This window comes from Oncorhynchus nerka, linkage group LG20, assembly GCF_034236695.1.
Source record: "Oncorhynchus nerka isolate Pitt River linkage group LG20, Oner_Uvic_2.0, whole genome shotgun sequence".
NCBI classification, from domain to species: domain Eukaryota; kingdom Metazoa; phylum Chordata; class Actinopteri; order Salmoniformes; family Salmonidae; genus Oncorhynchus; species Oncorhynchus nerka.
Genome location: NC_088415.1, coordinates 71,569,456 through 71,641,544, shown reverse-complemented (window position 1 = coordinate 71,641,544; position 72,089 = coordinate 71,569,456). Strand labels below are relative to the sequence as shown.

The 72,089-nt window shown below is 43.0% G+C and overlaps 3 protein-coding genes and 1 long non-coding RNA gene across 8 annotated transcripts; 2 read left to right on the top strand and 2 right to left on the bottom strand.

The window, feature by feature from the left end:
* Nucleotides 1–9,371: 9,371 nt before the first annotated feature.
* Nucleotides 9,372–10,131, bottom strand: LOC135563112 (XK-related protein 4-like). The gene has a single exon (XM_065006080.1). The coding sequence runs from the start codon at nt 10,059–10,061 to the stop codon at nt 9,372–9,374; it is 690 nt and encodes a 229-aa protein (XP_064862152.1). The 5' UTR covers nt 10,062–10,131.
* Nucleotides 10,132–30,543: 20,412 nt separating this feature from the next.
* LOC115103070 (E3 ubiquitin-protein ligase RNF31-like) lies at nt 30,544–40,862 on the bottom strand. 2 transcript variants are annotated; one of them, XM_065005732.1, is made up of 23 exons: nt 40,604–40,862; nt 40,054–40,255; nt 39,705–39,851; nt 38,909–39,064; nt 38,754–38,810; nt 38,415–38,583; nt 37,890–38,049; nt 37,601–37,740; nt 37,145–37,317; nt 36,754–36,987; nt 36,117–36,464; nt 35,708–35,893; nt 35,195–35,401; nt 34,834–35,007; nt 34,519–34,617; nt 34,228–34,317; nt 33,954–34,068; nt 33,442–33,554; nt 33,045–33,155; nt 31,909–31,957; nt 31,715–31,811; nt 31,417–31,582; nt 30,544–31,322 (listed from the first exon to the last, which is right to left on the bottom strand). In XM_065005732.1, the coding sequence occupies exons 2-23, from the start codon at nt 40,252–40,254 to the stop codon at nt 31,272–31,274; spliced, it is 3,243 nt and encodes a 1,080-aa protein (XP_064861804.1). In that variant the 5' UTR covers nt 40,255; nt 40,604–40,862; the 3' UTR covers nt 30,544–31,271. The 2 variants fall into 2 exon arrangements, with proteins under 2 accessions (XP_064861804.1, XP_064861805.1); XM_065005733.1 differs by having other exon boundaries at nt 37,601–37,737.
* A 5,950-nt stretch (nt 40,863–46,812) lies between these two features.
* On the top strand, nt 46,813–47,749 carry LOC135562719 (uncharacterized). The gene is made up of 3 exons (XR_010460071.1): nt 46,813–46,914; nt 47,249–47,344; nt 47,465–47,749. It is a non-coding gene; the product is annotated as an uncharacterized LOC135562719 (long non-coding RNA).
* A 224-nt stretch (nt 47,750–47,973) lies between these two features.
* Nucleotides 47,974–51,928, top strand: LOC115101784 (uncharacterized). Of its 4 annotated transcripts, none has more exons than XM_029621257.2 (4): nt 47,974–49,820; nt 49,956–50,060; nt 50,895–50,989; nt 51,810–51,928. In XM_029621257.2, the coding sequence occupies exons 1-4, from the start codon at nt 47,993–47,995 to the stop codon at nt 51,840–51,842; spliced, it is 2,061 nt and encodes a 686-aa protein (XP_029477117.2). In that variant the 5' UTR covers nt 47,974–47,992; the 3' UTR covers nt 51,843–51,928. The 4 variants fall into 4 exon arrangements, with proteins under 4 accessions (XP_029477117.2, XP_029477115.2, XP_029477116.2 ...); XM_029621255.2 differs by having other exon boundaries at nt 50,895–51,001; XM_029621256.2 differs by having other exon boundaries at nt 50,891–50,989.
* Nucleotides 51,929–72,089: the final 20,161 nt, after the last annotated feature.

Sequence of the window (72,089 nt, the reverse complement as noted above, 5' to 3'; positions counted from 1 at the left end):
AACACGCTCAAAGTAGCATAGGTCACAGGTTCTAAACATTCTCGGTTCTTCCCATTCTAAACAGTCAATCAAACAGTAACTGAATGCTTTGATTCCTGATTTATACGGCCACGTGACTCACTGTCTGTTGGCGCAATCCATTTTCATGAATGTATTTATTTATTTATGATTTATTTCACCTTTATTTAACCAGGTAGGCTAGTTGAGAACAAGTTCTCATTTGCAACTGCAACCTGGCCAAGATAAAGCGTAGCAATCCAACAAATACAACAACACAGAGTTACACATGGAATAAACAAAACATACAGTCAATAATACAGTAGAACAAATGACAACAAAAAGTATATATACAGTGAGTGCAAATGAGGTATGTTAAGGAAATAAATAGGCCATGGTGGCGAAGTAATTACAATATAGAATGGTAGATCGGCAGAAGATGAATGTGCAGGTAGAGATACTGGGGTGCAAAGGAGCTAAATAAATAAATAAATAAATACCAGTATGGGGATGAGGTAGGTAGATAGATGGGCTGTTTACAGATGGGCTATGTACAGTGCAGTGATCTGTAAACTGCTCTGACAGCTGGTACTTAAAGCTAGTGAGGGAGATGTGAGTCTCCAGCTTCAGAGATTTTTGCAATTCGTTCTAGTTATGGGCAGCAGAGAACTGGAAGGAAAGACGACCAAAGGAGGAATTGGCTTTGGGGGTGACCAGTGAAATATACTTGCTGGAGCGCCTGCTACGAGTGGGTGCTGCTATGGTGACCAGTGAGCTGAGATAAGGCTTTACCGAGTAGAGATTGGGGAATGGGGTGGTGTACCTAATAAACTGTCTGGTGAGTATATTTGTTATATGTGAGTACCATTCATTTAACTAATACACTATGGCATTCATGAAGAACCATAATTGATCGTGTGTCTGAGGTAATACACTAAGTGCACACTCTTAGTCAGTGTTCGTTAGGAGTATGAATTACAATTATGAGCCCAGCTGCTGTGCATTCATGGTTGTGGTTGTGCAAATACTTTCTTCTTCATTGAGATGTATGCAACACCTGGTCTAGAATGCAAGGTCAACACTGTGGGGTCGATTCCAGGCTGCTCATTTGCAAACCCTATAATGAGATATGTGTCAATCCAAAAATGTGCTGTATACACATCTGGCATACTGTATGGAGAGGTTTTGACAGCCATATTATAAACAACACAGGTGCAATTGAAAACGACAACCCTTACAGAAAAGCAATATTATATTACATGAGTGAAATAAGTGTAAACGAGATTGCATACATACAGTATCAGTCAAAAGTTTGGACACACCTACTCATCCAAGGGTTTCTTTATTTTTAAAACGATTTTCTACATTGTAGAAAACTTGTTACCTGAATTAATGGCACCTGTTTGAACTTGTTATCAGTATAAAAGACACCTGTCCACAACCTCAAACAGTCACACTCCAAACTCCACTATGGCCAAGACCAAAGAGCTGTCAAAGGACACCAGAAATAAAATTGTAGACCTGCAACAGGCTGGGAAGACTGAATCTGCAATAGGTAAGCAGCTTGGTTTGAAGAAATCAACTGTGGGAGCAATTATTAGGAAATGGAAGACATACAAGACCACTGATAATCTCCCTCGATCTGGGGCTCCACGCAAGATCTCACCCAGTGGGGTCAAAATGATCACAAGAACGGTGAGCAAAAATCCCAGAACATCACGGGGAGACCTAGTGAATGACCTGCAGAGAGCTGGGACCAAAGTAACAAAGCCTACCATCAGTAACACACTACGCCGCCAGGGACTCAAACGTGTCCCCCAGCTAAAGCCAGTACATGTCCAGGTCCGTCTGAAGTTTGCTAGAGAGCATTTGGATGATCCAGAAGAAGATTGGGAAAATGTCATATGGTCAGATGAAACCAAAATATAACTTTTTGGTAAAAACTCAACTCGTCGTATTTGGAGGACAAAGAATGCTGAGTTGCATCCAAAGAACACCATACCTACTGTGAAGCATGGGGGTGGAAACATCATGCTTTGGGGCTGTTTTTCTGCAAAGGGACCAGGACGACTGATCCATGTAAAGGAAAGAATGAATGGGGCCATGTATCGTGAGATTTTGAGTGAAAACCTCCTTCCATCAGCAAGGGCATTGAAGATGAAACGTGGCTGGGTCTTTTAGCATGACAATGATCCCAAACACACCGCCCGGGCAACGAAGGAGTAGCTTCGTAAGAAGCATTTCAAGGTCCTGGAGTGGCCTAGCCAGTCTCCAGATCTCAACCCCATAGAAAATCTTTGGAGGGAGTTGAAAGTCCATGTTGCCAAGCAACAGCCCCCCAAAAAAATCACTGCTCTAGAGGATATCTGCATGGAGGAATGGGCCAAAATACCAGCAACAGTGTGTGAAAACCTTGTGAAGACTTACAGAAAACGTTTGACCTCTGTCATTGCCAACAAAGGGTATATAACAAAGTATTGAGATAAACTTTTTTTATTGACCAAATACTTATTTTCCACCATAATTTGCAAATAAATTCATAAAAAATCCTACAATGTGATTTTCTGGATTTTTTTCCCTCGTTTTGTCTGTCGTAGTTGAAGTGTACCTATGATGAAAATTACAGGCCTCTCTCATCTTTTTAAGTGGGAGAACTTGCACAATTGGTGGCTGACTAAATACTTTTTTGCCCCACTGTATACCCTTTGTTGGCAATGACAGAGGTCAAACGTTTTCTGTAAGGTTTTCACACACTGTTGCTGGTATAATGCTCACTGCTCACCAGCAATAGGGAGCGAGCCAAAGTTATGTTGATGCACGAAACTACTGACATACTTTCGGTTCTGACCAGCACAAGTCGGCCCAACAAAAGCAGGGTGAAGTGCCAAGTGCCAGATACAAATCAAATCAAACTTTATTTGTCACATGCGCAAAATACAACAAGTGTAGACCTTACATACAATGCTTAGTTACAAGCCCTTAACTTTTCTTGAACGGCATTGTTGGTTAAGAAAATATTTACTAAATAAACTAAAGTAAAAAAATAATAAAAAGTAACACAATAAAACAACAATAATGAGGTTATATACAGGGGGTACAAGTACCAACTCAATGTGCGGGGGTACAGGTTAGTTGAGGAAATTTGTTTATGAAGGTAGGGGTGAAGTGACTATGCATAGATAATAAACAGCGATAATAAACAGCACCGGTACCATTTGCCGTGCAGTAGCAGAGAAGACAGTCTATGACTTGGGTGACTGGAGTCTCTGACAATTTTAAGAGCTCTGGGTAATTAATATGCATTGCACTCTGCACCAGTGTCCATACCCCCCAATTGAGTTGCCATCGTACAGTGCGCCCCACCCTCGACGGGACGTGTCTGTCGTGTTCACCTTGTGGATACAACTCAGCCCCTGGGAGCCCCCTTAAAATAGCAGAGGGTCCCACCAATGGGCCATGGCCCGTGGGCCTGACAGGGACACCCGAAGCGACCGGCTTTGGCTGCGAGATGCACCCAGGGGTGCGGCTGGCACTCAGCATTGGAAGGGTCGTATCAACAATAGCCCCACCATAACAGCTTCCATCATAGAAGCCATCCTCCCCAGTTGGCATAGGCATTGTTAAAAACACATTCTGTGACCCAGCCGGAACTTGGAAGCAGAGCCGGAACCCGGACATACCCCGTGGGGATAGAAACGTGTGATACGCGAGTGAGTCTAGCTCGAGGTCCAGAAATGGAATGCACTGAGATGGAGTCAGACAGCTCTTTTTCTGGTATCTTATGAAGCCTAGAGACTGAATACAGGATAGTGGCATGGATGTGTGTAACACTGCTTGCCCCCTCAACTCGGCCGCCACAAGCCAATCGGCTGTAATAGCCGCCTGCTCGTGAGCATTCTGAATTTGTAAGCCCAGCTCAGTTAATCCCTACCATTGTGTCGCTAAGATGTCATAATGCCTTAGTAAATGTACATTATACCAGGGGCGTTGGTAGACAATGTAAGTAACCTAATTGGTGTCCCTCTAACTGCCCTGAATGCCACTGCTGATCCTACAGCTATTGTATGCAGCAATCATGTGCCTATGAACCAGATATATGCTGTTAGCACTGAGGCGGTGTGCCCTAGTAGGGAGTCCACTGTGTGCAGCTCACCCTGCACTAACATAAATAACATGAGAATATCTACTGCTGCTAAGCTTCCCAGTAAAGCAATGAAAACAACCAAGCATCCCAGAAAAGTGCTCAAAATAGCCCATGTTAACATATGTAGGTTAAGAAACAAGGTTCATGAAATAAGTAACTTGCTAGTAACAGATGACATTCATATTCTGACTATCTCTGAAACTCACTAAGATAATACCTTTGATGATACAGTGGTAGAAATACAAAGTTAACAGAAAAGACAGAAATGCCAATGGTGGAGTTGTTGCTGTTTATATTCAGAACCACATTCATGTAAGGATCTCATGTTAAATAGTGTTGAAGTAATATGGCTACAGGTTCATCTGCCTCACCTAAAGCCCATTTTTGCTGGAAGCTGCTATAGACCACCAAGTGCTAACAGTCAGTATGAAATGCTTGATAATGTATGTGATATCAACAGAGAGGTATATTTTCTGGGTGATTTAAATATTGACTAGCTTTCATCAAGATGCCCACTAAAGAAAAAGCTTCAAAATGTAACCAGTGCCTGCAACCTGGTTCAGGTTATCAGTCAACCTACGAGGGAACTTACAAACAGCACAGAGAACTATTGATCACATTTTTACTAATGCTGCAGAAATGAGCTTGAAAGCAGTATTCCGATCCATTGGATGTAGTGATCACAATATAGTAGCCATATCTAGGAAAACCAAAGTTCCAAAGGCTAGACCTAATATAGTGTAGAAGAGGTCATGCAATACATTTTGTAGTGATTCCTAGGTTGCTGATGTAAAGAATATTTGTTGGTCCGTAGTGTGTAATGAGGAGCAAACAGACACTGCACTTGACACATTTTTTAAATTACTCATCCCAGTTACTAATAACCTGTGTCCATTAAGAAAATTACTGTAAAAACTGTGGATTGATGAAGGAATTGAAAAAGGGTATGGTTGAGAGGGATGAGGCAAAAGGAATGGCAAATAAGTCTGGCTGCACAACTGATTGGCAAACATATTGCAAATTGAGAAATCATGTGACTATTCGAAACTAAGATAAATTACATAAAGAATGATAGTAAAAAGCTTTGCAGCGCCCTAAATGACATTTTGGGAAAAAAGGCAAACTCAGCCCCATCATTCATTGAATCAGATGGCTCATTTATCACAAAACTGACTGATATTGCCAACTACTTGAAGGATTTTTTCATTGGCAAGATTAGCAAACTTAGGCTTGACATACCAGCAACAAACACTGACACTACACATCCAAGAATATCTGACCAAATAATGAAAGACAAGCATTGTAATTTTGAATTCCATAAAGTGAGTGTGGCAGAGGTGAAAAAATGATTGTTGTCTATCAACAATGACAAGCTACCAGGGTCTGACAACTTAGTTGAAAAATTACTGAGGATAATAGCAGATGATATTACAACTCCTATTTGCAATAGCTTCAATTTAAGCTTACTAGAATTGTGTGACCTCAGGCCTGGAGGGAAGCACAAGTAATTCCGCTACCTATGAATAGTAAAGCCTCCTTTACTGGCTCAAATAACCAACCAATCAGCCTGTTACCAACCCTTAGGAAAGTTTTGGGGAAAAAATGGTGTTTGACCAGATACAATGCTATTTTACAGTAAACAAATTGATAACAGACTTTCAGCACGCTTATAGGGAAGGTCATTCAACAAGCACAGCACTTACACAAATGACTGATGATTGGCTGAGATAAATTGATGATAAATAGATTATGGGGGCTGTTTTGTTAGACTTCTGTGCAGATTTTGACATTATTGATCATAGTCTGCTACTGGAAAACGTATGTGTAATGGCTTTACACCACCTGCTATATTGTGAATAAAGAGTTACCTGTCTAACAGAACACAGATGGTGTTCTTTAATGGAAGCCTCTCCAACATAATCCAGGTAGAATCAGGAATTCCCCAGGGCAGCTGTCTAGGCCCCTTACTTTTTTCAATCTTTACTAACTTCACGCCACTGGCTTTGAGTAAAGCCAGTGTGTCTATGTATGCAGATGACTTAACACTATACACGTCAGCTACTACAGCGACTAAAATGAACACTTAAAGAGGTGTAGTTTGTTTCAGAATGGGTTGCAAGGAATAAGTTAGTCCTAAATTAATTTTTATTTATTTGTATTTTTTAAATCATTGTATTTGGGACAAATCATTCAATTAAACCTCAACTAATTCTTTAAAATATTTAATGTGGAAATTGAGCAAGTTCAGGTGAATAAACTGATTGGAGTAACCCTGGATTTTAAACTATCAAGGTCAAAACATGTTGATTCACCAATAGCTAAAATGGGGAGAAATTTTTCCATAATAAAGTGTTGCTCTATCTTCTTAACAGCACTATCAACAAGGCAGGTCCTCCAGGCCCTAGTTATGTCACACCTGGACTACTGTTCAGTCATGTGGTCAGGTGCCACAAAGAGGGACTTGCAATTGGCTCAGAACAGGGCAGCACGGCTGGCCCTTGGAGTAACAAGTAACTGACTCTGGCGTTGCAAGTACACAAAACCCTGGCATTGCAAGCACACACACACACACACACACACACACACACACACACACACACACACACACACACACACACATATACAATTAAATTGGCCCAGATAGCAGATAACATGTGGCCTACTGTAAGCTGTGTGTGACTGGAACACAATGGATGCAAAAAATAGAATGCCACCAGGGAGAAATTGCATTGACAATGGAAGCAATATCCACTAATAGCGTGTTACGCCCCCTCTATTTAATGAAGGGCATTTCAAAGTTAAAGCTCAATCTCATTAATAATAGATTTACAATGTAGTTTTATTCAATATCACCACTACATCAGTATAAGTTTCTATTTAGGTATTGAACTTGAATTTAATGTGGGTACATTTTCATGACAATACATTTATTCTGACATTATGTGCTCTTTGCAAAGAGTGTGTATTGTAGCAAATTCAGGGGGAGCCCCAACCGGGACTCGAACCTGGGTCCTGTGACTGTCAAGCCAAAACCCAACTGTTATGCCAAGAGATCCAAAACTCTTGACAGGGTTGCTAGGTATTGGGTTAAGATCGCTACATGATCCATTCCTTCGGGAGAGCGTGTCTGTCCCAATGCTTCTCTATATCATGTCCCTCTCACGTGTAGACGCCTCTCCAATGGCTGCCCTTGATCCATCCCACTTCTGACACCAAATTTAGTGAATTCAGTGGGTAGCCCCAACTGGGACTCAAACCCAGGGACAGCGACTGTCAAGTCAAAACCTTAACCATTACGCCAAGAGCTTCGAACCCCTTGACGAGGTCGCTAGGTGTTGGTTTAATGTCTCTACAGCAGGGATCATCAACTAGATCTAGCCGCGGGCCAATTTTTTTATTGAGCGGATGATCAGGGGCCGGAACAAAATTACAAATAATTTGCAGACTGCAAATTGACCGCAAGAAGCCCAAACAGATATAATATTTGACTAAAACTAAAAGAAATCTCCTTGTTTTTGAAAGAAAAACACATTTTTTGTCCATTAAAATAACATCAAACTGATCAGAAATACAGTGTAGACATGGTTAATGTTGTAAATGACCAATGTAGCTGAAAACGGCAGGTTTTTTAATTAAATATCTACATAGGTGTACAGAGGCCCATTATCAGCAACCGTCCAATGGCACGTTGTGTTAGCTAATCCAAGTTTATCATTTTAAAAGACTAATTGATCATTAGAAAACCCTGTTGCAATTATGTTAGCAAAGCTGAAAACTTTTTTCAGTTGTTGTGCTAATTAAAGAAGCAATAAAACTGGCCTTCTTTAGACTATTTGAGTATCTGTAGCATCAGCATTTGTCGGTTAGATTACAGGCTCAAAATGGCAAGAAGCAAAGAACTTTGTTCTTTGAAGGCTATTCCATGTGAGAAATTGCCAAGAAACTGAAGATCTCATACAACGTTGTGTACTACTCCCTTCACAGAACAGCGCAAACTGGCACTAACCAGAATAGAAAGAGTGGGAGGCCCTGGTGCACAATTGAGAAAGAGGAGAAGTACATTAGAGTGTCTAGTTTGGGAAACAGAGGCCCTCACAAGTCCTCAACTGGCAGCTTCATTAAATAGTACCCACAAAACACCAGTCTCAACATCAACAGTGAAGAGCAGACTCCGGGATGCTGGCCTTCTAGGCAGAGTTCCTCTGTCCAGTGTCTGTGTTCCTTAGCCCATCTTAAGCTTGTATTTTTTGGGGGCCAGTCTGAGATATGGCTTTGTCTTTGCAACTCTGCCTAGAAGGCTGATAATGGGCCTCTCTATGCCTTGTAGATATTCCATAAAAAGTCAGCTGTTTCCAGCTACAATAGTTACTTACATCATTAACAATGTCTACACTGTATTTCTGATCAATTTTATGTTATTTTAAATTGACCCAAAAAAAAAAGAGCTTTTCTTTCAAAAATAAAGGAGATTTCTAAGTGACCCCAAACTGTTGAACGGTAGTGTATATATATTATACATATATGTTTTGCTTAGAAAACCAAATTACACCACCAGTCGGGGAACAGTATTGATGTCTAATCCTCATGTGTTGAGGTCTACTTGACACATACACATTATATAGCACACGGCGTACCCTCAACCTCAATGTTCAGAACCCAAATGTCTAAAATATATATTTGATATATTATTAATTTTGGGAGATCAATGTGATTTGTTACTGTTGGTTTCCTTACACACACTGTTTCTTGTTTGTAAATAATAGGCCCAGTATAATAGGCCTAGCTGTAATGAGTAACACATTTGTATACTAAGCTGGACTGCATACATCTAGGCCTGTGGTGTGAGGAATTCAATTAATTAAACACAACTTTGAGTTCGCCATTTGATCAAGCACATTCACAAAGATATCACATCATGATCTATGATCCCATTTTGTTTTACGACAGACTATTTTCTCTCCCAGTTATTGTTTATTCAAGACATAACACCAATCACCGCACCAAGAGTCTACTCAGGGCACTCAAAGGGCTTTACAGTGCGCGTAAAATCTGAAATGCTATACGTTCAATGGCAGGTGGTGCCTAATAACGAATGATAGACCCTCTTGGGCATGATGGGAGCCAAGTGTACCAAATGTGTAGGCCTACGTGCAGAACATAGGTAGGCTTACTAGGCTAATTGGCTAATAACTGCAGCTACTCCATTCATTCAAAATAGCATATAAAACGCTTACCTCCAAATCTGTCCAAACTGCAAGATGTGGATGACGGATTGCGCGGACCAGATAAAGACAGAACAGGACGCCGACCTTTGCTTATTAGTCCGGGTTGCCGTGCTGGTGTTACTGTTGCTTGTGGTGTTGCTCTTGCTAGCGGTGGATGCCTGTTTTTGAGGTGTGGACGGTTGGGCGCCCACGTCTCCATGTGAAGCAGAACCGGTCAGCAGCTTCCCGTCCATGTGGGATGAGCAGTTTGCCGCACCGGCGGCATTTGAGCTCTCCTCGGTGCTGAAATCGTGTACGAACCATCGGAAACTGAAGACTTGGACGGAGAACGACCCTAGCACCACAAAAAATAGTGTGAGTCCGAACCACCAGTACTCGCGACGGAGGTAATAGTCGACAGAAAGCCAAATATCGGTGCCTACATCGGCGAAATACACCGCCACTGCGGCGAGGATCCATAGACAGTCCCATATCGTGTATTTAGTTTGCTGCTCTCTGCCAAGGCGAAGACATGTCGATTTAGAACCACAGCACCGAGATTCCCCATTCACGAAGTCCCCATCCCCAATTCCCGAATCCGGCTGCGATCCTGGAACGAGTCCTTGTACTGAGCCCGAGTGGTCCGAATTCTGCAAAGGCGTGAAAGCTACATCGCTCTTTTTCATTTTCAATACCCCATCCGATTTAGCGGCCATTATCGTAGCTTTCTCTTTCTCCTCCTGCCAACACTGTATTTTCTCCTCCCGTTTTCTCGTTTCCCCCTCGGCTTCTATTTTCCAGGCGAAGATATACTGGGCTGGGCGACTTACTCTTCCGCCAGCTACAGCGCCGCCTGTTCATAACAAAGCAACACTGCCGCTCGGCAGCGGGTACGAACCATATGCTCTCCCATGGCACATACTTAAAACTATGACATCATTGCTTTGCAACTCTTTCACAATCGCTCCTTACCTCACTATTCTCACCAATAGCCACAATAGGACTACAGCATATTACAAATCACTCTGACAGGCCCGATTAATCCAAATAGGCAAAGAAATATATAAAATATTCTACCTTTTTACTGACCTGTTGTGAAAATGTGCGGGGATAAAAATGTATTACAAAGGACTACAATAAAACGAATTGTAGGCATATAGCCAATATGTCAGGTCGACTATACACTTGACCAACGATGCTCAAAATACAACAGCCTAATCTAGAGGGAATAGGGCTTCCGTGCTGTCACAATGAGATAATACAATAGCGATGAATAACTGGAGCAGTGACGCACCCAATAGCACATGCTGATTTGTGGTTAAGTAGTCAATTATTTCACTATTCATAGATGTAGGCTATTTATCCATGCTGGTTAAAGTGCAACGGTTAATTCAGCACCATGGACAGCTCCCGCGTCAAACCTCCTTCATACTGTACTGCTCATATAGAGTGGGTGACCAAGTCCCCTCGTTTATCACTAGAGGGACCCGAGACCATCATAAGGCAGGTTGACCCGGGTTAATTCGACAAAACCAATGTCGCAAAAACAAAAAATAATTGCGACAGATGTAGGAGAAACTTTCTAATGTTCGACAAAAAAAATGTATCCATTTGACAGCGGTGGATTCTTTTTGTGTCGAACTTTTTTCTTTGAACTAAATGATGATGGAAACGTTGTTTTTCGAATAAATTATGATTGCTGAATCATTTTTAAGGTAGCCTACGTGATGTCAGTGTGTAACTATGAAGCTGCACTACACATTTCATTATAAAATGCCTACTGCTTGCAAAATAATTGTTTGCATAAGTATAAACAATTATATTTATTTGTAGGACAAGGATTGTCCTGACTTTCAAGAATATCTGAATAGCTTCATCTTGCTTTTCTGGTTGGCTGGCAAGTTTCACCATCCAATTGTTTCAGATCTACAGTAGTGCAAGTTTCAGCATGGCACTGACTGTGGCGAAACGTTGGCACATGACAATCATTAGAATATGGCAAATATTACCAAAGTCTTGTATTATATCCATTCTGGCTTTTGCAGGCTACCTGAGACATGAAACAGATAGGTGGGAGCAGTGGGGACCTGTCCTTCAGGGCAGAGCCTGCATTTTATTCTGGCATTCATGTGTGTCACATATCAGTTTGCAAACAATGTAAAATAATAGAGTTAATAAAGCCCTATACAAACATGGTCTCTTTTTTTCTTTCTTGTGTAAGGCAGCTCCAAAATGCAGGTGTTTCAGCCTAGCTCAGTGCTTTCTTTGGTGGTGGAGCAGCCAGCAGAAAATACAGAGCGTAGGGGTTTTGTAATGTTCTCTAGTTGCGCCATGATTGGCTCACTGTTCTGTCACTCATGGGGACACTACGTCACCACAAAATCTACAGGGAGAGCTCGAAAATTCTTGCCCCTTGGATGCTGCCATAGAGTTACATTAGAAGTGCCCATTCAAGAAGGCTTCATGTCATTGGCCACAGATAAAATATTGTCAAATCACATTATATCTACCATAGCTTTGATTGGACATGTTAACATCATACTTTCAAGATCTTAGCTAGCAGTCATCATCATGAATCAAGTCGACAATCTACTGGCAAATCCTTTTCAATCCTTGTCATATGAAGAGAAATGATAGATAAAACATATCAGTGCTCATTGACCATTGGACATAAACATTACACAACAAGTTGGAAATCGCAAATTCAGCAATGAGTGGTTTGGAAGGAATCAGTGGCTAACTACAAGCAATCACTAGACTGCTATTCAGTGGAGTGGCTATGTGGTCCCAAGTCTGGGATTAAGGGTCTCTTTTCCAAGCTTAAAATGATAAACATTCAACATTGACTATGCTCTCAATGAAGAATGATTTGTGCCGTGCTCAAAACAACTGGAAACTCGGAACTGGGAAATCTTTCAGTGCGTTCAAGACAACTGGGAACTCTGGAAAAAACGAGCTCACACTGGGAAAATATGTTTTGAACGGTCATCGAACTCGGAATTGTAAATTGGGAACTCTGGTCTCTTTCTAGAGCTACAACCTGAAGATCACTGATGTCATCATGATTCAAACGTGTTTTTTTCAGAGTTCCCAGTTGTCTTGAAAGCACCATAAATCCAGAGAATGCCAGACTTTGATGACAAAATATGCCTTCAAAAGGACCGCCACACCACCTTCCCGTTCAAGAGAGCACAGCACAAGGTGATTCCAAAAATGGTGTGTATGCTGCTGCATAAATGATGTAATATGCCAGGGAGATATATATACTGTAGCTAAGAAAGTAATAGTAAGTATATGTTGTGTAGTAAACTGTTAGTAGCCCATTTGCCTCACCCAATAATTTGGTCTATTTTCCACTCTTCATTGTGCCTACTGTTCTGAGTTGATGGTGCACATGTAGCCTATAACCTGTTTTAAAGAAATGTAATCATCGAATATTGTAAGAGCTTTCATTGTCTGCTTATATGCCCCCTTTATTGATCCTACGACTCTGACTTGGTGTCCCGGGAGAACACTAAGAATGCCCCATGTTCTGAATTCTGTCACTGTACATTTCAAAAGTGCTGAACAAATAACTATATTGACTACATCCGTCCTAGCTCACTCATTATTGTCTTAATCGAAATTACGGATTGCTTCTTACCCGCTTGTCGTCTCCTTATGCCATAGTTTGTACATGTCAATTGTCAGTAGAAACCAATTTTTTTTAAGCAAGTCAGCCATATCAGCAATGTATTTTTATAAGGCAGTAAATGAGGCTGAATGAACTGTTTCTCTGCCAGACAAGGCTCTGCTGATAGCCAGGTGTAGCAGTGGTAAGGTGTTGGGACTGCTGTTGGGACTGTCCTTTATGTAGGCCCTTACAGTTGGCGTGCACCGTTTGTCACCATTATAGTGCAATTCATGTATTGTTTAATGTTGTGGCTTAGCTGGCATGCATCCCACATATTTTTTATTTTGCCGCACCAAGATTTACATGCTAACATCGCCACTTGGTGGGAGGCATAGGATACAATTTACTAATGAGCAATTTGGCTAAATGGGTAATGGAAACAATTCATCCACCTCAACCACTTCAACATTTGTAAAGTTTACAGACAAATGTTCTGTTTCCATCAGGCCTATCCTAATTTCTTTTATCTGACATGTACTTTACTCACAAAAAGGTTGGATGGAAACCTGATTAATAACCAGGCACATTTGCTATTTAACACAACAGTTTTTGTGAAAATATGATGGAAAAACTTTGAACATTTGATTTTGATTTGGTACATGAAATCTTAAGCGAAAAAGTACATTTTGTGTGCCATAAGTCATCATGCACAGATTTTTATCCGCACAAGTTTATTTGGTGGAAACACACCACTGGTGGGAAAAGCTGTGGTGTGAAAGAAATGTGTGAATACTGAAATGTGTGTGTGTGTACAGAAAGTTTCTTCGAGCATCCAGATATAAATATGGACCCAATCATAGAGGAAAATGAATCCATGACCCATGACTGATTGACAGGCAAGTGAGACTACAGAGGTGTGAGAATACAGAGATGAGGAAAAAGAGGACAACTCTATACTTCTCTATTCCTAAACTCTGCAACATATTCATCATTGCTTACATAGTGGCACTGTGGCACCTAGAGTCCCTGCCTGACAACCTTAGCCTCCCTCCCGGGCAGATCTGCGACTCGTGTTAAAGCTTCAAAGATGACAACATCTGTCATCATTAGTGGTGCAGGGGATGTAAATACCTTGGCTTGACTCGCACTGCCAGCGTTTGGCAGATCCCATTTCAAGCCCCACCAACGGAAGATGGGTGTCATACTTCTTCTTCCGCCATTGGCCAGTGATGTGTATGCTGCTGTGCCTGTGGCCATCTCTCTCGCTCGCTCTCGGACTGCCACAGCCCCACCACCTATGGGCAACTAGGCCAGAGTGATGGTGCTGTCAGTTGGTGCTGTGGCCTCTCCGAGGCACCTGTCACATCATAAACAACACACTGTGGAGGAATGGCTCATTCTGTAGAACCAACTAGAAATGGACAGTCCTAAAGGCAGTTTGAGGAAATGTTGTTCCATCTTTAGCTCAGTGGGCTGGTCTGAACTGTGCAAAATGATAAATATTAAGATAACAAGGGTCTCAAGAAAAAAAAGGCTTTTGTGGGGCCCTCAGGGCCGATTTCTGGTCCCAGTCCATCCCTGATACCAACACTGCTGTAGTGGAGAACCTGGAGAATTGATTAATTCTCATTAGATGGCACTCATTAAAGAGCAGGGCTGCTGTGAGCTGTTTAAGTAATGCCTGGTTGAAATAAAGGGCCACCTCACAGCACCAGGCACAGCTCCAACCTTTCCTGCTCACCTCTTGATTTAAAGTAACAGCATAGGTACATTTTTCATAACTGTCTGCAGCCATGAAGTCTCACACATAGTCATGTTAATCATGTGGGATTCTAAAATGTCAGTTACTCCACCATAAATCCCTGTTAAAATCTTCCATCGGTAAGCATGTTAGTTATTCAAGAGACAGCTGGTATGCGGAGACATCCCTCACCATGCAACCCCAATGTAATTACTGTAGTCTACTCTCATTGATTTGAACAGGCGCTCGATTAAAGGGATAGTTATGCCCAGCTCTGAATCCCATGAATTCCTCCTAATGATTTCCAAGGTTCATTTTTTTTATGACAGGAGCAATCATACATCTCCACTGGCCTCTTGAGTCAGTTGCATCAGTAGCAACCAGTAAATATCACCTGAATGTAATTGTCTCTTACTGTTAACTGCTGCACACAATGCAAAAGTCACTCGTTTTTTTGATTGAAAATATGTTTCCGACATAGATACTTTATCATAAAAGAAAGCAGACAGTCTCTAAATATGCATGCTTCATGTGTATATTAAAAGATCCAGATGATGTTGTCTATTCAAGCCCAGTGTTGCATGAAAGATCTGGACTGTATCTACAGTCTGTTAATAGAGCAGCCCTCAGCATCATACGTCATCAGAACCAGGCAGGCTGCGGTGAATCCTTTCCTAATACACATGGTATTATCAACTCAATGGATACAGTCCATTTACTACAATCAATTCACATACTATACTACATAAAGTACACATCATCTTCTGTACACAGTACCTGTAACAACAATTATACATCAAAGGAGTTTCTGATAAGTCTGACCTTCCTGTCAGAAGGGGTTGATTTCACTCTTTCTATCTGCAATGATTCGATATGTAAGACACACTGATGCAGAATTCAGAGGTGATGAATATTGAAAAAAGTTATATCGATCAGCAGGTCTAGAGCAGGTCTTGTATAAAGTATGCTCATCATTCTGTAAATGAATGAATGTGATCTGTTTGTCAAGCGAATAATCTTTTCATATGTTATTATTTGAATGCAGCCGTAGCTGCTCCGCAACAAACACCAATGTTTAAAATGAATTGAGTGAAGATCTGTGGTGAGACAACATGCCATTGTGACAGTTCAGTGTGAGTAGTGAGAGAGCTACCAAGCTGAAAGTAGGACAGTAGATTCTGCTAGCTAGAGCCACTCTCTCTTTTCAGACTGGTGACACAGGGAGGCTTGTCTACTGAACCAAACAAGGCCTGTCAGGAGAAGAGGCTTTGGCTGAAACTTAAAAAACACTGGGTTAAATGTCTTGGGTATAGTAGAATAGAAAACGCCAAGTGTCAAAACATTAAAAAGCTATGGTGCAGTTCCAAAATAATAGTGACAAAATTGTCTGTGGAAATGGGTTTGAAATACCCAAACCTTTGAAGTGAATCAAGCCACTAACCAACAGATAAAGGTTCAATATCATTAGCTTCATTCTTTGATTTCTCCTTTTATTGTGCTTTCTGAGTGAGAGGGAGAGAGAGAAAGAGAGAAGCACAAGTCAACAACAACAACAAAATCACAGCCCTGCTGTCACCTGCCAACTCAGCCAATGGGTTAGTGAGTTCCATATTCAAATGATTTCTCTATCTGCCAATCTGTCACTCGTTCCACTGTATAACTCCCACTGGCAGGGGAACACTGTGCCTGCTGTCTGTCCCAGCCCCTCTGTGTACGGCCCTGAGATATCTTGTCTGCTTGGCCCCCGGGTCTGACACCAGGGTGTTTGTGATCCATGGTCTACTGGGGGGGGCTGGATCGGCTAGGGGAAACAGGATTCATTAGCCCAGACTTAATTGCTGTGGCATTGCAAATGAGATGTTTTCATTGGTAAACAACACAGAATGATGCATGCATCGCTCACATTTATGAAGAAGCAGCTGCTTATGCGTTGACTTGTGTTACATAATGCTGTATAGGAACAGAGACAATTTCATAACAACCAACCACAACATAATATGTTGTCCTCAGAGTAATATCTTGGTTATATAGAAAGAAAGGCAAGTGCTGTTTCAATAATATGAAAATGAAATGAAACATTTCAATGACAATCAACAGCTAAAGCTCTCATATGTTGACCTTACACAGAGGCAATGAGTGCTCTAATCTAAAGGTCTATTTGGAGGCTGCTGACCCCATGCCCTGCCTTTGCCCTGTCTCTTCCCAGCAGGATCATTTGTAGAGTGAGATAGAGGGAGTGACACGTCTGGGTGGCAGTGGCCAGACCCTCGGGGCCATACCAGAGTTCAGGCGAGGGGATGGGAGGAGACAAGCTGGCCTTGCTGCCTCCCTAGCTGCTGCAGATAGGGTAGATGACCATGCCCTAATTTATGTGGACAATCAAACATCAGCCACCTCACACTATAGATGTATTTAAATCTCTCACTTGAACACGTTAGCTAGCTCTTACAATAGTAAGATTGGCAAGTAAGTGCTGATGACGCCTTTAACTTATACATTAAATAAAGCAACAGTTCAGTATTTCAGATTTTGAGTTATTCAGTGTTGACAGTAAAATACCAAAAATCTGTATATATTAGAGTGATTGTCTATCAAGGGTACATAAAACCTACTGATTATATAAGGATGTCCCTTCAGCTGTTCATCGTGGTTTTAACCTATCTAGACATACAGCACTTAGTTTTTACTGTCGCTTCTCCAATCTTTACAACCCTAAATTGGTAGATTCCATTTCACTTCTATTTCAGGACAAGGATAAGACTGTTAGCCTAATAGTGATGGCATGAAAAGAAATCACTCCTGACAGAAAACATGTTTTATATATCAATCCATGATGACAGTCAGTAATCCATCATGTAAGAACCACTTGATGTACTGTAAACCTCTTATGCAGCAGAAAATCTGACTGTTGGCTTCTGCAATGCTATCAAATCCTGAATCAGTAACCTGTTTCCATCCACCTTTTTTTATACAAGTAGGCCTACATTTCGGGAAAAAAAAGGCATATTTTTGTGTCTGTACATTTAATTAGCCTATGAGAGAAATGTCGGTAGAAACACTTTTGATATAACACCCATCATATCGAAGCAATCTTAAGAGTCACACATGTGTGGTCCTCCCCAGAGTGGAAATCGTTACATTCAGGGAGGCAGAGTCTTTACTTTCTTCTTGTCCCCTCCCAACACACACATTTTGCAAGAGAAATAATTTGTTTTGGCAAACTCACTTCAGTTTAGTGGGCTGAATTAACTGTGAACCTGTCATGTCTACTCACGTTCCTCCCCTCCGGCGTTCGATGTCGCTGTTTTACAAACCGCCGCTCCTGGGAATCATCATTACCGCACCTGGCTTTCATCATCAAGCACACCTGTTCTCCATTACCACACTCCCCTAGGTTCCTTCCCCAGGCAGTATTGTTTCTGTTTGTTCATGTCTAGACGATACTCCTACGTTGTGTTGAGCCATGTTAATTGTTATATTAAATGTATCACATGCTTCTCGACTCCCAGTGTATACGTTACAGAACCTTGATTCCAAACGGTAATATTTGTTGTGCTATCATGTACTGAATGATGAGACTACCTTCTAATTAGATGACTAATCATACTGTTTTGAGACACGCGATGCAACTGCCATACCTGGCATGAAGCAAGTTATGGCCTGGAGCACCAATCATATCATGTTAGGCCTACAGCGTGTTCAAGACAATATACAGACTTCGGTACACACCCTGGCCCTAAAAATGGTAAGACCCCAGCCACCCCAGTTATAGACTGTTCTCTCTACTACAGCATGGCAAGCAGTACCGGAGTGCAAAGTCTAGGACAAAAAGGCTTCTCAACAGTTTTTACCCCCAAGCCATAAGACTCAAATGGCAACCCGGACTATTTGCATTCTGGCAACAGAGTTTGACTATTAGCCATAGCTAGCAAGCAAGGACCTACCTGGTTAAATAAATAAAATAAAAAGGTGATAGGAATGTTGCCAGCGAGAATGGCAACGGAACATAAAGAACGAACAACTGGGTCTCAGTATCCTATGTATAGTTGTCGTACCCGTGGTATATTGTTTGATATACAACGGCTGTCAGTCAATCAGCATGCAGGGCTCCAACCACCCAGTTTATAATTCCCTATAATGCACACAGTAAATTTGCACAGTAGAATGCAATGTCTATAGTTCATTTTTACATGTTCTATTTATGAGCTGCTTTTGAAAGCTAAGTGGAATTGAAAACATTGGCATTGTTAGAATTTGATTTTCATAATAGCAAGCTAGGACTGATGGTTTGGTTAGCTAACTAGTAAGTCAATCAACTGATCAAAGCAGCCTACTGCACATTGTATTAGCATATTAATAAGATGGTAAACACAGACCATTCAGCGCTTCAGGGTGTGGTCATAGTGACAACTGTAAATAATACTGTATGCTACATGTAGCCATTTAAATTAAATGTAGATATTCAACAACAAACGTTGTTTAGCCTGCACATCTTTTACATCATGACATTGTTTGCCTCATTGCTCAAGTGGTTTGCAAGTGATTTCATTTTTCTAATGGGTGTCAAGTGGTTTGGATTTGTTTTTCACAACTCACAACTGTCTGTCGTGTGCAACCATTTAATACATCAGTGCAACAATGTTATCGGCACTCTCTCTCCGCAACTTTCACAGACAGTTCATTTGGTCTAGGCCTATTGTACATTCAGCAATTAGCGAGAGCAAGCCTACTTCTCTCCATGAAAAACCTATTAGGCCGAGTATAACAAATACATCTCCTATAGATTTTGTAGCCTGTGGTTTTTCACGAATCTTGCGTCCGTACCCTATAGCCTATTGCGCAGCTAGCCGAAGAAGCGAAATATTAGGGCTATACATATTTTACGTGTCAAAGTGCAAGAAAAAAGTTAGATTATGAAATGCCATTCCTCCCATAGCAGCCATAGTCGCGCTTTTACCGTTCATAACCAAATGTTTACTTCAGTTTAAGAAAAGTTTTGCAGCAGAGTAGGCATTTAACATTTACATTTAAGTCATTTAGCAGACGCTCTTATCCAGAGCGACTTACAAATTGGTGCATTCACCTAGGCGTAATGAATTCACTTCAGATTTTTTTGGTTTCTGTATTTTACGTTCAGCAAGCAAGAGCAAGCTGTAGTAGTAAATAAAAGGCTAGAAATAAGTGTACAACAAGCTATCTATATTTTCCCGGGACTCCAAAAGCTAAAGAGGAATTATTAGAAATAATACTGCAGTGAATAGGCCTACCTAATGAATTTACACAAGGAAATATTTTTTTTAACAAATCAGATTTATGACATGACAGGATGCCTAGGATAAACATATCGCTCGAAAAAGGAGAACAACTCATATGCACAGATAGTCCACATGGACTGTTGTCCTCCCCATTAGGTAGCAACTCCTCCAACACTCGATATAATCCATTCACTTTTTTTCTATATGGAGGAACCATCTCCTTTCGACTCCAAAATTCCATTGAACTTTTCTAGACTCTCTTCAGCGGCAGAGATAGCAAGAAACCCTTAAATTATTGTGAAGATAACTTTTCACAAGCTGTTGTGATAAACCCGTTTTTTGGTGCTTTCAAGGCAACTGGGAACTTGGGGGGAGAAATGGTCAAATCATGACATCAGTGATCTTCAGGTCGGAGTTTTATAAATATGCCAGAGTTTCTGACTTTGAATTCATGGTTCGATGACCGTCCATAACGATTTTCCCAGTTTGTTTGTTTGTTTCCCGAGATCTTAGCTGTCTTGAGCGCTCGGAAGTCGAAGATTTCAGTTTCCAGTTTTGAACCCAGCATTTCTGTTGCGCACTAGCTATCGAGACGTCATCACTACATGCGCTATTTTATCTGCCAGATACTGTAAACGCCCACGTTCTGGATACGCCAAGCAAAAAGAGGGACTGATCGAACAGCCAATGGAAAGGCAAAGGCAAAATGCCCACCCAGCCGGACTCAGCTAGGTGTGTGTGTGTGTGTGTGTGTGTGTGTGTGTGTGTGTGTGTGTGTGTGTGTGTGTGTGTGTGTGTGTGTGTGTGTGTGTGTGTGGAGAGATCAGGGTTGTACAACAGGTTTGTTACACATTGTCGAATTCAGTATGTAAAAACTCTTACAAAGGCCTTGAGGCAAGAGCAGTGTGCAGGTTTCTTTTTTTCTCATGCTATTCAACTGTTACCATGCACCTGCATCAAAGATAGCTCAGATATGTGTGCCTTTTAAATTTGAATAAGTAAATTCCAAAATGCTGGCAATTACATGTAAGTGTATTGAAACTGACGGCGATTTTTAAAAATGTTTTATTGCTAGGATAATGGCTTCTTGGCTAACACTTTATAATGGTAACCAAGTCACATGACCATCATGACCTTTCATGTACGTAAATAAGGAAGTGATTGCATTTAATTAGTAAAGAGGGGTTTACAACATTGTTTTTCTATGAAATCACATTATTTTAATTGAAATACATTATAATGAAGTAAAGTGGTCATAATTAACAAATAGTTTAAATACGTGTATCAATTTATATTTAAATCTAACATCACTTTCTGACAGTTTCCCCACCTCAACCATGTGAATTCTCTTCTTTTCCCTTACAGCTTAGACTACAGGGATCACAGAAACCACACACACACACCTAGCATTTCACTGTATCCTATTTCTAACAGTTCAGCAGAAGGCCACCACACCACATTAGAGTTGGTAAACACAATACATTTATATTTTCATTAGCCCAGTAGTCTACTAGTTAAAGGTGAGTAGGTTTCCTTTACTACTACAGTATATCATTTGCACTATTTTGTTGCTGTTTTTCATATACACACACACACACACACACACACACACACACACACACACACACACACACACACACACACACACACACACACACACACACACATCAGCAGTTATATTGTGAACTCTCATCTCTTTCCTCCCCAGTTAAGACAGAGCCTATGAACAACAGTGAGACTGACTACCACAGAAAGCAGCACTGGACAGCCATGCAGGCGAAGGTAACACACACAGTTTCAGCTTCTCATTTCTCCCTTTACAATGGAGTCTAACACGTGCATAGCAGTACTCACAGATGTTGTTGGTGTACCAGCCATTTTAAAACCAACTATCACCAAGTTTACCATTGCAGACATCCTTTTCCATTCAAACTAATACACATAAGCTGTTCATGTGATGTCACCATTACGCTCACTCGTTACAAAATACGCTTTTACCATATTTATTCAAAATCTCATTTTCTATCTCCTAGGAACTATCTTTCATGCAGTGTGGTTGAAATGGACAATCAAACACATCTGCTGTTGCTGCATTGAATAATGAAATTGCCATGCAATCTAATGTCTTGCACTTTCTGTCCATTCTTTTGAAGGAATGTGGATTGTCCTACAGGGAATTCTCTGAAGGATGAGGAAAGGATCCTGCAGATTGTCCTACAGGAATTGCCCTGAAAATCTTGTGGAATTACCTGCAGGATTATTACCTACAGGATATCTCACAGGATTTAGGTGCCATTTTCCTATAGGACAATTCCATCAGTAGTACCTGCATGATTCCAAGTGTGTCCTCCAGGATTCCTGTATGAATTTTGTCCTACAGAAAAGTGGCCCTGAAAATCCTGTGGGATATCCTGCAGGACTTCCTAAACCTGTAGGATATACTGGATATTCTGCAGGATTTGTGCAGGATTTTTCATGCAGGACTCCTGTAGAAGTTTTTTGTAAGGGATGATTGGATGGAAACCATGTTAGTGGTGAGATTATTATGGAGAGAAGAGCGAGATTATTTTTATTGGTCAAATGGCAGCCAAGCATCGATCATCATGTAACCAGAATTGGACCCTCAATATTTATTGAAAAGGAGCATCAGGCTCATCACCTTACATTTTCACCACCCTGTGAAGTTCATCATTTATTTAATCTGTAGCCTAACTGCGTGGTTTCCTGAGTCGTAGTGGGAGGACCACACACTATATCATCGCGCGACTCCAAGTTATGTCAATATTTGTGCATAAAGACGTATCCACTGCCATTTCTCACATAATTAATTTGACAAATTACCTGTAGACATTTCCAAAATGGTACGGAAACGTCCTGTTTCCATCACAGCTGTTTATATGGTAGTACTTTACTTGCATTAAAACTGTGGGTGGATGGATGGAATGTGGTGACTGTGATTAATGATGTTGCAGTAAAGAAAGTAACCTACCGCTACATGAACAGTATTTCATGGTCTCATGCTTCTAATGTTTACAATGTTCTCCCTGGACCATACTCTATTTGTGTTCTCATGTTCCAGGGCTGCCAAAGAAGGCTTGCCGTGAGATTTTCAATGTGAATTTCATTTCCCCCTGGCCCAACCCCTAGACATTTTTATTTTTTACCTTTTAAAGCTAATGTCCTGCAATTCTGTATTTTGACATGGCCTATGACCGAGGTGGACATTTTTAAAACCACAGGTAGGGTGTACTCAGGATGCTTTGAATGTTAAATGAACACTGAAAATCCGACAACTGTTCGAGATTTTTTGGGGGATGCACATATTTTTTGAGTGTTTGAAACTTTTTCTTCAGACAGTAATGAATTGAGATGGGTAAACAAGCTAATGGGAGAAATAGTGGAAAGGTTGGAAGCAGGGATTGTTGTCCAGTCTCCTTGTCCTTAGACTGCTTTCAAGGTAAGGACACAAACATTTGGTAAATTGGGTGAACTTTCTCTTTAAAATAGGGCTGGAAGAAAATCCTGCTAGCTCTCCAGGAGGGTTGGCCACCTCTGATATACAGTACCAGTCAAAAGTTTGGACACCTACTCATTCAAGGGTTTTTCTTTATTTGACTATTTTCTACATTGTAAAATAAGTGAAGACATCAAAACTATGAGATAACACATATGAAATCATTTAGTAACCAAAAACGTGTAAAACAAATCTAAATATATTTTATATTTCAGATTATTGATGACAGCTTGGCACACTCTTGGCATTCTCTCAACCATACTCTCCACTGGCTTCCAGTTGAAGCTCGCATCCGCTACAAGACCATGGTGCTTGCCTACGGAGCTGTGAGGGGAACGGCACCTCAGTACCTCCAGGCTCTGATCAGGCCCTACACCCAAACAAGGGCACTGCGTTCATCCACCTCTGGCCTGCTCGCCTCCCTACCACTGAGGAAGTACAGTTCCCGCGCAGCCCAGTCAAAACTGTTCGCTGCTCTGGCCCCCCAATGGTGGAACAAACTCCCTCACGACGCCAGGACAGCGGAGTCAATCACCACCTTCCGGAGACACCTGAAACCCCACCTCTTTCAGGAATACCTAGGATAGGATAAAGTAATCCTTCTCACCCCCGTTAAAAGATTTAGATGCACTATTGTAAAGTGGCTGTTCCACTGGATGTCTTAAGGTGAACGCACCAATTTGTAAGTCGCTCTGGATCACATATGTCAGAGTCAAGGCCCGCGGGCCACATCCGGCCCGCAAGAAGGTTTTTTACGGCCCCTGGGATGATCTTGATTTATTATTAGAACCGGCCCGCAGCAAGCCGGCAGCCCGCAGATCTTTTACACGCACCAATACTACATTTCCCACAATGCAAAGGTGACGCACCGAGCAGTAGGCTGCTTCATTTCAATATTTATTGGCACAGCAGTCGTCAGCATCACAGTAAAATTAACTTTCAGATACCCATCAAAAATGGCAAAACGGAAGGTGGATACTGAGAACCGGGGTTTCAAACAAGGTGGGAGTCGGAGTATATGTTCACGAAGGTAGCTGGAAAACCTGTGTGTCTTCTGTGTGGAGAAAGTGTGGCGGTACTGAAAGAGTATAATCTGAGACGACATTATGAAACGAAACACGCGGACAAAAACAAGAATATGGACATGGAACAAAGGCTACAAAAGGCAGAGGAATTAAAACGAGGCCTCAAATCTCGACAGGCTCTGTTCAAAAAGCCAAATCACAAGGCCAGGCTGCTGTCAAGGCCAGTTTTATTTTGGCAGAAGAGATCGCTAAATCAGCCCGGCCATTTACGGAGGGGGATTTCATCAAAAACTGCATGATTAAAGTTTGTGACGAAGTTTGCCCAGAAAAAAGGCAACTCTTTTTAAATGTGAGTCTGAGCAGAAACACCATTGCCGAGAGAGTAGACCAGTTGTCCATCAATCTAAAAGAGCAGCTTGTGAAAAGGGAAAAGATTTTATTGCATATTCCTTGGCTGTGGATGAGAGCACCGACATTTCTGACATTGCCCAGTTGTCAATTTTCATCCGCGGAGTGGACTCCAACCTAAGCGTGACAGAGGAGTTTTTGGCTTTACGTCCTATGCATGGCACAACTACGGGGCATGATTTGTATGAAGAGGTGTCAAGATGTGTAAATGAGATGGAGCTGCCTTGGGAAAAACTCGTGGGTTTGACAACCGACGGAGCACCTGCGATGTGTGGACACAGGAGCGGACTGGTGGCGAAGATACGGGAAAAGATGCAAGAGGAAAACGCGACAGGTGAGCTGACAGCTTATCATTGTATCATACACCAGGAAGCGTTGTGCGGTAAAGCCTTGAAAATGGAGCATGTAATGAGCATCATCACGCGCACAGTTAACTTTATCAGAGCCAAAGGTTTGAATCACCGCCAGTTCAAGGCATTTCTGACGGAGTTAGAAACGGAGCATGGTGATTTGCCTTATCACACAGAGGTGCGATGGCTAAGCCAGGGAAAGGTGCTTCAAAGATGTTTGAGCTTCGTGAGGAGATTTGTCTGTTCTTGGACAGCAAAGGGAAAGACACAACACAACTCCGAGACGAAATGTTTCTGTGTGAAATGGCTTTTCTGTGTGACATTACGAGTCATCTGAATGCAATAAACTTGCAGCTGCAGGGTCGGGATCGTGTCATCTCTGATATGTACAGTACAGTGAAGGCATTTAAAACCAAACTGACTCTGTGGGAGACGCAGATGCGGAAAAGAAAATTTGAGCCACTTTCCCAGCTGCCAGACCATGAAAGAGAAGCTCTCTACCAGTGCGTTCCCGAGCACACAGTTGGCTGATAAAATAGGTATGCTTGCCGCTGACGCCGATTTGCTGACTTTGAAGCACAAAAAGCAGGTTGGAACTGCTCGGTAACCCATTTGCTGTTGACGTGGAAAGCTCACCACCAAACCTCCAAATGGAGTTGATTGACCTCCAATGCAATGATGCACTGAGGGCAAAATATGCGGCAGTGGGTGCTGCGGAGTTCGCCCGTTCCTCCCGGCACAATGCCCCAGCTGCGCATCCAGGCTGCTCAAACGTTGTCTATGTTTGGCAGCACATACCTGTGTGAACAACTGTTTTCTTTGATGAACCTGAACAAAACATCACACAGAAGTCGACTTACTGCTGAACACCTCCACTCAATTCTGAGGATTTCTTCAGCTCAGAGCCTTACCCCGAACATTGATGAACTTGTGGAAAAGATGGGACACCACCAAGTATCACCCTCAACCTCAAACAAGTGAACATTACTGTGCAATCACATATTTAGAGTTTTTACTCAGTTCAAGTTTAAAAGTTAAAATGTAATATTTGTTTTCACTGCATGTTACTTCTCCTTAAACAAAGTGTTGTTTTTGATTAATAGATTTTTGCACTTTATTTTTTTGTATTTCAATCCAATTATATTTTAAAAATATTTCAGTTGAGTGGATGATAGAAAATTGCTATTATTGTTTTTTTCTTTGAAGTAAATTTAGCCCACTTTTGCTAAAATAGAAAATATAGTCTACTGATGGTGCCTTGAATACCGGTTTCTTTCATTTAATGTTCATGTTATGGGGATATTTATATAAAGGAAATTTGTCTTTTGTGTCTGTTGAAAATTAAAGATTACTGACAGAGCCATAAGAAAATATTGCTTTATTTATCTGATCATATTGTAATATATTTGTTAGGTTTTCAGTAGGTTCAATTAGGTTCACTAGACTATATGCGTCATTTAAAAATTTTTCAATGAACATTCGAACAGTCCGGCCCTCGTCTTGTAGCTGATTTTTTTATTTGGCCCTCCGTCCATTTGACTTTGACACCCCTGCTCTGGATAAGAGCGTCTGCTAAATGACTTAAATGTAAATGTAAATATATTTATGAGTAATGATTTTCCAACAGTCTTAAAGGAGTTCCCACATATGCTGAGCACTTGTTGGCTGCTTTTCCTTCATTTTGCAGTCCAACTCATCCAAAACCATCTCAATTGGGTTGCGGTCGAGTGATTGTGGATGCCAGGTCATCTGATGCAGCACTCCATTACTCTCCTTCTTGGTCAAATAACCCTTACACAGCCTGGATGTGTGTTTTGGGCTATTGTCCTGTTGGAAAACAAATGATAGTCCCACTAAGTGCAAACCAGATGGGATGGCGTATCGCTATGGTAGCCATGCTGGTTAAGTGTCCCTTGAAAACTAAATAAATCAGACAGTTTCACCAGCAAAGTACCCCCACACCATCACACCTCCTCCTCCATGCTTCACAGTGGGAACCACATATGCAGAGATCATCCGTTCACCTACTCTGCGTCTCACAAAGACACAGAGGTTGGAACCAAAAATCTCAAATTTGGACTCATCAGACCAAAGGACAGATTTCCACAGGTCTAATGTCCATTGCTCGTGTTTCTTGGCCCAAGCAAGTCTCTTATTATTATTGGTGTCCTTTAGTAGTGGTTTCGTTGCAGCAATTCGACCATGAAGGCCTGAGTCACATAGTCTCCTCTGAACAGTTGATGTGTCTGTTACTTGAACTCTAGGACCATTTATTTGAGCTGCAATCTGAGGCTGGGAACTCTAATGAACTTATCCTCTGCAGCAGAGGTAACTCTGGTTCTTCATTTCCTGAGGCGGTCCTCATGAGAGGCAGTTTCATCACAGTGCTTGATGGTTTTTGCGACTGCACTTGAAGAAACTTTCAAAGTTCTTAATTTTCTATATTGACTGACCTTCATGTCTTAAAGTAATGATGGACTGTCATTTATGTTTGCTTATTTGAGCCTGTTCTTTGCTTAATATGGACTTGGTCTTTTACCAAATAGGGATTCTGTATACAAACCCTAACTTGTCACAACACAACTGATTGGCTCAAACACATTAATTAAGAAGGAAAGAAATTCCACAAATTAACTTTTAACAAGGCACACCTGTTAATTGAAATGCATTCCTGGTGACTATCTCAAGAAGCTGGTTGAGAGAATGCCAAGTGTGTGCAAAGCTGTCATCCAGGCAAAGGATGGCTACTTCGAAGAATCTGAAATATAAAATACATTTAGATTTTTCGAACACTTTTTTTGGTTACTATTCGATTCCAAATGTGTTATTACATAGTAAATGTCTTCACTATTATTCTACAATGTAGAAAATAGTAAACAATTAAGAAAAACTCTTGAATGAGTAGGTGTGTCCAAACATTTGACTGGTACTGTATGTTTCCCAAGTGCTGGGTGTTTAAACATTTTCTTGACATAACAATTAATATCTCAAAATAAACCAACCTTCAAGAAAAATTGAATGAATCTTCATATTCAAGTGGTTTATGCCAGTTGGAAATCCTTGCCATCATCTTACTTTACATTGACAAAATATGTGTTTATGAGTCCCTGTACCATCTCTGCCTAGCATATGCACAATAGTAAAACATCAAATTATATTTGACGCCTGGAGCATTTTTTTTGATCAGTTATTCAAAACTGTCCATGAATGGAATTAATAATTCATTGTCAAAGACACAAGTAGGTATATCAGATTTAAAATGTGATTACACTGGAAAAATTGAGAAGAAGTGGAATAATAAAATACACTGTGTAAAACATTAGAAACACCTGCTCTTCCCATCACAGACTGACCAGGTGAAAGCTGATGTAGAGGAAGGGGAGGTTAAAGAAGGAGTTTTAAGCTTTGAGATAAGGAATTTGTATGTGTGCTATTCAGAGGGTGAATGGCCCCAAAAAATATTTAGTGCTTTTGAACAAGGTATGGTAGTAGATGCCAGGTTGGTTTGAATGAGTCAAGAACTGCAACGCTGCTGGGGTTTTCACGCTCACCAGTTTCCAGTGTGTATCAAGAATGGTCCACCACCAAAAGGACATCCAGCCAACTTGACACAATTGTGGGAAGCATTGGAGTCAACATAGGCCAGCATCCCTGGGGAATGCTTTCAACACCTTGTAGATGCCATGCTCTGACCAATTGAGGCTGTTCTGAAAAAAGGGTGTGCAACTCACTATTCGGAAGGTGTTCATAATGTGTTGTACACTCAGTGTAAGTGTGGGAAATAGGTAGGTAGGGTTTTTGCTGACAAGCACACAAATTACCCTATATTTTAGTCCATTGTTAAATGAGAATTGTTCCACTGATGAGACTTAATAGGTAATCAAATCTGAAGACAAGATTACATTAATCCACACCTACACCCTAACCAAGTAATTGTTATATTTATTGTCCCCCATATAGAATCAAAATGACACATTTGGGTTCACAATCTGTCAGTCAAAAATATTTATCAAGTTCCAAATCAGGTCACCCTACCAAACATCCCAGCTAAAAGCTACTGTAGGTCTGTCTGCTGCCTTTCTGTTGTCACAGCCGAAACGCCATTCACCAAATGAAGGGACTAATGCGACAGGACAATGAGGTTCCACTTGTGATGTTAAATTGCAGGCCCAGTTGAAAAGTTAATGCACTAACTATACAATGGACTAATCAGAAAAATCTAAGTAGTACTTTTCAATGTGTGAGATAAGAGGTGTGGCGCTTGAGAAGGGTCAAATGTATCTCACAGCCAATGTGGGAGAGTTGGCAGCTCTGAAGTTCACTTGTCATCTTGCAGTTTTTGCTCCTTGACACACTGAATGTTCTCATTTGAATGTATCTGATGGAGCCAATTTACTTTGACACAGCTGGCTGATAAACATTCCACAGATACATTTGCTTTGCAGGGCTGCTATCTGGTTGTGCAAGATAATGAAGGTCAAACAGGTGTTGTGCATGTTAAAAAGTCCTGCTTTCGCCAGTATTACCAACAGAGATGCAAACTTCAGTCACACTACCCCAGAGGTCAATTCCAGAGCGTACACAACAAAATGTGCCTAGCTTGACTAGAGCTCAAAACATTGTGTTATGACAACAATTCTGGGTTAGGTTAACGTAAACATCATGTCCTGAGAGTGTGAGTTGTCAGAAAATATATTGCTGTGTACTGACTGCCCCATTTTCTTCATTTCATGCTTAGCCTCAGCAGGGGGAACACATACAATGTCTGTCTCTTGGTAGTGTGCCCTGTTCTGTTCCAAATCCTGCCCTGTGGCACGAGGACACATCACAGCAGTACCCATAACCCTGCGTGCTCTCCCCACTAATCTCTGACCCTGCTGCTGCACCAATATCTATTTCAGACAAGGGATGCTTCCAAACATCTAAGAGACACAGAGACAAACACAAGAGAGTTTACCTGTCACAAGACATTAGCAGCCATGTCAGTGGCTGACACATCTGACTTAGTATGGGAGGAGAGAAAACAGAAATAAAAGTATGATTATTCATATTTGAGTTGTCAACAAATAGGCTTACTCCTGCTCAGACGTTTTGAAATGTTCTTGCTCTGTGTGTCTGTCATAATCTGACCAGGTAATAATGGTAGCTGGTAACCATACAGTTTGGGGCTGCAACACACAGTGGGTCAAATCCTTTAAAAATCAGTCCCAAATCAGTCAATTTACACAAAGAGGTATTCAGTCATAATTCACTGGCACTGAAGGCAAAAAGCAATTAAGGGAATACAATAAATATGGAGTAAAATCTGAAGTTTATTGTTAATGATGGTGTGTGATTAATTAACTGTAGAGATTCTGTAGTTCTCAATGATACTTGCTCGAGGGGGGAAAAAAAATCTCCAGTTTTGAAATGTCCCGTCTTGAAGCGGAATCGTTCCTCCTCATCAAGCTTGAGTTCACTGGTTCAATAAGCTTCAGGGCCAGCAGGGGCTGTACTGATCTAACTCCCGAAAAATGTCTAGTAACTATGTCAACCTTGCAGTTACTCTGAGGACACAACTACCTCCTTTACAGCAAGCGTACAAGGAACCTTTTGGATAAAGAACATGACTGAGAAACATAAGAGTTTGATTGAACTTTTGATTGCAGACTGTGTCTGGACTGTTTCAAGTACTTTTCTTCACAAATGATTCAGCTAAGAGCATGCACCTACAGACTGCGTGCAACGAAGTGATGCCATTAAATATCACAGGTTATTTAAAGATGTCTTGAAATGTTACACGCGCGTACACACACACACCTCTATTTATTTTTTTAAATAATGTGCCGCTGAGCATTTACCCCAAATATAGATTCATAAATAACTGTAGCTCAATCATGGGGATATAAGCATAGCTTTCTGTTGTGTGGTGTAACAGTCACAATGACGCAAACACATTTGATGGTGATTTGAGTCAAAATCCCAACACTCAATACTAAAAACACTTGATTGTTAAAAGCAAACAAACAAACGATTCGTTTTCATTTCTTCCGAGGAACCTTGTCTCCAAGTGGTACTTCATCAATCAGTTTCTGAAATAAGATTAGATGAGAAATGATTAAACCAAGTGACTAAATATTTGGAAAAAAACAACAACACCCCTCCACAAGGATCATCAAAGCAAACCTCCAGCATTCGAGGATAGTACGTTACGTCGTCCTCCATCTCCCCCCGGGCATCATCCACTTGGTATCTCCGACAGGCCAAAACCAGCTCGTTGGCATTGAAAAGAGGGGCCGGGTCGATGGAATGGCCATTGATGAGACTCACCAAGTACTCTCTGTAGTGTTTCCTGGAATTGATTAGGCAAAAACCAGTTAGTTACATCTAGGCATGTTTTCATGTTTTTCATGGGAACACTGTTGTTATCTAAAGTGCCTTTGGGTGCTTGAAAAACACTATAGGGTGGTTGGCAGTGACATACTCGCAGAGGCCTGCATGGCCAGGCTGAGTTTGAGCCCCACAGGCCGAGTCCGTCTGCTGCCCACCCTCATCCTTCTGCTCAATCACGCCACACATCCCTGAGGGGGGGTTGGGGGCGAGAGAGAATAAGTAGTACATCTCTCCATTTCTTTTAAGTTTTGCTGAGTAAAAACTAAAGAACAGATAGAATCTTACCGGCTTGAGTTCCTGGAGGGGTGTTAGTGTTGAACTCAACACACTTGTTCTGCAAACAACAATCAAATAATGAACAGGAAGTACAATCCATCTCCAGATACTCTTAGAGTAAAATCCATTATAACGACAGCTGTCAGAGATGACGTGTGAAGAACATGTTAATCACAGTTAAATGATTTGAAATAGCATCTCCATTTCTTCACTGCATGGACCCTTTTAAGCGCAGAACACATCTACAGTTAATGCTTGTACCTTCACGTCGCTCAAGACCGCTTGCTTCTAGCCAAAATCATGTCAAAGTTAAGCCCAATATTACCGAGCTATGCTTTGCATTTTATCTGTGGATTCATGCACACGGCATGGGCTGTTTTAAACAACTTGCAAGCCGCTATTTTATGGTTTGATAAGAAACATTGTTTAGCTAGCTAGTCAGTTAGCTAGCAACCTGATAACTTGACCACTGACTAGGCTATGCACAAATTTGGATGGCAGAGAAAGAACTGAAAAGGAATATGCTACTCAAAGAGATGCTTCAAAGGTGGGCTGGGTATGCAAGAATGGTGTGTGTGTGTGTGTGAGTGAGTGAGTGAGAGGTCTATGTGTGTAAAGTTGTTGAACAGTACAGATGGTTACAGTGTGTTCATAACATTGTTGGACAAGTTTAAAAGCTATTTGTATCCATAGAGCCAGTGTGTGTGTGTGTGTGTGTGTGTGTGTGTGTGTGTGTGTGTGTGTGTGTGCGCGCAAGTGTTAAACTTCAAGAACATTGATAAGAGGGAGTAGGGAGCATTTACAGCTAGCTGTATGTTACAGTGACTTGTGTTGTTTATGGTGAAAATGCTATGAAAACCTTCTGACGTAGATGATTTTGTGTTTCTGTCCATTACAATCAAATAATAGTATGCCTGTTTCTCAATGCACTGCTTTTTGAAATGGACACATCTTTTAGGGCTACATTTGAGCAAATTAAAAAAGGATAATTAACCGCGATTAACTAATGCCATTAACTTAATTATTTGAATCGTTTGACAGCCCTAGTTATAACTGCGATTGTGAGTCAGAGAGCTATAATGTGGTTATGGTGATTGTAATGGTGTGTGAGCATCTGTGTTTGTGTGGATGGTGTGTGTGCCTACCTGCAGCAGTGCCTGCAGTCTGACAGGCTCCCAGTCCCTCAGGTAGAAGAGGCAGTCTCGAGGGTGATGGGCGTGCAGGCCTGTCACACTGCACTGGATCACTGCACACGTCTACAGAAGAGGGAGGGACAGAATAGGGTAGGGAAGGACGGAAAGAGTGTGGGAGGAGGGAGGGAGAGAATAGGGTAGGGAAGGAAGGAAGGAAAGAGTGTGGGAGGAGGGAGGGAGAGAGAGGAGGCAGTGGGGAGAGACCGAGAGTGCAGAATGAAATTGACTGGAGGAAGAAAAACAAATTAAAGCGACATTCAAGTCAACTCTCATTCAAACCCCTTGCCAGGAACTAGAACGATCGACGAACTCAACACAAAGACACCAAGTCATTTGAGAAGGAACTTACAGTGTGGAAGGGGTTGTTGCATCCGCTGCAGAACTGGTACCTGCACTGGGAGCAGCAGAAATGCATACAGCCTCCTTTAGACAGGGCATATTGGAACCTGCAGTTTGGACAGGCTGAGGGGGAGAGCGAGTACAGACATGAGAATGCATCGGAGGAAGAGGGCAAATAGTTTGATTGATTAATTAATCAATTGATTGAAGGATGTGGAGGGACCTAAAAAGCCCTGTAACTGACTCTACCTCTTTGCTAAAACAAGGCATTAGTCAACTGGCTTAGTTCAAGCAGAAGGCCTACATTACCTCTACGGGAGTGTTGTTCATGACGCTAATGAAATGTGCTGGTTTGGAAGATGAACTATGAGTAAGACCAATTTGATCTCTCTCAACCCAACACCTAGTGAAGTGTCTGGCCGTTCACACCTCTGCAAGTACCGACCTTTTCTGGTTAAACACTACAGTAGCTCTCAATGAGGTGTTGTTTCATTTAGAAGTTGTGTGTGCTGTGTGTCTCACTGATGCCGTTGTCGCGCAGGTATCCGGCCAGGCCTTGCCTCTGGTATTCTGGGTCATTCTCTCTCTTCCAGGACTGGTACTGTTCACATGACAGACCACCATGCTGAGACTCCCACTAGAGGGCACACAGAGAGAGAGAGACGAGGGGATAATGGAGTGAGATGGGGCTCCAGCATCTTTACTCTAAAGCCAAATATCATCTCCTCATAGCCCCAATTAATTGCAATTTCTGATTCAGATTCCCTCACACACAGAGTTCATGTTTCACACTTACAGGTTTCTTGCATTGTGCACAGAAGCTGTTCCTGCACTGGAAACAGGTGACCTTCAGTTGGTCTCCATCATAGATGAACCCATAGGAACACTGGGGGGAGAAGTCATGAAAATAAGACAGGGAAGGGAAGAGGAATACTTCAACAGTTTAAGAGCAGGTACTGGTCATTTTTAGCTAGTGAAGATGGGTGTAGCATGTCATTTTATTATTTTTAACAGCCTCAATGGGGATTAGCAAAAACATATTTTTCCTTTGCCTTTGTATACATAGGATACTGAGATTTAAACTCACATGACTACACCAGAGGAACTTGGGGTCCTTGATGAGAGCTTGTTCAGTCAGCTTCTTATGAAACAGATCATATACCTCTGGCTCCAGACACTCCCGCAGCTGTGCACACACACACAGGAAATTATTATTACAGGTGTAGCCATCATTATAGACAGTACCTCACACACACACTGAATGCACACTGCCATCTGCATTTTGAAGGGAGAGAAGCCTCTGAAATCCCCAAAATTGGGTTTCACTCTGTGTTTCTTCTCTCTTCAAAGAGAGAATCTGAGGGATATTTTGTGTGAGGTTGTTCTCTGTGTGATGTACTACCTGGATGTCCAGGGTGGAGAAGTAGCTGTTGAGGTGTTCGGGGTCGTTGATGTCAGGTTCCCAGCAGACGGGACACACCATGTCTCTGATATGCTTGTCTCTCACTGCAATGGTGAAGTGCTGCTGGAAACAGCCACAGCACACCGAGCACTGACAGGAGGTCAGAGACTGCATCTGAAACAGGAAGAAAAGTTGAAGAGAGCGAGAGAGAAAGGTGTATGAGAGTTGTAGGGGTTAGATACTGCAAATAAACACACAGAAAAGCTTCTACTTCATTTTGAGCAAAGGCAAGCTAGTGCTGACATGCACGCAAACACCCACAAGTCCCCCAAAACACACACTCGAGAGAGAGAGAGAGTACCTTGCTGTGGGGAAAGTCCGATAGGCAGATGGGGCACTCTTTGGCCAGCACCCGGCGGATGAAGTCTCGGTCTTGTGACTCGCGTACGGCCTGTACTACATCGTCCAGGGAGTAGGGGGCGGTGCGCTCCTGCAGCAAGGACAGGGCCAGCTCACAGCGGCCCCAGCTGGGCAGGTCATACACCGCCAGCAGCCTCCGACACACACGCTGGTCCCAGGGGGGAGGGAGGAGGAAGAGTAGAGAGAGATCAGACCAGTGGAGTGGACCAACTGATGCAGAGGCATGATGAAAGGAGAGATATGCCTTACTACAAAATAATGCTTTTCACTGTAAAATATACATTTACATGAGAGATCAAGAAACTGTCAGATGATTGAAGAACATGTACGATCTGTGGACCTTTCTAATGGTGGTAGTTGTGAGCACATTATCATCAATACATCTATTCTGCGTTCAGCTAAATGTATGGGCCGAATGAAGCACATAGTGCAGTTGAGAGCCCCAGTGTCCTACCTGTTTGTCGGGGTGGTGGATGTCGATGGTGGGCTCGGGCTGGTCGCTCCACATGCGCTGGTGGAAGGGCTCCATGAGCGGTCGCTGCAGCAGAGACAGAGCCCCCCGCACCTCTCCCCCGTTCTGCCTCAGTACCTCCTGACACCGCGCCTCATCGTTGAACCCCAGAGAACATAGCTCCTTCACCTGTACATGACAGGACAGGTACATGAGAAACCAAACCCTTCTTTGAGTGTTAAAAGGCTAATTCAGGATTCAAAATAGTTCCTAGTGGAGAATCTCCATAGAAAGTGTGTTCTAGTCCAGGACTAGGCTTAATACAGGTCTGGGAAACGTAAATAGAGTTCAGCTGGGAAAAGTGCCAGTACAACTGACCTTAGACCTGGGCAAGGTCTGCCCTGTCTCTCACCTTAGCGTGTCTGTCTCTGAGAGACTGTCTGGCTGCTCTTTCAGTTTCTCCCCCTGCAGACAGCCAGGCCATCTTGGCCTCAGCCCTGGACAAGGTCACTCCTCCCCCTCTGGGCTGCTCCTCCTCCACACCAGTATCCTCTGCAGTACCAGTCTCGTTGGAGAGTCCGTTCTGGTTCAGTCCTGTTTTCAGGTCTGCTGCTCGAGACGACGCAGCCATGGCACAGATCTGGTCGAGCAGGTGAGGTAGCTCCGCTTTGAGCCAATCACAGGGGAGGATGTTGCCGCCCCCGGAGACGCGCATGCCTGTGTACACCTCCTCTGGACTCACTCCTTTATTCTCTCCATCCTGAGAGAGAGAGAGAGAAATAAAGACAAATCTGTCATACATTTTGACTAGGCCTCAGCTGCTGCTACTCACCACACTGTATGAATAAGTAAGAGGATTCTAGGTTATTTTCACAAAAAAATTTTCTGAAATCTGTAGTTTTAATATTCCTGCAACCAAATCACCCAGCAATGGTACAGAAAATACTTTTCTGAATCTAAATCTTAAATTCGCTAATATCTTGTAATATTACTAGTGGGATAATGTGATTACACACCATATTATAGTTCTACAGAAAGCCTTCACTTACTCTAATAAGCTCAATCAGCTTTAGCCCCTCTTCCCTCATCAGTTTCTGTCTCCTCAAATCAGGGTCCTCCATGGGTGGGTCTTTGGGTTTGACAGACAGCACAGGGACCCTTTTGACCTGGGACGGAGGGTGGAGTTTGACTGGCATTTTGGCGGGCTCGGGACGAGGAAGGTCACACATCTCACACATTGATGCTGGAGTGTAATTGACATAAGTACAGAATTGGCACACCCACTGCAACAGAGAAGTAGAGAGAAGATGGGAAAAGAAGAGATAATTGACATGAGCTTCGAGACTAGAGGAACAACAATCTGTTTGATGAAGGCAGAATCCCAAACTTTCATTTCAACTCAAATGTGCTGCTCCTGCACTGACATTAACAGTAGTTTACCTGGCTGTCTGGGTCTCCTGGCATGCCCAGTACTGGAGCAGCAGGCCGGTTGGGCGTAGGAAGGGGGTGTGTGGGGGTTGCAGGAGGCTTGGTGGCCAGGCGGGGGCGCTCACACACCTCACACAGGATACTACTGCCTGCGTTCACTACCGTACAGCTTTTACACTGCCACTCTGGTGACATACATAGTGAAAACACACTCAACACAGGGCTCTGGAAGAGGTGAATATGAACTCATCAACAGCTTATAATCATCTTAAGGGTGTCATTACATTTTCAGACAATAAAACAAGCATATGAAGTAAACACAGAAATAGAGGAGTGAGACTGATTGGAGTGGAGAAAAGGCAAACCACCACTATTAAAACACATACACTGTTGTGTGTGTGTGTGTGTGTGTGTGTGTGTGTATGTATGTGTGTGTGTGTGTGTGTGTGTATGTGTGTGTATACTGACCAGTGATGGTGAAGGGCTGTGGGAACTCATCCTTAGCAGGGCCAGAGGCCAGGCGTGGCCTCTCACACATCTCACACAGTATGTCCTGGATGGAGTTGACCCTGGTGCAGTGGGTACAGTGCCATGACGGGAGGGAGCTACTGGGAGAGACAGAGGAAGTGAATATTGTGCCAAACACACAGAGCACAGAGACAGTTGCATTGTCAGCAGTAATCACCACCTATGAAAATGTATCCATTTTCTTCCTTTACTGTGCAGTTTCGCTTTCGTCTTATTTGTCATGTTTTACCTGTGGTTCTTTCGCATTTTAGAGGATGTCACGACAGTCCTGTGGTGATTGGCTCGTTCTGCGGAAGAGTGGTACAGTCTGTCACATTCCGTACACAGCCATTGCACACAAGAGTTACAATGGGCAGCCACTGGGAATATAGCACAGATAGTGCAGTTGGCTGCAGGGGAAGAGAAACAGGAAAAAGTTAAATGTACGTTTCAGATGTTAGAAATATACACACTCGCGCACACACACACACACAGCTTTGTATTGCTATCCTTGTAGGGACCAAATAATTGATTCCCATCCAAATTCCTATTTTTCAAACCCCTAAATCTAACCATAACCCTAAACGTAACCCCTAACCCCGACTTAAATTCTAACCCTAATTGTAACCCTAACCCTTAAACCTAAAATAGCATTTTTCCTTGTAGGGACCGGCAAAATATCCCCCCCCCCCAAAAAAAAAAAATGTTCCTTGTTTTACTATCCTTGTGAGGACTTCTGGTACCCAACAAAAACATGCTTGTGCACAGTTCTAACCTGTGTGTCTGGTAGAGATGGAGGTTGAGGTTGAGGCGTTAGCGGTCCGTACTGGAAGAAAGGCACTAGTGGGAGACTGAGACAGGGATGATAGAGACATGTATAGGGGCTGGCTCTCTCTCAGGCTGGAGGGAATAGCTACTGCATCAGACATGGGTCCAAAGTCATCCTGGAATCATAAAGGATATTTCAGTCATCTGATGGCAGTGGACACCAACAGAGACAAAACCACACAAATATAAAAACTGTCTGAAGCAGAGAGAGGCTATTAGGGCGACCTAAAAAAACAAGTAGAAGGCAGAGAGGAAGAGGACCGGTTATGGGAGAAAGGAAAAATACCTTTTGGTTCAGTGATGGGACCATTCTCTCAAAGAACTCTGGGTGGGGGTGAGCTTCCTGTGAAAGTAGCAACAACAACGACTCAGTACAACAACTGATGAACCTCTGAAATATTTCAGAATAACAGTCTTCGAGACAATGCCATTGGTTCAGACCTTGAGGAGCATGTCCAGTTCCATGCGTAGACTCATGACCTCCAAGGTGACCGCTGCGACCTTCTCAATGTCAGGCTCCACGACCACATCAGGGAAACTCAGTCCGTCTGGCTGCTGGTTGGAGTAACCATAGAGACAGAGCACTGCCCTTCCTCCCTGGGGTAGAACCGAGGAGAGGAGATAGGTTTCATGCAAAAATGTTGACATAAAATTGAGTAGAGTTAATGGTGTGTGAACAAATAACTTGATCAAAACGATAGTAAGCTATAGACTCAATCAGTGTACCCAATATTAATTTAACAGCAAATCGTTGCTGCCACTCCAATAGAAAAGGTAGAAAAGATAATAGAGCAGTATATAGTATCATCTTTGAGAACTAACAATCACCAAAATATGGGGCCCCCATTGATTTTATTTACAATGTTTGAGTCACTCAGATATCATAAGACTTATCTAGTAAATTATCTTTAAAACTTCATTTTTTTTCTCTCTGCCTTATGGGAAAATGTGTAGAATTGCTGGAATTTAGCTTTAAAATAACAACATTTTGTTTCTGCGGCCAAGAGGACTGCCACTAAAATGTTAGGTCAGAGACTGCGACCTATGTCTGCCCCCCCCCCCACCCCCCCAGCCGCTACAGACCAACTTTGCCACTGCTGCTGAAAGAAATCCTTGGGGAAACACTGTATTGAACTAGGCCTATATCAGCATATTGCCAATAAGTTTATAGTGACAAGGTAGTAGACTACATATCATTACCCAGAATCTAACCTACCTGTATTGAAGACATCCTCACCTGAATGGAATCTACTGTTGCTCTGAAGACAGGGTTGTTGTGCTTGACAGTGCGCCAGTACTTGGGCCTACTGGAGCTGGTGAGGTTACAGCCATACTTCTCCAGAATGTTCAGTGCTGTGGACAGTCTCTGCAGGGAACCTATGGTCTGGCAGGAGAGAGAACAAAGATAAAAAGGGTTGATCCAGAAAGAGGTTGACAAAAGAATGGACACTGAACAAAAATATTCAGCACAATTAAAGAGAGAGAGAGGGAAAATAACTTCTGTATTCCAAGATGTAGGCTAAGTGAAGGTGAAATGTGATGTGGACATTTTTTACTGTTTCGAGCACACACTCAAACTAACTAACCTCTTTCCTGTTGTTACCGATGCTGTTCTCAATGATCATGGTCTCAGCAGCGATGTAGTGGTATTTGGCTGACGGTGGTAAGGGTATGTTGGCCATTGCTAATATTCCTGCCCGGATCTCCAGCACTGAGCCAGTGGAATGTAGACAGGCTTCCGCATGGCATCGTACCTTCTCTAGCTGGTTTGAAAGTATACTGGCCATCCTGGAAAAGAGATATCATCATATTAATAATCACACAGATCAGATAGCAAATCATTGTGGGCACTGACACACCACAGGAATCATTGATGAGCAGTGGCAAGATTCTTGCCTTACTGACATCCATTCATAAGAGGTTACCTGTGTGCCCTGACAGTGTGTCCTGCTGTTAAACCGCAAGGCTCAGTCATATCAACGGACACACACACACCAGAGAGACACTGATTTACTCATTATGCAGTACTCTATATTTCCAACAACACAATGAGTAAACTTAACGTTGTTGTAGCAATTATAGCAAGGTTAAAGCCTACAACTGCACCTATGTAGAAATACTGTCATATCCTCTTACCCAGTGCTTTCGTTCAGTTGTCTACACCGACAGCCATTGAATCACGATGAGATATCAATTCATTAAAAAAACAGGTGCTTTCAAAACACCATGTTATGCACGAATCTAAAAAACAAATATACGTCTTAATTCATTTATAAAACCAACAGTAACAGGGTCGAAAAGTATAACTGCAGTACAAGCTATAAATGTAAACAACTGCATGAGAAAAATGCCGTATTCTGCCTTGCGCAAAGAAACGAACCTCCATGCATCGCCATTGTGTGTCATTACCATAGAGAATGATAGAGACCTCTAGTGGCCGAAAGGCCATCCTCAGCCTGGGCAGCGCATAGGAGCTTCCGCCATTTGAATGGAGTCAACTCATAGACAAAAACAAAACAGTAAATAGTGACAATACTGATGTCATCCACGTATCCCCAAGGAAAACTCCCCATAGCACATGAAGCCAGAAGTATTTGAATTGGAAGCATGCCATATTGCTGAATGGCACCCACAAATTGCTAAGGATCATGGCGATAGTGGTCGTAACTAGCAAAGGATCATTGTCGAGAGTCAACAGGAGCCTCCTTCTAGCCTGCTGGCCTGTGATTGGCCTGTGTCACCACATGGTCCTGTGTGATGACAAATGTAGTAGTCAGAAGGGTCACTCACTATATATCTCGATTTGTAGCACAATTTTAAATAATTCACTGTGGGGTTAAACTTGATCATAATAAACACAGCCTTTCTGGCTATCGTAATTTACATAGGCTTTCTAGGGTAGACAAGGGCTTTTGGCACCCAGCAGAGCTTGTGACTTCACGCTCCAGACCAGACACTGGGGGCCTTTGTCAACTGGGTTCGTGGGACTTCCAACTTCATTGGCTGATCCCTTCTGGTGACCCTGTTGGAGTCATGTCTGACTAGGTCATCAGGAGGGATCAGTCAAAATGGAGATTTAATTTCAAAAACATTTTAGTCATTTAGCAGACGCTCTTACCCAGAGTGACTTACAGGAGCAATTAGGGTTAAGTGCCTTGCTCAAGGGCACATCGACAGAGATAACCTCAATGGCGCTACCCATGCTGTCATTGATGCTATGGTGGCACAGACACACAGATGAGTTCATCTATCTATCTCTATGGCCATAACCTTATTCTCAAAGAGAGATCAGGGGAGCCAAAATGGCTTGGTTAGTAGAAACGTCGTAAAGCTGATGCCGCAATGCATTTTTGTAGTTTTGGGGCCACCTTGTGGTGAAAATGACTAATTGCCTAATTTGACTGTCAGCTCACAGTTCGTTACACCCTAATCGGAGTGGGATGCGCGTGCTGCAATGCCCCACGCACCGTAGGTGATACATCTGATGGGGAGGGTGAGTAAATGGGTAAGTTTTATTTTGCTCTCGTTTGATATACGGTCTCAGTTTTTCCTGACCATCACGTTCACGGTTAGGTTTGTTTGTCTTTATTAATTTTTAGTCACCGCATTTTCATGTGTTTAACGCCAATGTAATGGCATATACTGTACCTATATTTATTGTTGTTCATGGCTGCAGTCAGATTGTTGCCTTATTGGAAGGCTTAGCCTCTGCAGCTAAGCTTCTACACTGACTTGGGACCACAATGTAATGATGTGTGTAGGTTAACTGACGTTTTAACTTTTAGTTTCCTCTTTACAGTAGAATTGTGGTGTATAATATCCTGTGCTGTCTTTCTGCCCCTGACAAAGCAAAGGAAGGTGATTTATTTATTCGCCAACTCAGTTTGATGAATTGAAACATTACTCATTGATTCTTTGTGATGGATGAAGTGTCAAGTGAATCAACTACTGTATTTTCTCACTTGTTTCAAATATGAATACTCCTTCACACTCAATGGGAGTTGGGCAACCACACCATATAATTAATCACACAAGACCATTTTTCTATGTTCAACCACCAACTCAACCATTTTATAATATGTGTCAATGGAACATCATTCCATATGGTCGTCTCCCATCAGGTACAATGGCTACTTTTTCTTAAAAAATCTTTGTCAATTCATTTGTGTCATGTAATTTTCTAATACAATTCTAATATTTTCTCTCTTTCTATTTCCAGCTATGCCTTAAGGGCGTCCATATATGGCTCCATATGCCGTACCTGGGGTATGTGGCTCCACAGGCGCCGACACAGCCTGTCGACTACAGTAGGATGTTTAACCCCCACATCTCCTCTGCGACCTATGACGTCCAGTTCTGTCACCACTTCCAGCAGCAGGCCTGTGTTGGGTGAGAGAACACTTGTTCTGAGGTTCAAACTTATCCCAACCTCAGACGAACGTGTCTTCCCCTAGGACGACCGTGTCTTCCCCGATCGTGTCTTCCCCTGGAACGACCGTGTCTTCCCCTGGGACGACCGTGTCTTCCCCTGGAACGACCGTGTCTTCCCCTGGGACGATTGTGTCTTCCCCTGGGACGACCGTGTCTTCCCCTGGGACGACCGTGTCTTCCCCTGGGACGACCGTGTCTTCCCCTGGGACGACCGTGTCTTCCCCTGGGACGACCGTGTCTTCCCCTGGGACGACCGTGTCTTCCCCTGGGACGACCGTGTCTTCCCCTGGAACCACCGTGTCTTCCCCTGGGACGACTGTGTCTTCCCCTGGAACCACCGTGTCTTCCCCTGGAACGACCGTGTCTTCCCCTGGAACCACCGTGTCTTCCCCTGGAACGACCGTGTCTTCCCCTGGAACCACCGTGTCTTCCCCTGGGACCACCGTGTCTTCCCCTGGGACGACCGTGTCTTCCCCTGGGAAGACCGCGTCTTCCCCTGGGACGACCGCGTCTTCCCCTGGGACGACCGCGTCTTCCCCTGGGACGACCGCGTCTTCCCCTGGGACGACCGCGTCTTCCCCTGGGACGACCGCGTCTTCCCCTGGGACGACCGCGTCTTCCCCTGGGACGACCGCGTCTTCCCCTGGGACGACCGTGTCTTCCCCTGGGACGACCGTATCTTCCCCTGGGACGACTGTGGCCAAAGAACCCAGTAGGAGCTGGAGCCGAGGCCTCTGCCACAGAGACAGCCCCAACAGGGTAGTATGAGGTCGAGGGCCCAGCAGCGTATTCAATGACTCCACTAGTACAGTGGTGGGCTATAATGCAGAGTCCAGCCAGAGCTGCCTGGAGGAGCTGGCCAAGCAATACCACTCTGAGAAGCTCCACCTGAATACTGAAGAACCTTGGATAGTGGGACAGGCCAGAGAACAGAGGATCCTCCAGAGGATGTAAAACATGACTGTGGGGCCTTGACTAGGAGCCTTGACTAGGAGCCTTGACTAGGAGCCTTGACGAGGGGCCTTGACTAGGGGCCTTGACTAGGAGCCTTGACTAGGGGCCTTGACTAGGGGCCTTGACTAGGAGCCTTGACTAGGAGCCTTGACGAGGGGCCTTGACTAGGGGCCTTGACTAGGAGCCTTGACGAGGGGCCTTGACTATGAGCCTTGACTAGGGGCCTTGACTAGGGGCCTTGACTAGGAGCCTTGACGAGGGGCCTTGACTAGGGGCCTTGACTAGGAGCCTTGACTAGGGGCCTTGACTATGAGCCTTGACGAGGGGCCTTGACTAGGGGCCTTGACTAGGAGCCTTGACTAGGAGCCTTGACTAGGGGCCTTGACTAGGGGCCTTGACTAGGGGCCTTGACTAGGAGCCTTGACTAGGAGCCTTGACTAGGAGCCTTGACTAGGAGCCTTGACTAGGAGCCTTGACTAGGGGCCTTGACTAGGGGCCTTGACTAGGACTCTTGACTAGGGGCCTTGACTAGGAGCCTTGACTAGGGGCCTTGACTAGGGGCCTTGACTAGGAGCCTTGACTAGGAGCCTTGACTATGAGCCTTGACTAGGGGCCTTGACTAGGGGCCTTGACTAGGAGCCTTGACTAGGAGCCTTGACTAGGGGCCTTGACTAGGGGCCTTGACTAGGGGCCTTGACTAGGGGCCTTGACTAGGGGCCTTGACTAGGAGTCTTGACTAGGGGCCTTGACTAGGGGCCTTGACTAGGAGCCTTGACTAGGGGCCTTGACTAGGGGCCTTGACTAGGGGCCTTGACTAGGACTCTTGACTAGGGGCCTTGACTAGGAGCCTTGACTAGGGGCCTTGACTAGGGGCCTTGACTAGGAGCCTTGACTAGGAGCCTTGACTATGAGCCTTGACTAGGAGCCTTGACTAGGGGCCTTGACTAGGAGCCTTGACTAGGAGCCTTGACTAGGAGACTTGACTAGGGGCCTTGACTAGGGGCCTTGACTAGGGGCCTTGACTAGGGGCCTTGACTAGGGGCCTTGACTAGGAGTCTTGACTAGGAGCCTTGATCTGAATTGGGCTTTACATGACCACCACTCACTTGACTGTCTGGCTCAGTGACAAGGTTCTGATTCCATCCCATTCTGCTGAGCTGAAGGACCCTGTTTAAAATCTGCTGTGAGGACCACAATGAAGTCATGTGTCATGAAGAGCAGGAGCAGTTTGGGGAAACCCTGACCTAATATATAAATTCACTTGCACTATGAAATGCACACAAAGCACATTGTAATAAATTAAAACACTCGTAATGTTTGAATAAGTGTTACAAAAATAATATCTAAGGCAGCAGTTCAACAACTTGCTGTACAGTAGATGCCTGTATTTCCAGTGCTTGATTGTAGCCTTGATAGACGCTGTGCATTGATCCTAATCACAGCCTGGGCTGCAGCCTAACCGGACTGTACTGTGACACTAACCCCATTTTTAATTTTAATTTTATTTATTTAACCAGGTAGGCTAGTTGAGAACAAGTTCTCATTTGCAACTGCGACCTGGCCAAGATAAAGCATAGCAGTGTGAACAGACAACACAGAGTTACACATGGAGTAAACAATTAACAAGTCAATAACACAGTAGAAAAAAAAGAGTCTTTATACATTGTGTGCAAAAGGCATGAGGAGGTAGGCGAATAATTACAATTTTGCAGATTAACACTGGAGTGATAAATGATCAGATGGTCATGTACAGGTAGAGATACTGGTGTGCAAAGAAGCAGAAAAGTAAATAAATATAAACTAAATATAAACAGTATGGGGATGAGGTAGGTAAAATTGGGTGGGCTATTTACCGATAGGGGTAAATAGTTGACCAGCAGACCAAACGACCTGGGCCCAGTCTACTCTACAGCATTTCAACTCCTCTTACAGTGTCAGTGTATTGTTCACTGAGGGTTGAAGCCCAGGCAATACAATTATAAAGCAGTGGAAATGCAATTTCTTGGTGAGAGGAGATGTTTGGCTTCAAGTGCCAGTCGAGGTTTACATGTCTCGTTTTGTTACTGTGTAGATATTTTGAACATCGCTGTGTAATGTGAACAAACATCTCTACTTGCCTGCACAGTGTTGCCAATAAAACCTCACACTTTTAAAACCTGTTTTTTCATTTACACGAAAGAGTACAGGGATGCATTCATCAACATGGATAATAGATTGATGCTTCAGTAGTTTCATGAAAGCTGTGGTTAGTGTTCTACAGATTGGATCAGTAATTGAAACGTGTTAGGCCCAGCATAATTAGTCTTGCAATCTAGGTTGTATGAATACTTCAAGATAATAGATAATCACATGCATTCTTTATTCTGACATTAAATGAAGACTTTTATGAGGAAAAATGTTGCATGTCTTCCAGTAACTTGAACACACCCCTGAAGTTTCACCTTCATTTTGGGAGAATAGAGACAGTAAACTACAAAATAACTACAAAATAACATATCAGGCTTGTTATTGAATGACTCACAGCTTTAATCACATTTTTTGGCGGATTAGGAAGAGCTGCTCAAATGCATGACCTAATTTAGTTTGGAGGGGCGTACTGTAGAGGCAATACTCTTAAGTGTCGTAAAGATATGTAACATTTAGATTAAGAAGAGATCAGTGCTTGACTTGGGTAAGGAGGTCACAGGAGCTGAGTACTGGCACCTCACATGTTTTAATACTGGAGCTCCTGTTCCTCTTGTAGATTATTAGCTATGTATTGTGGAGCTCTTGCACCTAAATATAAACAGTACCGGCACCTGTTCTAGTCCAAGTCAAGCACTGGAAGAGGTTACTAAAATGGGATGAGGGTTGACTTTTGATGTGTGCTTGTTTTTTCAGAATGCACTAGAATGACTGAATCAGCGTGGAAGTAAAACTGTCGTTTCCCGAGACATCCCAGGAACTGTTTTTCAAACTGAAACCACACCTTTGGTAATCATCAATTTAAGGCCAGGTGTGTCTGGCTCACACTTTTAATCAGTTTGTTGTGAGGCAAGTCAAGTTGATCTATTGTTCTGGTGGTGAGCAGGTCATTTCTTACATTTGTGTGCTCTGTATTGCAGTTATTTTCTTATTCAGGGTCATTATATTTAATTGATGGTGTCGCCATTTGTAAGATGCACTTATTTTTCAATGGAATTATTTAATGACCTGAATTCACTTAATCACCTTGTTGGTACTGATGGGCAAACAAAGCTTCCTGAAGTGTTGAGGCTTTCCATCTAATTGTGTTATACTGTAGGTTCATTACTCAAGGCTTTGATCAACAAAGTGTAGACTTGTGGCACATTTATAGTTGTCCCACACACCATAGTGCATTCAATGCGTAGCCTTTTTGTCTTCTACCGAAACCAGTACAGGACCAATCGGGTTGTTTGATGAAACAAAGCTTCAGATGTCAATGATCATGTGCTTCTGAAAGTGATACAGGCATCGGCACACTGCTTTGAGGTAAACTGCTTAGCGATTTCGACACACCTCAGCGCTCTGTGACATCACTAATTGTTAGACTGTTCATTGATATAAAAAGAAAAGCATTTCCTTTTACTTTCCATCTGTTTCTTTCCTTAGTTTAGGTATGGCAGCAACACAATTTGAAAATGGACCACATGTGGCAGCGGGGCACATTGGGCCACACCAGCCAGTTCCTCAGCCCAACCCTGGCACATGGCACCCAGTGCATGGACCCGAAGGATCAGGGCCCCATCTAACCGATCATCAGCCCCATCCTCATGTGCACCAGTCTCGACCCTACTTCTATGTGCAGCCCCCTCCTCCTCTCCCCCTCTACCACTACCAGTGGCCCATGCCCTACAACCCCTGCTCTGGATTTCCAGGAATGGCTAAGTTTAAATGTTATTCTTACCCAGTAGTATAAATGCTGTATAATGTCCAGTCTGGCGGTATGAAGTAATATTCATGATCAGTAAACCACATTTTTGTTCTGATCTACTACATGTATTGTACAGCTCAAAATGTATACCTCCATAATTTGAGGAACCCCATGCTTTTCAGCTGTCATTTAAAAAAAAATGTATTCAATACAATTCAAAGATCCAATGACACTCATTCCTTCTAATTTTGTATTTAGGTTACGGTATGCCGGAAATGGTTATGCCACCTTTCCTTCCCCACCCATACATGGAGGTTCCAGGTTATGTTCTTCCTCATTCCCAGCTGCACCCTGCAGAATACAGACAATACCAATTCCGTCCTGCTGCCATGGCCTACCAGAACAACAGCAGGATGTCCAGCACGTTTTACCACAACGCCACACCCATAGAGATGGTCAACTCTGAAGTACAGACTGAACCACCACCTGAAGTGGTGAAGGATGGTCCCCCCTTGGCTAGACTACTGGCTAGGTCAGACTTTGGAAGAGGCACCAACTCTACCACCCCCTCATCTCTAAGCTCCAAAGCAGAGAAACAGAGCTGCCCAGAAGAAGAACCTAATTCCCCCATTGCCTCCAAAACTGGATTCCAGGGGATACTGAGGAGCCAGGGTACTGGCAAAGACCCACCTGCAGGAACAAAGACCATCCACTCACGTAGCATCTCTATAGAGTGGATGACACAGAATGGACTGATGGTGCCAGAAGATGTGGCACAAGAGTTGTCTGAAAAAGTGTCAGATGATCATCCTAATCAAAGCCAGATGTCCTTTTATAGTCAGGTACCCAAAAAGTTGAATGAGTCCGTATGGTCAGTGCAGTCTTTGGCCCCGTATGTCCCCTCCAAAGAGTTGCTTATGGAGAACGGCATTGTGGTGACTGAGAAAGAAGCAGATCCTTCCAACGTCAGTCAAGACCTCGCAGCCAGTCAAGTCATAGCTATAACAGAGAGGAGGAGAAGTCTGAGGTTTTCGCTGACTTTAGAAAATGTGAAAGAGGCAGAGAACATGGCTGATGTGAATACTTCTTCATGCCAAGAGTCCTTCCATTATAGCCAAATACAGCAAAAGGCTAATGCGTCTGTTTGGTCAGTGCAGTCTTTGGCGCCGTATGTCCCCTCCACAGAGTGGCTGATACAGAATGGGCTTTTGGATCATGAAGTGTCGACTGTGATAGAATCGGATGCTAATGTCAGTCGAGGCCACACAGCTAGTCAACTGTTGGCTATAACCGAGAGAAGTCAAAGGTTGTCCCTGTCATCGGTAGACACACTTCCCCCTTATGTTCCCTTTTCCTGTTTGCCGGCCGACATGGGAAAAATGTACTACAGAAAGCATCAACTAGGCACTGCAGAGCATAAGCAAGTTTTCAGCACGCCAATGGATAAATTCATCCCATCAAAGAGGCTGAACTCTGAAGCTCTTCCCAGGAGGAAAAGGCAGCTCAAACTTAGCCACAACCTACACATGGAGCTTGTGGAAAAAGGTTATCCTACAAGCCAAAGTGCAATGATCCCAAGTGTTGAAGGATCTTTGAATAGCACTCAAGGGTCATTGAAACCCAAGGCTCAACGTAGCCCAAATCAGAAGGCTCTGAAAGTTACAGAGCCCAGGGTCCTGAGCCCTCCCTGCTCTCCAGATGACCCTGAACCATATTCCTCCAAATGCCTAGCAGGAGACAAAGCACCTGGCTGCAGTTGTACAGGTCGCTGCAACCAGAAAATGGAGGCGGAGGTGATGGAACCTGCCAACCAGACTGGGCCTATTGTACCCAGTCGACAGGACTGCGAGCAGATTGCAGTTAGGATGCCAACGGCTCCCTCATCAAACGGACACTTTAAGACGTGTGGTCTGATGTGTTCAAAGCTACAGGAGAGGAACTGCTACTGTGAGGCGCCGAAGCCAAACGGAGTGAGTTTCAGAAAGCGCCACACAGGCAGACCGAATAAGGGAAATGTGGCCAAGATGGCCGCCGATCTCATCAAGCCTCAGGCACAGCAGCGTCTCATTCCACAGAATCAGAGACGACAGATGGGTAAAGAGGGCATCCCATACTTTTTGATAATTCCTAAACTTGGTCTAAGTTAGTCTGCTTTGATATATTCTTACACAAATGCACACTGAAACAATGCTGTAAAATGACACTTTATATAGTATCTTTCTCCTGCAGATTCCAGGGGAGCAAACAAGGCCATGCCTGATCATGTAACTTGTGATAATGGATATGGGCTGAACTACTCAAAGAAACGGGGACGATGGCAGAATAGACCACAGGGTATGTATACTGAACAAAAATACAAATGTAACATATAAAGTGCTGGTCCCATGTTTCAGGTCCTGAAATAGAAGATCCCAGACGCACAAAAAGCTTTTCTATCAATTTTTGTGCACAAATTTGTTTACGTCCCTGTTAGTGAGCATTTCTCTTTTGCCAAGATGATCCATCCGCCTGAAGGGTGTGGCAAATCAAGAAGCTCATTAAACATCATGACCATTACACAGGTGCACCTTGCACTGGGGACAAAAGGCCACTTTAAAATGTGCAGTTTTGTCACACAACACAATGGCACAGATGCAATTGGCATGCTGACTGCAGACATGTCCACCAGAGCTGTTGCCAGAGAATTGAATGTTCATTTCTCTACCATAAGCAGTCTCAATGTTGTTTTAGAGAATTTGGCAGTACTTCTGACCGGCCTCACAACCGCAGACCCACTCCACCCCAGGACCCCACATTCGGCTTTTTCACCTGCGGGATTGTCTGAGACCAGCTACCCGGACAGCTGATGAAACTGAGGATTATTTCTGTATATCATTTTTGGGGGAATACCCATTCTGATTGACTGGGCCTGTCTCACCAGTGGGTGGGCCTATGCCCACCGTGGCTGTGCCCCTGCCCAGTCATGTGAAATCCAAATATTAGGGTCTAATGAATATATTTCAATTTACGGATCTCCTTATATGAACCGTAACTCACTAAAATCATTGTTGCGTTTTTATATTTTTTGTTCAGTATAATGTTAGTCAATCTACTGACTATTTTCCACGGTATTGTTACTGTTTTCAATGCTGAATACCTGATGGTGTTACTGGTTTCTTCACCAGACAGAGCACAGACTAACCCATCAAACAAGCCTTTTGGACAGCAGAACACCCAGAGGAATGGTGACGAAGAACCCTGGACTGGGTATTATGGCAGATCTGGTAAAACAAGAGGCAAGGATAACAACCTTGATGGATGATTTATGGTTTAGACTGATACGGATGCGTTCTATGAACGGCCAGTCACGCCATTCTGTCTGTTTCATAAAGTAAGGTTAAATTGTCAATCAGCAGTTGAAACAATAGCAAAGTGTTTTCCCTGCCCCCGTTTCTGTAAAAACTGAAGTATGAGGCTGGAGAATTGTAACCACTCAAATTCATAGACCGATCTATGGATGCAAGGACTGACAATCTGATATCATTAGTTTTAAACATGTTTTGAGACTACACATTGTTTCCATTTACTCTTACAAACATTGGAGTAAAACAAGCTTATAGTTTTGGTTCTGATGGGGTACGACAGTCCACATGAGGCATGTATAAGTTATATTTTTCCAGAATCAATAGGTACATATAATTAATTTTTAAGTACAAAAATGTATGTAGCAACTGTAGATTACCCCTTTTTAAAGGGGAAATTGTTAATTGCCAAATTCATTTTTAGACATACAAATTAAATACATGTATCTATTGATTGTACCTCGTTCAGAACCAGAAATATAAGGTTGATTTACTCCAATGTTTGTAAAAGTAAATGGAAACAAACACTGTATAGTCTCAAAACATGATTAAAACTAATATTTATATCATGGATTGTCAGTGCTTGCATCAATAGCTCTGTATGAACTTAAGTTGTTACATTTCTTCAGCCTCAGCTTTCTACCTACAGAGGCCGGGTTAGCTTCAATTAACATTCCAAGATGAAGCCCTGTGCTGAAGTTATTTTGAATTGTTATTTATTAACGCTGTGTTTTCTCTACAGGAGCAAATGGAAGAAACCCAAGGTACTGACTGACCAGAGACTGTCAACAAATGGCAATGAAGACCTTTTTAATAACCCTATTTATAGGCCTATCTAAAATAAAGTTTTTTTTCCCTCCAAATTAACTCCTTGAGTTTTGAAGTGGTGGAGGAATTTGAAATGAAAAGTAGAAAATGTTCATGAAATGGGTCTTATTGATTAGTAAGGGAATTTGGACTCGTCATGACTGCTGAACTCTATAAAGACTTCACAAAAGCAAGATTTATTCACTATCGATTGCAAAAAGCACAGCATATTCATTGTCAAGGAGTCTCAAGTGAAAGATGAATTTAGATACTCCAAAAAGTAGCCTAACCAACACTCTTACTGATAGGGCTGTGAAGTTGCCTACCCACCATGTGGTTGGTAAGCGTGGCTAACTTCAGACGGGACAATGTTTCGACTGCACATAGGAGATCGAGGGTCTGTGTTTAACTTGAGCAAAACAAGCAGGCTACTACAAGAATCAGCACTGGTGGAAAATGAGACCGCATTCGACCCCAGTACTTTTCAATCTGTTTACCAGAAATCTTAAGTTCACTTCATACAAACAAATGTTTTGAAACGGAAAAGGAAGCTGACGTTTCTTATTGGACAAGTTGACCTAGTATCTCCCACAATTTCATCCTGTTTGCCTCTGTGTAGTGAATTACAACCCTGTCTCCCCCCATGCTTGCTACAGCAGTCAGTGGTCTGTCTCCTAGCTACAGCCTACAGAGTCATCAACCACGCCTCTCAACAACTTATTCTTTGGTTGCACCAGCACCTCGTTGAACCTGTTATTTGACTCTCCACTTAAGTTTCTTTCTTTGATAATGCGGCTCTTTCTGCCTGCTTTGTTGCCTGCCTCAACGAAACCTAACCCCAATCATACTGCTAAACTTATGCCTAAACCTAACTTTTATTTTTCAGCTGAAAGACTAAGGTATGCCCGGAGCTTACGCATAATGTTGCACAATGATTTAAGTCAAGTCAACAGATAGAATTACGCACATTTCGATCTGACTATACGTGTCTTGCGAGGGCTGGCTTTAGCTAATTTGGATCCACCTACAAAACATGTACATGTGGGCTCATTACCTCCGGTTTACAACCTGGTGATACGGCTTCTGTCTGTAATGCACTTAGTTCGATCTGGAGCCATTGGATGGGCTGACGGTGAGTAAGACAATGGCCATTATTCTGATGAGCTACTGAAGGTCACTTGGCTAAGCAGCCTGGCAAGGCACACGTTAGCTGAATTATCAGGAGCTAGCATCATGGCTACCTAGCTAACATGAGCTGTAAGCTAGCTAGTGACAAAAGTCTATGAAGACGTGGATAGGTGAAATGTCAACACAGCTGGGATTCGTAGTTGTTTCTGGAGACATGTTATGCACAGCAGTGCTACAGTAACATTAGCAGCAAGAGTAGGCCTATGGGTCACTAACACGTTTGGCTAGCTATCGTAGTTAACTGCGGTGGAGTAAATCCATAAGTTCATGTATAGCTCAGTGAGTAAATCACTGCTCTACCAGTACTAACGCTACTGCATCCCCTTTGTTAACAAACACAAAGCTGTCTCAAACCACAACGTGTCTCTACAGTAATAAACCTAGCTGTCAAAGGGAATTTGTGCTTGCTGGCCATTGATATAAAAACGTGCTAAGGAAAGTTGTAAGGGCAAAACAATTGTTTTAATTAGCTAGCTTGCTTTCAAAGATGAGCGATTGGGTGTTTTGACTAGCTTGTGAAATTAGTTCATCCCTCAATTTTGCACTGTTGAGCAGAGTAAAGTGTTGTAATGTTGTAGTTGCCTATATGCCATTTTCTTTTAGGCTACCCTTCCCAGCCCCCCTCTGCTCTGCATGGCCACAGAAGTGAAATCATGGCCAGACTGACACCTTCAAGTTCATAACATTTTGAGATGTTTTATATATGGGCTACGTCTCAATCCGCATCCGACTATATCGCCTTCTCAAAAGTGGCAGAGCTACAGCGCTGTTTGTCAGTCCAGGAGACATCCTGAAAATCTATCTTCTCACGAAAATGGTTTGGCCTTCAAAAGGAGAGTCTCTCACGAACATGCTGTTCTCAGTTTTGCCCTACGACCCCCACAGCGACAGGGGACTCGTCTGAAGTCGGTAATACTGATGTGGCGACTTTTGTCTGTAGCGTCTGAACCGTTTTGGCTACGGACTAATATGACCCTAATGTAGAAAGGGGAGACTCTCACAAACATGATGTTCTCAGTTTTTCTCTATGACACTCACACGTGTCACGGGACATGTCTAAAGGCAACCTATACAAATGAATCAAATCAAATCAAATGGAGATAGTTTTGCAGCAACATAAATAAGGGGTTAAATATGTCCCACCATTCCCCCCCTCCCCTGATCTCTCTTATCTCCTAGATAGGACAGTCACTTCAAAACCTTATTCCTTGTGATTTTTTTTGACTGTCTTTTGCCATTTATGAATGTTATTCTGTGCATTTTATATGGGCTATTGTAGTGAAGGCCAAATTCAATATTTCCTAAAATAACTAGAGTTCCTAAAATTCTCAATCAAATATCTGAATGATCCATGGCATGGCCTTAAAACAGTTACATATTTCAGCTTAGAATGATCAACAACTAACTTGACATAGCTTGAAGAATTTTAAAAAGAATGATGTGCAAATATGGTACAATCCAGGTGTGCAAAAGCGCTTAGATTTACTCAGAAACACTCAGCTGTAATTGCTGCCAAAGGTGATTCTAACATGCATTGACTCAGGGGTGTACATACTTATGTATTCAAGATATGTTTTTATTTTTCATATACTTTTGTGTATATCTAGTGCATGTGAACACCCTTCAAATTAGTGGATTCGGCTATATCAGCCACACCCGTTGTTGACCGGTGTATAAAATCGAGCACACAGCCATGCAATCTAAACAGACAATGTCAGTAGAATGGCCTTACTAAGGAGCTCAATGGCTGAGCAGCCGCAAACAAGCCTAAGATCACCATGCGCAATGCCAAGCGTCAGCTGGAGTGGTGTAAAGATCACGCCATTGGACTCTGGAGCAGTGGAAATGCGTTTACCATCTGGCAGTCTGACAGACGAATCTGGGTTTGGCGGATGCCAGGGAAACGGTACCTGCCTGAATGCATAGTGTCAAGTTTGGTGGAGGAGGAATAATGGTCTGGGGCTGTTGTTCATAGTTCTGGCTAGGCCCCTTAGTGCCAGACAAGGGAAATGTTAATGCTTCCTATTTCAGCATGACAATGCCCCTTTGCACAAAGTGAGGACCATACAGAAATGGTTTGTCAAGATCGGTGTAGAATAACTTGACTGGCTCAACCCAATCGAACACCTTTGGGATGAACTGAAATTCATTAATCGCCTGACTTCACTAATGCTCTTGTATCCTGTCCCACGAGGATTCAGCGTGGTTGACCAGGTGTCCTTGAACATCTGTGATGCATACAAATCCATCCCTAGCCCCCACTTCAGCCAATCAGATCACGTCTCTCTGTTCCTACTCTACGCCTACAAGCAGCAACTCGAGGGAGCCACCAACACAGAGCATAATGAAGAGTACGACAGAGGAGGCAGACTCAATGTTGCATGATTGTTTTGAAAATACTGATTGGAATATGCTCAAAGATCCATCCACCCAGGACAAATCCATCAACATTGAGGAATAAGCAGCGTCAGTCACAGGCTTCATTAGGAAATGTGTTGTTGTCGCCACAACAATCTGGATATAGCCCAACCACAATATCCATACAATGCTGAGAGTGGCGCTTGCAAGGCAAATCAAATTTGATTGGTCACATACACATGGTTAGCAGATGTTAATGCGAGTTAGCGAAATGCTTTTGCTTCTAATTCCAACAGTGCAGTAATATCTAACAAGTAATCCAACAATTCCCCAACAACTACTTAATACACACATCTAAAGGGGTGAACGAGAATATGTATATGGATGGCCGAGCGGCATAGGCAAGTTGCAGTAGATGGTATAAAATACAGTATATACATGTGATATGAGTAATGTAAGATATGTAAACATTAAAGTGGCATTGTTTAAAGTGACTAGTGATCAATTTATTAGTGTCCAGTGATTGGGTCTCAAAACAGTGTATATATATATATATATATGTGATATGAATAATGTAAGATATGTAACATTATTAAAGTCACATTATTTAAAGTGACTAGTGATCCATTTATTAAAGTGTTCAGTGATTGGTTCTCAGTGTAGGCAGCAGCCTCACAGAGTTAGTGATGGCTATTTAACAGTCTGATGGCCTTGAGATTGAAAAACAGCTTCTATCTCTCGGTCCCAGCTTTGACGCACCTGTACTGACCTCACCTTCTGGATGATAGCGGTGTGAATAGGCAGTGGCTCGGGTGGTTGTTGTCCTTGATGATCTTTTTGGCCTTCCTGTGAAATCGGGTGTTGTAGGTGTCATGGAGGGCAGGTAGTTTGCCCCCGGTGATGTGTTGTGCAGACCGCGCCAACCTCTGGAGAGCCTTGCAGTTGAGGGAGGTGCAGTTGCCATACTAGGCGGGGATACAGCCCAACAGGATGCTCTCGATTGTGCATCTGTAAAAGTTTGTCAGGGTTTTGGTTGACAGGCCAAATTTCCTCAGCCTCCTGAGGTTGAAGAGGCACTGTTGCGACTTCTTCACCATACTGTCTGTGTGGGTGGACCATTTCAGTTTGTCTGTGATGTGTACGCCGAGGAAGTTAAAACCTTCCACCTCCACTACTGTCCCTTCGATGTGGATAGAGGGGTGCTCAATCTGCTGTTTTCTACAGTCCACAATCATCTCCTTTGTTATGTTGATGTTGAGTGAGAGTTTGTTTCCTGACACCACACAACGAGTGCCCTCACCTCCTCCCTGTAGGTGATCAAGCTCACTACTGTTGTGTCATCTGCAAACTTGATGATTGAGTTGGAGGCGTGCATGGCCACGCAGTTGTGGATGAACAGGGAGTACAGGAGAGGGCTGAGCACACACCCTTGTGGGGCCCCAGTGTTGAGGGTCAGTGAAGTGGAGATGTTGTTTCCTACCTTCACCACCTGGGGGTGGCCCGGCCCGTAAGAATGTCCAGGACCCAGTTGCACAAGCAGGGCCTCCAGCTTGATGATGAGCTTGGAGGGTACTATGGTGTTGAATGCTGAGCTGTAGTCAATGAACAGCATTCTTACATGGGTATTATTTTTATCCAGATGGGATAGGGCAGTGTGATGGATATTGCGTCATCTGTGGACCTGTTGGTGCGGTATGCAGTGAATTGGGTCTAGTGTGGCCAGTAAGGTGGCGGTGATATGATCCTTGACGAGCCTCTCAAAGCACTTCATGATGACAGATGTGACTGCTACGGGGTGGTAATCATTTCGTTCAGTTATCTTTGCCTTCTTCTTCTTGGGTACACAAACAATGGTAGCCATCTTGAAGCATGTGGGGACAACAGACTGGGTTAGGGAGCGATTAAATATGTCTGTAAACACACCAGCCAGCTGGTCTGCGCATGCGCTGAGGATGCAGCTAGGGATGACGTCTGGGCCAGCAGTCTTGCGAGGGTTGACAAGTTTAAATGTTTTACTCACGTCAGCCACTGAGAAGGAGAGGGGGGGCTGCAGTCTTTGTTAGCGATCCGCGACCTTGGCACTGTATTATCCTCAAAGCGGGCAAAGAAGGTGTTTAGTTTATCTGGAAGCGTGACATCGGTATCCGTGATGTGGCTGTTTTTGTAGTCCATGATTTCCTGTAGACCCTGCCACATATGTCTCATGTCTGAGCTGTTGAATTGCGACTCCACCTTGTCTCTGTCCCGGCATTTTGCTTGTTTGATTTTCTTGCGGAGAGAATAACTACACGGTTTATATTCAGCCATATCTCCAGAACTCTTTCCATGGTTAAATGCGGTGGATTGCGCTTTCAATTTTACGCAAATGGCACCATCCATCCACGGTTTCTGGTTAGGGTAGGTTTTAATGGTCACAGTGGGTACGACGTCTCCAATGCACTTATTTATAAACGCACTCACCGAGTCAGCGTGTAGGTCAATATAGTCCTCTGAGGCTGATCAGAACATATTCGCGGCTTCCGATTGGTCAGACCGGTGTTGAATGGTTCTCGTCCCCGGTACATCCTGTTTGAGTTCCTGCCTATAAGCCGGGATGAGCAAAATGGCGTCGTGCTCAGATTTGATGAAGGGAGGGTGGGGTGTGCTTTGTATGCATCGCGGAAGTTAGAGTAGCTAGCAGTGGTCGAGAGTATTAGTTCTACATGTCGTGCAAACAATATACTGATAAAATTTAGGTAGCATTGTTCTCAAATTTGCATACGAGCAGGTACGAGCTCCCAAAAACCATTAGGCATGCAAAAAGACAATGGACTCAAACTTGAATTGATGTTCAACAACTCCGACTCATCATGTGGCAAGGACAACAGACTATCACAGACTACAAAAGCAAATCCAGCTGTGCAGTGCCCACCGAAGTCTCCCTCCCAGGCGTTCCAAACACATTCTATGCTCACTTCGAGGCAGACATTACAGAGCCAGCCAGGAAGACTCTCGCTGCTCCGGACAACCAGGTGCTTTCACACACTGACTCTGACGTGAGGAAAACTCAAATGAGTGAATACTCACAATGTCGGCGGCCAGATGGCACAATGCTGCCGGCCGCATCATCAGAGTGTGTTCTGACCAGCTGGCAGGCGTCTTCTCAGACATCTTCAACCTGTCCCAGGCTGAAGTCCCCACCTGCTATAAGGAAACCAACACCATCACAGTGCCCAAGAAAAACAAGGTCAATCAATGAATCACATATTTTTTAAGCTCTATTTACATCAGCAGATGTCACAAAGTGCTTATACAGAAACCCAGCCTAAATCCCACAAGAGCAAACAATGCAGATGTAGAAGAACGGTGGCTACGACGAACTCCATAGAAAGGCAAGAACCTAGGAAGCAACCTAGAGAGGAACCAGGCTCTGAGGGGTCCCCTTCTGGCTGTTCCCGGTGGAGACTATAAGAGTACATTAAGGCCAGATTCATTGTTCAAGATGTTCATAAATGACCAGCAGGGTCACATAATCAGTGGTTATAGTGGGTACAACTTATCAGCACCTCAGGATTAAATGTCAGTTGGCTTTTCATAGCCGAACATTCAGAGGTCGAGACAGCCGATGTAGTAGAAAGAGCGAGGGAGAGAGAGGGTCAAAACAGCAGGTCCAGGTTAAGGTACCACGTCCGATGAAGAGGTCAGGGTTCCATAGCCGCAGACAGAACAGCAGAAACAAGAGCAGCAGCACAACCAGTTGGATTGGGGACATGGACAGCCAGGAGTCATCATCAAGCCAGGTAGGTCCTAGGGCTCAGGTCCTCCAGGAGGGGAGAAAACAAGAGACAGGAGAATTAGAGGGAGAATACTTAAGATCACACAGGACACCAGATAAGACAAGATAATTACACCCAAGAGGACAAACTGAGAGAAGACAGAGTATAGCCCACGATAATCTCCCCCCACCGCATGAGCCCGAGGAGGGCCCAAAACCGGACAGGACGATCACAACAGTGACTCAACCCACTCAAGTTGAGTATAACGAAAAAATCCTGGCAAGACGTGACACACTCCTCCTAGGGACAGCATGGGAAAGCACTAGCAAGCCAGTTACTCAGCCCCTGTAATAGGAACAAAATCCCAGTGGAGAGAGGGGACCCATCTAGGCAGAGACAAGGGTAGTTCGTCACTCCAGTCTGCGTCTCTCGCATGGATTGGCAGACTATTCCATAAAAATGTAGGTAAAGCCCTGCCTTCATCTGTTTGCTTAGAAATCTTCGGAACAACAAGGAGACCTGCATCTTGTGACTGTAGTGTACTTGTAGGTATGTTTGGCAGGACCAAATCGGAGGGATGTGTAGGAGCAAGTACATGTAATTATTTGTGGTTTAGCAGTAAAACCTTGAAATCAGCCCTAGCCTTAACAGGAAGCCAGTGGCTAGCATCGGACCTAGAACTAGCATCTCCGTTTTGTCCAAGTTTAAAAGTAAAGTAAATGCCGCCATCCATTTCCTTATGAAGCGAGGCGACCCTCCCTGTCCCCAGTCCAGCTCACTGGTCTTCATAGAGCTACAAGGCTAGTGGGTATAGTAAGATGGAGCTGACAGAGGGTCGCGTCGCTTCTAGTCCTTAGGAAACTATGCAGTATTTCATTTTTTTGGTATTATTTCTTATATTGATAGCCCAGAAAATCTGAATTGTTATTACATACAGCCGGGAAGAACTATTGCATATCAGAGTGACATCAACTTACCAGCACTAGGACCAGGTATATGACTTTCTCAAAGCGGATCCTTTGTTTGAACTATCCAAGGCATTCAAACTGATTCCAGAGGCTGACCCAAAACAACGTCGCCGCAGAAGAGTTAGACGGAGCGGCCTTCTGGTCAGACTTCGGAGGCGCGCACACCACCCACCGCTTCCGCGTATATTACTCGCTAATGTCCAGTCTCTAGATAACAAGGTAAACAACATTATGGCAAGGGTTGCTTTCCAGAGAGACTTCAGGGATTGTAACATACTCTGTTTCACGGAAACATGGCTGTCTGGAGACATACTGTCAGAGTCGGTACAGCCACCAGGGTTCTTTGTGCGTCGCTCCGACAGGAATAAACATCTCTGCGGGAAGAAGAAGGGTGGGGCTGTATGTTTCATGATTAACGACTCATGGTGTAACAACATACAGGAACTCAAGTAATTTTGTTCACCTGACCTAGAATTCCTCACAATCAAATCGTTGGTTATTGTCACAGCTGTGTATATCCCCCCTCAAACCGATACCACAACTGCCCTCAAGGAACTTCACTGGATTCTATGCAAACTGCTGTGGGGGTGCTTTGCTGCAGGAGGGACTGGTGCACTTCACAAAATAGATGGCATCATGAGAATAGAAAATTATGTGGATATATTGAAGCAACATCTCAAGACATCAGTCAGGAATTAAAGCTTGGTCGCAAATGGGTCTCCCAAATAGATAATGACCCCAAGCATACTTTCAAAGTTGTGGCAAAAAGGCTTAAGGACAACAAAGTGAAGGTATTGGAGTGGCCACCACAAATCCCTGACCTCAATCCTATAGAACAGAACTGAAAAAGCGTGTGCGAGCAAGAAAGCCTACAAACCTGACTCAGTTACATCAGCACTGTCAGGAGGAACGGGCCAAAATTCACTCAACTTATTGTGGGAAGCTTGTGGAAGTCTACCCAAAACGTTTGACCCAAGTTAAACAATTTAAAGGCAATGCTACCAAATACTAATTGAGTGTGTGTAAACTTCTGACCCACTGGGAATGTGATGAAAGAAATAAAAGCTGAAATAAATCATTCTCTCTACTATTATTCTGACATTTCACATTCTTAAAATAAAGTGGTGATCCTAACTGACCTAAGACAGGGATGTTTTACTGGGATTAAATGTCAGGAATTGTGAAAAACGCAGTTTAAATGTATTTGGCTAAGGTGTATGTAAACTTCCGACTTCAACTGTATGTAAGAATGCTGTTCATTGACTACAGCTCAGCTTTCAAAACCGCAGTACCCTCCAAGCTCATCATTAAGCTTGAGGCCCTGGGTCTCAAACCCGCTGCGATTGGGTCCTGGACTTCCTGACGGGTCGCCCTTAGGTGGTGAAGGTAGGAAACAACATCTCCACTTTGCTGATCCTCAACACTGGGGCCCCACAAGGGTGCGTGCTCAGCCCCCTCCTGTACTCCCTGTTCACCCATGACTGCGTGGCCATGCACGCCTCCAACTCGATCATCAAGTTTGCAGACGACAAAGGAGTAGTGGGCTTGATCACCAACAACAACGAGGAGGTGAGGGCACTTGTTGTGTGGTGTCAGGAAAACAACCTCTCACGTCAACAAAACAAAGGAGATGATTGTGGACTTCAGGAAACAGCAGAGGGAGCACCCTCCTATCCATATATAAGGGACAGCAGTGGAGAAGGTGTACATTTTTAAGTTCCTCGGCGGACACATCACAGACATACTGAAATGGTCCACCAACACAGACAGCGCCTCTTCAACCTCAGGAGGCTGAAGACATTTTACTTGTCACCTCAAACCCTGCCAAACTTTTACAGATGCACAATTGAGAGTATCCTGTCAGGCAGTATCACCGCCTGGTACTGCAACTGCACCGCCCACAACCACAGGGCTCTCCAGAGGGTGGCGCGGTCTGCACAATGCATGGGGCAAACTACCTGCCCTCCAGGACAACTACAGCACACGATGTCACAGGAAGGCCAAAAAGATAATCAAGGACAACAACCACCCGAGCCACTGCCTGTTCACCCCATTACCATCCAGGATGCAAGGTCAGCACAGGTGCATCAAGCAGGGACCGAGAGATTGAAAAACAGCTTCTATCTCAAGGCCATCAGACTGTTAAATAGCCATCACTAACACAGAGCGGCTGCTGCCTACATAGATTTGAAATCATTGGCCACTTTAACAAATGGATCACCATTCGCTTTATTAATGCCACTTTAATAATGATGTTTACATATCTTGCATTACTCATCCCATATGTACTGTATATACTGTATTTTATACCTATTGTATTTTATCTATTGCAGCATGCCTATGCTGCTCGGTCATTGTTCATCCATATATTTATATGTACACATTCTTAATCCATACCTTTACTTAGATTTGTGTGTACTAGGTAGTTGTTGTGGAATTGTTAGATTACTTGTTGATATTTCTACACTGTCGGAACTAGAAGCACAAGCATTTCAAAACACTCACAATAACATCTGCTAACCATGTGTATGTGACAAATAAAATGTTATTTTATTTTGTCAAACACAGGCTTCCAGGGTAGGCAATTTTGGGGCTTCACCATGTTTCATCAAAATGTACAGCTGTGTTGTCTGCATAGCAGTGACAGTTGACATTGTGTTTCTGAATGACATCATCACCGGGAAGCATATATAGTGAAAACAATAGTGGTCCTAAAACAGAACTTTGAGGAACACAAACTTACCATTGATTTGTCAGAGGACAAACCATCCACAGTGACTAATTGATATTTTTCTGACACACAAGATCTTAACCAAGCGAGAACTTGTCCATGTAGACCAATTAGTGTTTCCAATCTCTGCAATATAATGTGGTGATCGATGGTGTCAAAAGCGGCACCCTTGTACTTGATTGATGAATTAAGGTCACTAATTAATAAGGAACTCTAACCCCCCCCCTTCCCATAATTTGCTTTATAATGAACATTATCTTTTCGTCAAATAAGTTCATAAATACATCACTGCTGAAGTGAAGGCCAAACTCACTTGGGGAAGGCTGCTTTTTAGTTAGCTTTGCGACGGTATCAAAAATACATTTTGGATTGTTTTTATTTTCCTCAATCAGGTTGGAAAAGTTGGCTGATCGAGCAGCAGTGAGCCCTTTTCGATATTGCACGGTACCGCCTTTCCAAGCTAGTCAGAAAACTTCCAATTTGGCGGAGAGACATTTCAGTTCCATTCTTCTGAAAGTTTGCTTCAGGGCTCAGGCATTTTATGTATACCATGGAGCTAGTTTCTTATGACAAATGTTGTAGCGGTGTGACTGTCTAAAGTATTACACAAGGCTAAGTTTAGATCCTCAGTTAGGTGGTTAACTGAAGAGACCCTACAAAAACAATGAATGCCACGCACCAGCATCACCATGGACAGTTTCACCTACGGAACCACAGCTCTGGAGGTCTGTTTCTCAGCCATCAGCAGTCCCATGCTGCTTTCCGCATCTGTTGTAGACCCACTTAGAAACTAAAAGAATACGAACATAAAGTAAATGCCAGTAGAATATAATAAATATTTGATCAGTTGTGATGTGTGTGTAGCATGAATGTATATGTGTGTGTGCATGTGTGCTAAGGTGCGTAGAATCAGCAGGTTGTCAGTCCAGTTCAAGTGTTCAGCAGTCTGATGGCTTGTAGATAGAAACTGTCTCTGAGCCTGTTGGTATCAGACCTCATGCTCCAATACCGTCTGCCCGATGGTAAGGGGGAGAACAGCTGGGGTGTGTGGGGTCCTTGATGATGCTGTGTGATTCCTCAGGCATCCTCACTCACTCACTAACTAACTAATTATTATTATTCAGGAAAGTGAAATCTATGAGAGCTCTTCCGTGCAGCAAATTCTTCCTCTGAATCCAGCCGGGATGGATTGTGAACTCCGTCAGTCTCGAATGCAAACAGTACGTTCTGCAGGATCAACTCTGGAATGATTGCTTCTGTCTGAGTAGGAGTTTGACTTCCAAGGAGATAGGATCATTCTGTTCAATTTCGAGTGGCCTCGCCGCAAAGAAACTTGATCCACTGTCTGTTAGCAAGTCCTGTAATTTATAGGGATATTCACAGAGGGCGGGCTCTGATAGGCCGGACACGGTGTCATGACCACCCCATAGATTCTGAGAATTCAGCACATCCCTATTGACACAAACCGGAGATTTCTACAACATGTTCCTATTGTACAGAAAACAGTTAAACTGTCCCTAGGATGAAATACGTGGCCTGTAGATTAAAAACATGCTTGGGTAAAAGACACACTGTATATTCAATGTTACAGCAAATACACATTATATCCTTTTTAATGACAGAAAATGTGGATAAAAATGTTAAATTATGCTTCAAGTTATACTAACATGTAATGAGTCCTTTAATTTGATACACGGAACGTTATCGCACATTAAAACTTAAAACTAAAACTTGAACAGTGCGCTAACGTTCTTTGTTCAGCCAAGCAGCTAGCTAGCTAGCTATTTTGCTGCACATAGCTAGCATATCTTGCTGATATTAACAATGGTATCCAGCTGCAGCCTGTGACTAAGACCAGCCTGTCAATAAAACTACTATATACTAGCCAGGGTTAATCCCTACAACATACATGTGAACTCCTCCTTTTTTCCCTCCTCGATTCAATTCTTCCTTCCCTTGCTCTTTCCTTGCTCCCTTCCCTTATTTCCTTCTTTCCTAACTGTTTTTCCTTCCCTACCTCCATTTCCTTCCATCCTTTCCTAGCTTCCTTTCCTAATTGCCTAGCTTCCTTTCCTTCCCTACTTATATTTCCTCTCCTCCTTCCCCATCTCCTTACCTTTCCTAGTTCCTTTCCTCCTTTCTCTAGGTCCCATTTCCTAGATTCCTTTCCTTGCTTCCTTTCCTCTTTTCCTAGCTTAATTTCCTCCTATCCTTCCCTACTGCCCAGTCCTCGCTTCTCTCCTGAACTCCCTTTCCTTTCGTAGCTCCTTTTCACCTTTCCTAGCTCCTTTTATTTTTTCCTTTCCTAGCTTGCTTTTCTTTCTTAGCTTTCTTTCCTCTTTCCTAGCTTCCTTTTCCTCTGCTCCTTCCCTACCTCCCTTTTTTTACTTTACTAGCTTCCTTTCCTTTCTTACCTAGCACCCTTTCCTTCTTCCTTTAATTTCCTCCTTTTCTTTCCTAGATTAATTTCCTCCTTCCCTAGCTCCCTTTCTTGTCCGCCTTTCCTACAGTAGCTTCCTTTCCTCCTTTCCCAGGATTATCTCAGGCAGTAGAGAGGAAAGGGAGCTAGGAAAATAATTGGGATAAGGAACGGGAGATGAGGAAGCTAGCAAGGAAGAAAAAAAGGGAACGTGTAAAGGAATCTAAGAAAGAATGGAGTAAAGAAAATAACTTGAAGCTAGATTAGGAGTAAATGAGCTAGGAAAAGAAAGATAGATAGGAAAGGAGGAAAGGAAGCTAGGAAAGGAAAGGAAGCTATGAAAGCAGGCAAAAAAAGGTAGTGAGGATAGGAATATATGAAAGAAAAGGAGGAGTTCACATGTATATGGTGATTAACCACCAGTAGAGAGGAAATGAAGTTAGGAAAGGAATGAGAGCAGAGGAATGTAGGAAAAGAAAAAGAGCTAGGAAAAGAGTAATGGAAAGGGAGCAAAGAAAGGAATCTAGTATAAAAAAGTAGGATTTCACATGTACAGGTATTGGTTTTAATGACAGGCTAGGTTTAGTCACAGGCTGCTGTGGGGCTGCAGCTGGATGCATCTCAATATTTATCTGACAAGTCACAAATGGTACCTTGTTTCTGGTGCATATACAGTGCCTTGCGAAAGTATTCGGCCCCCTTGAACTTTGCGACCTTTTGCCAAATTTCAGGCTTCAAACATAAAGATATAATACTGTATTTTTTTGTGAAGAATCAACAACAAGTGGGACACAATCATGAAGTGGAACGACATTTATTGGATATTTCAAACTTTTTTAACAAATCAAAAACTGAAAAATTGGGCGTTTAAATTGTTTGACTTGGGTCAAACCTTTTGGTTAGCCTTCCACAAGCTTCCAACAATAAGTTGGGTGAATTTTGGCCCATTCCTCCTGACAGAGCTGGTGTAACTGAGTCAGGTTTGTAGGTCTCCTTGCTCGCACACGTTTTCAGTTCTGCCCACAAATTTTCTATAGGATTGAGGTCAGGGCTTTGTGATGGCCACTCTAATACCTTCACTTTGTTGTCCTTAAGCCATTTTGCCACAACTTTGGAAGTATGCTTGGGGTCATTGTCCATTTGGAAGACCCATTTGCGACCAAGCTTTAACTTCCTGACTGATGTCTTGAAATGAATGTCAATATATCCACATTATTTTCCCTCCTCATGATGCCATCTATTTTGTGAAGTGCATCAGTCCCTCCTACAGCAATGGACGCCCACAACATGATGCTGCCACCCCGTGCTTTTTTTTAATGGCAGTTTTGGAGCAGTGGCTTCTTCCTTGCTGAGCGGCCCTTCAGGTTATGTCGATATAGGACTCGTTTTACTGTGGATATAGATATTTTTGTACTGGTTTCCTCCAGCATCTTCACAAGGTCTTTTGCTGTTGTTCTGGGGTTGATTTGCACCTTTCGCACAAAAGTACGTACATCTCTAGGAGACAGAACGGTAATCCTGAACGGTGTGACGCCTGCGTGGTCCCATGGTGTTTATACTTGCGTACTATTGTTTGTACAGATGAACGCGGTACCTTCAGGCGTTTGGAAATTGCTCCCAAGGATGAACCAGACTTGTGTATCAAACCTGGAATCAAACCAGGGTCTTTAGTGACACTTCTAGCACTGAGATGCATTGCCTTAGACCACTGCACCACTCGGGAGCTAAACATGCTAAACATATCAAGAATCTCACAGACCAGTTTCATTGGATCAGTTTCATTGGCTTTGTTGCCTCAAATGCAGTTAACTTGCCTACGAGTTGGCACATTGAAACAACATCCCCTTTCCAGACAACTGGCCAAGAGATATATCTGAATGTAGGCATAGGCTGAATGTAGGCAGAATGTAGGCACACATTTAAGATATACCACAGCCACATTCCATGAATTCAACTTTGGCCTACCAGCACACTTCACGCATTTTACGTTTACATGAATTCTGATTATTTCCAGGGATACACAGCATTCTGAAATATATGTAGATATCTTTATTAGAAATAATACTAGATTTCACTTGAGGTAGTGATTCTGAATGTAAAAAATGTCTCAGCTTACCCCGCTCTCCCATATCCTTGTTTTTTAGAATATTAATATTCAACGATTTTGGCGCTAATAAAGACTGTTTGGGAAAACGGCTCGGAAATGTTAAGATGCTCTTGTGAAGGTTCTAACGATGAACTTAGCTTTGAAGATGCTTTTGGGAAACCGGACTAAGAGCGGTAAGCACAGACTTAAGTGGGTGTGGCTCCTGTTGTCTGTTCCATCATTGTTTCCCCTAGCTGGCCAAGAACAATGTTTGACCTAATAACAAAGTAGACATCCTATAATGCTAGGCATCTACAGTGCATTCAGAAAGTATTCAGAACCCTTGACCTTTTCCATATTTTGCCACATTACAGCCTTATTCTAAAATGGATTTAAAATCCTCATCAGTCTACACACAAAACCCCAAAATGCACATTCTTGCAAATGTATAAAGAATTTAAAACATAAATAGCTTATTTACATAAGTATTCAGACCCCTTGCTATGAGACTCGAAATTGAGATCAGGTGCATCCTGTTTCCATTGATTGTCCTTCAGATGTTTCTACAACTTCATTGGGGTCCACCTGTGGTAAATTAAATTGATTAGATATGATTTGGAAAGGCCCACATCTGTCTACAGTATATAAGGTTCCACATTTGACAGTACATGTCAGAGAAAAAACCAAGCCATAAGGTCGAAGAAATTTAACCTGATGGTCATTCTGACAGAGTTCCTCTGTGGAGATGGGAGAAACTTCCAGAAGGACAACCATCTCTTCAGAACTCCACCAATCAGGCCTTTATAGTAGAGTGTCCAGACGGAAGCCACTCCTCAGTAAAACGCACATGACAGCCCTCTTGGAGTTTGCCAAAAGGCACCTAAAGGACCCTCAAACCATGAGAAACAAGATTCTCTGGTCTGATGAAACCAAGATTGAACTCTTTGGCCAGAATGCCAAGCGTCAAGTCTGGAAGAAACCTGGCACCATCCCTATGGTGATGCATGGTGGTGGCAGCATCATGCTGTGGGGAAGTCTTTCAGAGGCAGGGACTGGGAGATTAGTCAGGATCAAGGGAAAGATGATCGGAGCAAAGTACAGATAGATCCTTGATGAAAACCTGCTCCAGAGCTCTCAGGACCTCAGACTGGGGCGAAGGTTCACATTCCAACAGGACAATGACTCTAAGCACACAGCCAAGACCGGACGTGAACCCGATCGAACATCTCTGGAGAGATCTGAAAATAGCTGTATAGCGACGCACCAAATCCAACCTGACAGAGCTTGAGAGGATCTGCAGAGAAGAATGGGAGAAACTCCCCAAATACAGGTGTGCCAAGCTTGTAGCGTCATACCCAAGAAGACTCGAGGCTGTAAGAGTTGCCAAAGGTGCTTCAACAAAGTACTGAGTATAAGGTCTGAAAATTTATGTAAATGTGATATTTCTGTGTTTTTTTTAAACACCCGTGGAAATATCACATTTGCAAACATTTCTAAGAACTCACTATGGAGTATTTATTGTGTGCAGATTTATGGGGAAAATAAGCTGTTCTTTCTAAGAACTCACTATGGGGTATTTATTGTGTGCAGATTTATGGGGAAAATAAGCCGTTCTTTTGAGTATTGATGACAATATTAGCCTACATTACAGATATTACTATGTTATTCATAATTTGAGCTGTGATGTAGACAGACCTAGCCCAAAAGCTTGGCTACACATGTATTGAGTATAAGACTGTAACATGACAAAATAAAATGTTGATAAAAAAATAAAAGACTAACAAGACCTTATATTGAATGACTGGAAACATTCATTCTTCATTCTGCCTAATAGCGTCCTTTTGCAATGATGAAAAATGATGATGTCGAGATCGGTGTAGAATAACTTAACTGGCCTGCACAGAGCCGTGACCTCAACCCCATCGAACACCTTTGGGATGAATTGGAATGCTGACTGCGAGCCAGGCCTAATCGCCCAACATCAGTGGCCGACCTCACTAATACTATTATGGCTGAATGGAAGCAAGTCCGTGCAGCAATGTTCCAACATCTAGTGGAAAGCCTTCCCAGAAGCATGGAGGCTGTAATAGCAGCAAAGGGGGGACCAAATCCATATTAATGCCCATGATTTTGGAATGACATGTTCGGCGAGCAGGTGTCCACATACTCACGTAGCGTACATCCTTGATCGTTAAAGAGCAGTGTCGATAAGAATGGGCTCTCAACTGGGGCTACCAAGGAGAATGATCTTAAGATCAGATCACCCAAGACTCCCTGAAGTGCCACCACCAACATTGGCTGAGCTGCTACAGCTTTGATGAGAAGTCGCCACGCAACACAGGATGCAATTAGCACACCTTTGAGCGGGAAGGACCTGCGCCTTCTCTGTTGTCAGACTTCCCGGGAAGTCTGAATACCTACAGAGTACTCAGAAATGTTGTTGAAAGTGGTGGGCCTACAACCAAACATATAAATTATATGTAAATAAGGGAAGTTTGTGTGGGCAACAAACTTGTGCGAGAAACAATATTAGTGCATTCTTTATCTAGCATATAGGCATCATTATTTTACTTTTGGAATGGTTTCAGAATTATTTACTAAACAGTACAAAACAACTCGGTCCGATTACACAGATCAGGTCAGATAAAGTCTTATTAGGGAGAAAAACAAGAATACAAGGTAGTCTCTGTAACCTCCTCTGAATAACAAAAGCACAGTGTAAGGGAAACATTCTGATAAAGTAGTGAACTGATATCACCCAGACTGAGGAACATTTTTTTAATAAACAACTCTTAGATACAGTATTACCAAATGGAATATTTTTCATAATTGGGATCCAAATGAAGAATAAAGTACAGTGTAGTTGTGTAATGTGTTAAACTTTCATGTAAACATACATGGTAATACATCAATTGAATAGTGCAGTAGTGAATTGGCAGCAGCTGTAGGTTGTAAGATCATGATCATGCACGCCACAAATTACATGTAACTAACTATAATTTCCTTGCATTTTCTTTTGCGGGTGCCTCTTCATTATCTGGATAGACACTTGTGCTTTTTAGCTAACGTTACCACCCATCAAAGCAGTGCAGCGTGTTGTGAAGCAAAACTATAGTGGTCAAGAACATTCATTTTGGGGCGATGAGGGAGTGGGTCTGCAAAATACCATCATATCAAGCAATTATCCCATTTAAAAAATGGTCAGATATAAAAAAAATATATATATATATTATATATTTTATCCAATGGATTATAACTTTCTGGTAAAAAAAAAGTGGAGGTGCAAAACCGTGAGATTTGATCCCCTATGTCAATTTGTTCCATGACTCAGACGGCCAAGTGGACACAAGGTTGTTTGGCTCATCTCAGTTGCGAAGAGGAAGAACTTTGCAGCTATTTCTGATTAATAAACAATGCCATGCTGGTGGGTGGTAACAATGAAATAAAACCTAAAAATAATTTGTATGTCATATCATAGAAAAAGACAACACATTCACACAGATTTGCACGGAGTGGGCCATTCGGATTTGGCTCTTCAAGCCCAAACACACTGAGTTTACAAAACATTAGGAACACCATCCTAATATTGAGTTTCATCTGTTTTTGCCCCCAGAACAGCATCAATACATTGAGGCATGGACTCTACAAGGTGTCAAAAGTGTTCCACAGGGGTGCTGACCCATGTTGACTCCAATGCTTCCCACAGCTGTGTCAAGTTGGCAGACTTTGGGTGGTGGACTATTCTTGATACACAAGGGAAACTGTTGCGTGTGAAAAACCCAGCAGCGTTGCAGTTCTTGACGCACTCACACCAGTGTGCCTGGCACCTACTACCATACCCTGTTCAAAGGCAATTAAATACTTTGTCTTGTCCATTTACCCTCTGAATGGTACACACACACAATCCATGTCCCAAATATTTTGAGAATTAAAAATCTCCTCCCCATCTACACTGATTGAAATGGATTTAATAGGTGACATCAATAAGGGATCATAGCGTTCACCTGGATTCACCTGATCAGTCTGTCATGGAAGGATCAGGTGTTCCTAATGTTTTGTACACTTGGACTAAAATGATGACTTATTGACTTAAATCATTGTGCAACATCATGGGTAAGCTCTGGCCATCGTCTTTCACATCTAAAAAGTTTCAACTTCATGAATTAAGCTATATTGTAGTAATGTTTGACTTCATGTAATATTTTGCTTTCAAATTAAAGCTCCATCCAGGTATTCACAGAGCCAATGTCCACTTTTCTTTTCAGGTGATTATCAACTTGGGTTGTGTACATGTTTTTTTCTGTAGGATTACAGTTTAGAAGAGCCACTGACTGTCCAGGGGCACAGGCTGGGTTGCAGAGATGATTGGACAGGAAGACCGACTGCAAGGAGAGGCTGACGGAGATGAAGGTTAGTAAAAATCTTTCACCTGTGGTACTGTTTACCCGTTTCACAACATTCAAATCACATCACACTTGCACTCATTTGCACACGCTGTATATAGATGTTCCTACCGTATTATTGATTGTATGTTTGTTTATTCCATGTGTAATTCTGTTGCTGTATGTGTCGAACTGCTTTGCTTTATCTTGGCCAGGTCGCAGTTGCAAATGAGAACTTGTTCTCAACTAGCCTACCTGGTTAAATAAAGGTGAAATAAAAAAATAAAAAACACAGCATTTGGTTGCATTCTGTAATTTTATGTTGCTT

Coding starts and splice junctions, on each gene's coding strand:
- LOC115103070 (XM_065005732.1), bottom strand. CDS start 40,254: ATGGCCAGTATACTTTCAAACCAGCTAGAGAAGGTACGATGCCATGCG. Junction 39,065..39,704: donor CAACAGTAGATTCCATTCAG/GTGAGGATGTCT, acceptor GTTCTACCCCAG/GGAGGAAGGGCAGTGCTCTG. Junction 31,812..31,908: donor CCCTCCAGGAACTCAAGCCG/GTAAGATTCTAT, acceptor ACCCCCCCTCAG/GGATGTGTGGCGTGATTGAG.
- LOC115101784 (XM_029621255.2), top strand. CDS start 47,993: ATGCCGGAAATGGTTATGCCACCTTTCCTTCCCCACCCATACATGGAG. Junction 49,821..49,955: donor GAATCAGAGACGACAGATGG/GTAAAGAGGGCA, acceptor TTTCTCCTGCAG/ATTCCAGGGGAGCAAACAAG. Junction 51,002..51,809: donor CAGATCTGGTAAAACAAGAG/GCAAGGATAACA, acceptor TTTTCTCTACAG/GAGCAAATGGAAGAAACCCA.
- LOC135563112 (XM_065006080.1), bottom strand. CDS start 10,061: ATGGCCGCTAAATCGGATGGGGTATTGAAAATGAAAAAGAGCGATGTA.